The sequence below is a fragment of the Nicotiana tabacum genome, chromosome 16 (assembly GCF_000715075.1).
Source record: "Nicotiana tabacum cultivar K326 chromosome 16, ASM71507v2, whole genome shotgun sequence".
NCBI lineage: Eukaryota > Viridiplantae > Streptophyta > Magnoliopsida > Solanales > Solanaceae > Nicotiana > Nicotiana tabacum.
This window is the reverse complement of record NC_134095.1, coordinates 57,174,587-57,246,675: the sequence shown is the minus strand read 5'-3', so window position 1 is coordinate 57,246,675 and position 72,089 is coordinate 57,174,587. Positions and strand designations below refer to the sequence as shown.

At 38.2% G+C, this 72,089-nt stretch overlaps 3 protein-coding genes across 3 annotated transcripts; 2 read left to right on the top strand and 1 right to left on the bottom strand.

Moving 5' to 3' along the window:
- Positions 1-8,710: 8,710 nt before the first annotated feature.
- LOC142170253 (uncharacterized) lies at positions 8,711-9,487 on the top strand. The gene has a single exon (XM_075232114.1). It carries the CDS (start codon positions 8,711-8,713, stop codon positions 9,485-9,487), a length of 777 nt encoding a protein of 258 aa, XP_075088215.1.
- Positions 9,488-44,608: 35,121 nt separating this feature from the next.
- LOC107813888 (5-formyltetrahydrofolate cyclo-ligase-like protein COG0212) lies at positions 44,609-53,636 on the top strand. The gene is made up of 6 exons (XM_075232846.1): positions 44,609-45,146; positions 45,237-45,327; positions 51,075-51,301; positions 51,727-51,802; positions 52,232-52,357; positions 53,290-53,636. The coding sequence occupies exons 1-6, from the start codon at positions 44,751-44,753 to the stop codon at positions 53,436-53,438; spliced, it is 1,065 nt and encodes a 354-aa protein (XP_075088947.1). The 5' UTR covers positions 44,609-44,750; the 3' UTR covers positions 53,439-53,636.
- A 2,981-nt stretch (positions 53,637-56,617) lies between these two features.
- LOC107813890 (protein LIKE COV 2) lies at positions 56,618-62,899 on the bottom strand. The gene is made up of 7 exons (XM_016639206.2): positions 62,714-62,899; positions 61,168-61,220; positions 60,817-60,926; positions 60,478-60,645; positions 59,592-59,689; positions 57,990-58,116; positions 56,618-57,056 (listed from the first exon to the last, which is right to left on the bottom strand). The coding sequence occupies exons 1-7, from the start codon at positions 62,816-62,818 to the stop codon at positions 56,953-56,955; spliced, it is 765 nt and encodes a 254-aa protein (XP_016494692.1). The 5' UTR covers positions 62,819-62,899; the 3' UTR covers positions 56,618-56,952.
- Between the last annotated feature and the right edge of the window lie 9,190 nt (positions 62,900-72,089).

Genomic DNA, 72,089 nt, shown 5'->3' with positions numbered 1-72,089 from the left:
CCGAGGATCAGAATGGAATTCCGAGAGTTGCAGTAGCTTTGTTATGTCATTTGTGATGTGTATGAAAATTTTCAGGTCATTCGGACGTGGTTTGGTTGGGTTTCTGATCGAAAGCGTATTTCGGAAGTTTTTAGAAAACTTATGCTTGAATTCGATGTGAATTGATGGATTTGCTGTTGTTTGAAGAGTTTTGATGATTGGAACAAGTTTGAATAAGGTATTGGGTCATGTTCGTGCTTTTGGTTGAGGCCTCGGGGAGCCTCAGGGTGATTTCGGGTGGTTATCGGAGAATTTGGAAATTTTTGCAGCTTCAGATTTGTTGTTTTTGTTATTTCTGCATCTGCGGGTTGTGGACCGCAGATGCGGCGCTGCATGTGCGGTTGATTAGTCGCAAAAGCAAAAATGCGCCTGCTGGGCAGAGACCGTAGAAGCGGTTAGGCGGGCCACATCTGCGATGTCGCAGATGCGGGGATTTGACCGCAGATGCGATTGTTGGCCAGTTGAGTGATTTCCGTAGATGCGGAAAAATGACCGCAGAAGCGGTACCGCAGGAGCGGTGGTAGGGTCACAGATGCGAAAACCCCTTGGCAGAATGTTTTGGTTATTTCATCCGCGATTTTAAGTTATTTTTCCTCCATAGCTGAACATTTTGAGAGCTTTTTGAAGGAAATCGAAGAGGGGTTCAAGGAGAAACGTTTGGAGGTAAGATTTTCGAACCTAAAACTCGAATTTATTGTGAAATCCACCTAGAAATTTATCGAAACTAAGCAAAAAATGGAAGAACTAGGGCTTGGGATTTTTGAAACTTTTAAATTGGGAATTGAAGGACCATTTGAGGTCGGATTTGAGAACTTTTGATATGTATGAACTCGTGGAAGGATAAGGAACCTGTTGATGTAAAAATTTCTGAGTTTCGAGAAGTGGGTCTGGGGCTCGGGTTTTGGTAATTTCTGGAATTGTGCCTGTTATTGATTGTTTTCGCTTGGGATTTGTTCCCTTAGCATATTGTGATGTATTCGTTCTGATTTTGGATAGATTCGACGCACGTGGAGGCCTATTTGAGGGACAAGGGCGTCGCGAGCTAGAGATTTCGCCAGTTCGAGGTGAGTAATGAGTGTAAATGATGTCCTGACGGTTTGAAACCCTGGATTGCACATAGTAGTGCTATATTGAGGCAAGATACGCACTGGATGATGAGCGTGGGGTCTCTTACTACTGGGGATTGTGACTTGGTCTATCCCGATTGATGATTTTGCCGCATATTTGACTGAAATTCATTTGTTATCATCATGATTTGGGTTGATTGCCATATTTGGGCTTCGTGCCAACTATTTGAACCCTTTGGGGATATTTATCACTGTTTCCTCACTGCTTGACATATTATTTGAACTCAGTCCTGTTGATATCTACTGTTTTACAAACTCAGCCACTTTTACTCAGATTTGAAACTTAAATGATATTTCAACCTCATGTTTTGGGCTGAGAACTACTGTTTTACTAATGCCCAAGGAGCTTGTGATGGTTTTTGGACTGAGTGATGCCGAGGGCCATATGTGAGGACATGCTGAGTGATATGAGATACTTTCTATGCCACGAGGTGGCTTGAGTGATGTGAGGCCGAGTGCCGAGTGATGTTGCCACGAAGTGGCTTGATATAGCGCTTGGGTCGTAAGGGGCCCCTCCGGAGTCTGCACACCCACAGTGAGCGCGGGTACCCATATGATTGAGAGTGAGCCCGAGGGGCTGATACTATGCTGAGTGATTGAGAGTGAGCTCAAGGGGCTGATATTATGCTGAGTGACTAAGAGTGAGCCCGAGGGGCTAATACTATGCTGAGTGACTAAGAGTGAGCCTGAGGGGCTGAAACTATGCTGAGTGACTGAGGGTGAGCCCGAGGGGCTGATACTATGCTGAGTGACTGAGAGTGAGCCCGAGGGGCTGATACTATTCTGAGTAAGTTACACTGTGCCCGAGGGGCGGATTTCTACTTGTTATTTAAATGTCAAATTACCTGTTTTACTTGGTTTTAAGGGATTCCTACTGATTTCTCACTGTTTCACTGCCTTAAATGATTTTTACTGCTTTAATATAGAATTACTTTGTGCCTTTACGTGTTTCATGCTTTCAGTCATTATTTACCTTTACTACTCACTGAGTTGGAGTACTCACTTTACTCCCTGCACCTTGTGTGCAGATGCAGGTATTTAACACCCGGTAGTGGGTTTTGGCTAATCGTTGGCAGAGTTATCGGAGTTTAGCAAGGTTGCTGCCAGCGTTCGCAGCACCGTTTTCTCTCCCTTTTTGCTCATCAGCCCTATTTTTGTATATTTCAGACCTTGTAGTTGTAGTTATACTCTAATAGATGCTCGTGACTTGTGACACCCCAGTTTGGGCTGTGTCGGGATAGTTTCCCTTTTGTTATTATCGTTGTTTCCGCAATTATGGCTATATTAATCATGTTTTATATTTGTTTACGTTAATTAATTGTTAAAAGAGGTGTTTCGTTTGTTTTGGATGGCCTTGTCTTCACGATATGCGTCATCACGACCGGGTTCGGGAATTGGGTCGTGACAGCTACCCTTACAACCTCTGTTAATTACTCAACCTAACAAACGAGTCAAATTGACCCAAAGTCCTTGAGCTACTGTCTGTGATCCAAACCAATTTCTGCGATCATATGGAAGGCAGAAAACAAAATCGATTACTTAAATGGATTCAACATACGACTAATTAATAACAACTACTATATGACTGATTAATATCAACAAACAAACATGAAATTAGTTAGGTTATTAAAACTAACGACCTAATTAAATGAACTAAGTCAGCAGACCAATAAAAATCTTAGAACAACTTTCACAAAAAGAAACAAAGGGGACAACGAGCAGAGAACAGTTTGAACTCAACAGATCGGTCGAGTTTTCAAAGGGAGTAAAAAAAATCTAACTAAAGAAAGGGAGAGGAAAAAGGAGATGAAATGGATTAAAAGAATGAAAACACTTACCATTTCAGAAATCAACAACCTGCTGTAGACCTTGATTTAACGAGACTGATGTTACACATTTGTTCTTTGTCAAGAACAACTGAGCAACATCAGTCTTCGTTGAATCTAATCTTCAAAACTTTGATAGACACAACATCATATGACCATGCATCCACTAGGTTTTGTTGAGGACAATCTTAGATTTTTAGGGCTCGACCTCGGATTTAAGATTCGAGAGATTCTGGAAATATTCGAGGGAAAACAATAATGGATTTGGTACGAGGGAGATATGGGGGTTAGGTGGTGTTGATTTGGGGTCGATTGGGTAAGTTAGGGTTTAAGGGTCTGACCTTCGATCCCATATTCGAAGAGTTCGACTGTGATTCGAAGGTAATGGGTAGAGGATTCGGAACGGGGAGATGAAGGAGAGTCGATGGTGTGAATTTGGGGTTGTTTGGTGGTTGCCCGCCGCCGTAGGCGATTTTCGATAGGCGGTCAACGGTGGTTTGAGGTGGCGATTTTGGCTGGTCTCTGAAGAGAGATCAGAGATGATGAGGGGGGTTCTGAGGGGGTAAGGGGTTTGAGGTTTTGAGTATATTAAATTGATGATTTAATTAGGGCCGTTGGATGGTTAGAATCCAACGGCTTTGATTAAATCGTTAATGGAAAACGGGGTCATTTTGTTTCACTAGGGGGAACCGATTTGGTTCTGGATCGGGTCGGGGTTTGGGAAATGGGCGAGAATCTGGACCGTTTGATCAAACTAATTCAATGGTCCAAATTAAAACGCCTGAAACGACATCGTTTGGATTAAGCTGGAGACGGACCGGTTATTGGGGTGGGTCTGGGCCGGTTTTGGTAAGGTTTTGGGGACAATTGTCAAGTTTTGCCCAAATACAACCTTTTCTATTTCAATTTATTTTCATTTCTTTTCCTTTCCCAATTTCTTTTAAATTAAACTAAAATAAAAACCTAAATTAATTCCTAATACAAATTGTCTAATTAATTTAAATAATTCTAAATTATGACTACCACAACTAAGTTAAGTACCAAATTAAAGGGAGAATTACCAAAAAATCAAAAATTAAAAAGCAACAATAAACTATTTTTTGTGCTTTTCCATTTTTGTAAAGCTACTTAATTAATTCTTAAAAATGCAAAGTTAAATCCTAAATGCAAAAAAAATGCAACATATTTTTTTATTTTTAAATAATTTAAATAAAATAAACATGCACAGACAAATGCAAACAATAACAGAAAATGCCACAAAAAATCCGCAAAATTGCGAACAATGGAAAAAATTGTTTTGTTTTTGAATTTATGGGAATAATTCATATAGGGCAAAACTCACGTGCTCACAGTGGCTTGAACAGTAGCCGCATTTGCGAACAATTGTTCGCATCTGCAAAGGCAGCAGGCCAAGCTTCACATTTGTGAAGCATTGGTCGCATTTGCGAACCTGTGATAGCAAATGCAATACCTGCAACTTTGTAAAACATAACTTAAACAGGATTCGAACTCATTTCTCAAATTTTCAAACCCTAAGCTCCCATAAGCGATTTTCTTCAGAGGAGTTCTTCCCCAAATCATAGGTAAACGATTTCTAACTCATTTCCTTAAATCTATTTCACCTTTTCACAAGATTTCATCACAATATCTAGGGATTTTCATGGGAAAATTGGGTGTTTTTGGTAGGATTTAGGAATTTTGAAATTTGGGGATTTAGACCTCAAATTGAGGTGGGATTCCAAAACTAATAACATATTTGGGCTCGTGGGTGAATGGGTAATCGGATTTTGGTCCGAACTTTGAGTTTTGACCAAGCGAGTCCGGTGTCGGTTTTTGACTTTTTGGGGAAAATGTTGAGAAATCTATAATTATGCATTGGAATTGGTTTCTTTAGCGTTTATTGATGTTATTAAGTTAATTATGGCTAGATACAAGTGAATTGGTGGTGGAATCGAGAGGTAAAGTGGCGATTGAGCTTTGAAATACTCGTTGTCTTGAGGTAAGTGTTTGGTCTAACCTTGACTTGAGGGATTAGGGATCCCCGACATATTTGCTATGTGAAATTTCATGTGTGTGGCGTATAGGTTTGGTGACGAGTACCTATGAGCCACCAAATTATCATTTTTAGCTTTCTCTCTTCCCCATTTTCTAATATACTATTTCTTGTGTTAATTGCTACTTGCTCATAATTGTTTCCATATCTAATTGTTTCATATTAACTGTTGTTTCCTCTATTGAAGTACAAATTGTTTCAGAGTTTCATTTTTATTACCTCGTTTGTTGAAGTTGGTTGTTGGAGCTTCATAGTATACTTTGGTTGGTCTCGCTAAATAGTTTTAACTATTATGTTTCGTAATGGCATAGACTTCCCGTTGTTATGATTTGAGATATAAATGTTGTGAAAGATTTAAGTTAAATTGCCAAACGCCCCTTCTTGTGTTGTGATTGGTACTGACATGTTGGGATCGGGTTGCACGCCGCAATTGGAGAAATAAGGGTGAAATGTGATTGTCTGGTGGGATCGGGTTGCACACCGTAACAAGGAGTAATAAGGTTGGACAGTTGGGATCGGGTTGCGCGCCGCAACAGGAGGAATAAGGGTGATATGTGTGTAGACATGTAATTTTTGACCCTCCCCAAGATTTTATACATTTTAGCATAAATATTTAATTTAGGTTTAGTATCGCTATTCTAAATACTTTATTTTTATCACAAAAAATAAAAATTATAAAAAAAAATATTTTCATCTTTAGGTTAAAGTCAATTAGTATATGAAACTAATGCAATAACTAGTGATTCCGTCACTATTCTCATCACTAGGGAGAAGACCATGAATAGTGATTCCGTCACTATTCATCGGCCATAACTCTTTCATCCGGCGAGGGAACACTACAAAATTGGTCTTTAAAGAACACCATTCTCATCACAAACAACCTCCCTTTGTTTTTTCACTGATTTCTATATCAAGAAGCTATAGACCTTAATTCTAGTTTTTCCAGTTACTGTAGCGTCGAGTTATTTCATTCAAACTGCTTCGTTATTCAACTTTGTAATGTGAATCTGTTATGCTCTAAGATGAAGTGTTGGTTTGTTAAAAAACTATATACTTGTATAACAATTCTACTGATTATCAGTTGAGTTCGAAAATTACTGTAGCACGACATCACTCTTGGTGAATTATCTGGCAGATTCTATTCATTAGAGTAGGGTTGTAAATCTTCTTGTTCGTTTTACAGTAGTATTAGAATCGTCCTTAGTGTTCTGGGTTGATTTAGGGAAGACTGTCACGCAGTGCTGCCATGGCCACTATGGCCAGTGGCCAGCCACCCTCTCACGTTGGGCCACCTCCACAACCACCCCCCAACATCACCCAGACTTCTAATGGCACAAAATTTATGGACTATGCAAATGCCGTAAAACCTACGAACAGCACTTCGACAATGCAAGAACGTGCAGCAGTAGTTGAGCCAATTCCTCCAAGACAAGCCCATATATTTCAAGGACAACCAACTGTACGATTTTCTGAAGTAGAAGTTAAACGCATGAATTTAATGGAAGGTTTGCAACAGGCTGTTGTTTGTAAATTTTCATACGGATGGCTAGATATCAATGAAATACGTCGCATTGTTCCTTTACAGTGTGGTATCAAAGCTGAATGCAACATTGGATATCTACGTGATAGGCACATTTTGATTCGTTTTTCATTATGGCAAGATTATGTAGACTTCTCGTCAAAAGGTGTGTATTATGTAAAGGATAAGCTTGGAGATGAATATCAACTAAGAACCTTGATTTATGATGCTAAATTTAAAGTTGACGAAGAGACTCCTAAGGTAATGGCATGGATCTCATTCCCTAATCTGCTGCCTACTTATTTTGTAAGAGAATGCTTGTTCTCCCTAGCTTCTGCAGTCGGTAAACCCCTCCATTTGGACTTGGCTACTATCAAGAAAACTAGACCTAGTTGTGCTCGCGTGAAAGTGTTGGTGGACCTGCTAGCAGACCTGCCTAAGAAGGTTCGATTAGACATTGTTAATGAGCCTACTGGAGATATTAGAACTGAGTGGGTGACTATCAAATATGACCATCTACCCAAGTATTGTAAGGAATGTAAGCTTCAGGGCCATGATGTGTTCGAATGCTGGAAAATTCATCCTGAACTAATGGCCAGCAGAAATGATGAAAAGAAGGTTTCAACTGATGCTGTAGTGCAGCCCAACAAGGATAACAAAACAAACAATGCTCCAATAATAGTTCTTACAAGTGGGAAGTTGTTGGCAATCAAGTTGCTCAATGGAAGGAGGTCAAAGATAGGAGAGTGCAAGCAAAAGAGAAGCAGGCAGCAGATTTAGCAAAAACTGGACAAGAAATCGTGGCTGTAAATAATCAAAAAGGAATCCCACAGCAAGTTCAGACAACAAACAAGTTTGCATGTTTAGAAGTGGAAAACTGTGAAAAACTTTGTACAAATCAGCTCATTGACAGTGCTGTCCAAAAAAATGCCTCCAAGTCCATAATTCATGTGACTGAAAATAATGCAGACCTCATTAATATTCATACAGTTGTGGAGAATGAGTCAGAAGAGCTGCAATTTGATTTTTCGACTAGACAAATGGTACAGAAGGTAACTTCACCTAGTACATCTAGGAGACCATTAGCTATGTCAGAACCAAATAAACTGAACCCTGCAGTACCTACTTTCAATCCTACACCAATAATAAATCATGCAGCAAATAGGGAATCAATAGCAGATTGTGTACAACAAGATTTGGGGAATGAGCAGCATTTTGACAATTACTCAACTGCCCAATGGGTGCAAGAAGCATTCAAAAATAATGTAGTTCAGGTCAATACTTCATGTCAAGACATTCCTTCACAGGACACCAAAGTTGAACAACAATTAGCAAACAATAAAGACAATGACTTAACTGAAGATACAGATTTTGTGAAATTCAGGACCAATGAAAAAGATAAATGGGCAGGAGGGAGATTATGGATCAACCAACAGGAAGTCTTAGCAGATGGGTAGATTCCAGATACAATGCATAGTGAAGAATAAATTGGATGAAATGAAGTGGAAGATGAGAATCAAAGTGTTAATTGTAATGCCAATGCAATCAATATTCGAAGCATAAGTGAATGCACAAATGCAGCAACAGAAAAGACAAAAGAGGGGAACATCAATATTATAGATCCAGGAGGGACTTTACATAATGATATTAGTAATGTCTTGAAAGAAGCTGAAAATGCAGACAAGAACCAAGAGAAAAATTCAGACAAGAACCAAGAGAAGACAGTGCAAGTCTATGCAAGAAGTGTTGTACCATTGAGCATAGTGAAGGATGTAGCAGGAAGTGTTGTTCCATCGAACAATACACAACTGTTGACCAATGAACATGAGGAAAAAGCTGTTGAACTTACCAATCAGGAAAAAGATGTTGACCTTACCAATCAGGCATATGATGTTGTGACATCAAAAAAAGCAATAGAAGCACATGACCAAGTTGGCCACGCAGAACTTAAAGGTAGAGACATGGATGAGGAATCCACTACACAAAATTTCCTTAATGTTGCCAAGCAGGGTGATCTGTCGCCAAGGCTTATTGATATAGTAAAATCTCCAACAAAAGGAAAAAAGAAACAGTCAAAACAGACTTCTACTGTCCCAGCCAGTGGAGTACAAACAAGGATAACACTGTCCAAACCCCAAAACATTTAATGGATGCAATTATATGGAATGTCAGGTCAGGTAATACAATGCAAGCATTTGAATGGCTGATTACAATGCACAAAAAACATCACTTTGAGTTCATAGGAATCCTTGAGCCTATGCAACAGTCTCACAAAATGGAGAGGTATAGAGTAAGAATTGGATTGGCACAGGCTGTGGTGAATGTATCAAACAAGATTTGGGCTTTTATTGATGAAATATTTGAGGTTACTATTCTGTATAACATGACTCAACAACTGACTTTGAGATTAACGCACACTGAAACACATGTTGAGCTCATCCTTACACTAGTTTATGCCAAATGTGATCGCATTGAAAGAATTGAACTATGGGATTCTTTGTATGCAATGGCATCAGATATGACAGTACCATGGCTAGTTGGAGGCGACTTTAATGTGATATGGGATGAGGAAGAGAAATTTGGAGGCTTACCAGTTTCTCTCATTGAAGTAGATGACTTTAGGCACTGCATCAATACCTGCAACTTGACAGATTTGGGATTTAAAGGAAGCATATTTACATGGTGGAATGGAAGATCAGAGGAAGACTGTATTTTTAAAAGATTGGACAGATGTTTTGGCAATCATGAATTGCAACAGACCTTTCCTGGATTGGAGGTAACTCACCTGTCCAAAATTGGGTCTGATCATTGCCCAATGCTGCTGAAATGGGATATAGAAACTCCTCCAATTAAGAAATCATTCAGATTTCTTAACTTCTGGACTAAGCATGAAACCTTCAAAGATGTAGTAAAGGAGAATTAGAATGCTGATTTTAGTGCTAACCATTTCTGCATTTTCAACTACAAGTTAAAGAAGCTTAAGAAAGCACTATCTACCTAGAGTAGAGCTACATATGGGGATATATTCCAAAAGATTGCAAGCCTGGAGGAGGTGGTCTTGGTTCATGAAAGACAATTTGAAGTCAATCCTACACAGATGAACAGATAAAGATTACAACAGGTACAAGCTGAAATGATTAAATATCTTGCATTATAAGAAGAATTCTGGAGACAAAAATCTGGCATGTTATGGTTCAAAGATAGCGATAGAAACACTAAATTCTTCCATGCTCAAGTTAATGGGAGAAGGAAGAGACTGAAATTATCAAGGATCCAGAATAGCCTTGGAACTGGATTGAAGAAAATCACTTAATAGCAGAAGAAGCACTAAAGTTCTATAAGGATCAATTTACAGAGAGTGAAGCTCCTAATGCTTTTGATATTCTAAATCATGTACCTTCAATGGTAGATAGTGATCAATATGAAAGACTGATGGCTTTGCCTTCCAATGAAGAAGTGAAGAGAGTAGTTATGGGGTTGAATGGGGACTCAGCAGGTGGACCGGATGGCTTCACTGGAGCCTTTTACCAAACATGCTGGCAAATCATTGAAGAAGATGTAGTAGGCATGGTCAATGCTTTTTTTTGCGGTCAGCAATTGCCAAAGAGTGTGACACACACAAACCTGGTTTTATTACCAAAGAAAAAAGAAGTTATGACCTTTGCAGACATGAGACCAATCAGTCTTAGCAACTTTGTTAACAAGATTTTCTCGAGGGTTATTCATGAAAGGTTGGTTGAATTTTTACCAAACTTAATCTCACAAGAACAGGCAGGTTTTGTGAAGGGAAGAAGTATAGTTGAGAATATACTGTTAACTCAAGAAATCATTACGGATATCAGGTTGAGAACAAAAGCAGGCCCAAATGTTGTGATTAAGCTCGACATGACAAAAGTTTACGATAGGCTATCATGGCTATTCCTTACCAAAATGCTAAGGAAGATGGGATTTCCTAAATCATTTATTGGATTGATCTTTAATTTGATTGGGAATAATTGGTACTCTATTCTTATAAATGGGCAGCCAAATGGTTTCTTCAAATCTTCGAGGGGAGTTAAGCAGGGTGACCCTTTGTCACCAACCCTATTCATTCTAGCAGCAGAAGCAATGTCTCGGGGATTGAATTCACTAAACACTAACCTGTATTTCTGTGGATTTGGAATGCCAAAATGGAGCCCAAAAATAAATCATCTCTCATAAGCTGATGATACAATCATTTTCTCCTCATCTGATGAAACTTCACTGAGACTTGTCATGGAGGTTTTGCAAGATTATGAATCATCGTCTGGTCAACTGGTGAACAAATCCAAATCTGCCATATACCTGCATCATTTAACGGATAATGAGGTGATTAACAAGGTTGAAAGGATTACAGGTATAGGAAGACAATGTTTCCCTATGACCTATCTTGGCTGCCCTATTTTTTATGCAAGAAGAAGGAGTGACTATTACCAGGGATTAATCACTAAGGTCATGGACAAAATGCAGTCGTGGAAAGGCAAACTCCTATCTGTAGGAGGCAGAGCTGTATTGATCGCAAATGTCATGCAGAGTATCCCAATTCATATGTTGTCAGCAGTTAATCCATCAATTTATGTGATCAATAAATTACATAGCATTTTTGCCAAATTCTTCTGGAGCAGCAATGTGGGAGGCAACTCTAGACATTGGTCATCGTGGACTAACCTTTGTATGCCTTATGAGGAGGGAGGCATAGGCTTCAGGTCCCTACATGATGTATCCAAGGCACTATTCTGTAAATTGTGGTGGAATTTCAGGACAAAGCCCAGTTTATGGAGTGCATTTATTAGTCAAAAGTACTGCAAGAAACTAAATCCAGTAATTGTACCTTGGAAGCGTGGATCCCACGTGTGGAGAAAAATGCTAGAATGTAGGGACTTGATTGAGCATCAAATCTACTGGACATCGAGAATGGGATCAGCTCAATTCTAGTTCGACAATTGGACTGAGCTGGGAGCCTTATATTTCCAAGTGCCTGCAGAGTTTGGTATCGATGAGGATATTCACAATGTCAATGATCTGGTTGAAAATGGTATGTGGAACTTGGAAAAGATATTTCAGACTCTACCTGAAGATCTGGTAAACCACATTGTGCAGAATATTAGACCACCAAACGAATGTGCAGAGTTAGATACACCATTCTGGATGCTTGAAATAAGAGGTCATTTTTCAGTGAAGTCTGCATGGGATTACCTACGAAGAAGAGAAAACCCAAGATTAGCTTACAAGATGATATGGGTCAAAGGCTTACCTTTCAATATATCCTTCTTTCTGTGGAAGGTGTGGAAAGCCAAGTTGTTACTTGATGATTTCTTGCGTAAAATAGGATACTTCATGCCATCTAAATGTTGGTGTTGTGTTGATCCTAAGGAGGAGTCGTTAATACATTTGTTCTTCACATCCAACGCAGCTAGGAGTGTTTGGAATTACTTCCTGAGGAGAGCAGGAATTGCATTACAAGGGTTGTCATTACAACAAGCAATTACAAAGTGTTGGACAGCACCAGTTGTACCTAAATTGAAGCCTATCATGCAAGCACTGCCAGTGTGTATTGTTTGGGAGCTATGGAAAAGGAGGAATTCACTGAAATATGGGGATGTTGTATCTATCAACAGGGTAATTTATCAAGTTTCATCCACAATTCAAGCTCTATTGAAAATAAGGAAACCAGGCATTTACGTACCTTATAAATGGCAAGACTTACTGCATACTTTAGAGAATTATGTTCCTAAGTTGAGGTGGGAAAAGGTGTTATGGGAGCATCCAAGTAATGGTTGGATCAAAGCCAATACAGATGGGGCATCAAGAGGGAATCCTGGCAGGAGTGCAATTGGGATAGTTCTCAGGGATGAATTTGGAGATATCAGATATGCAACAGGAAGAGAAATAAAGGAGGGATCTAATAATGAAGCAGAGGCGACAACATTAGTAGAGGCAATTAGAATGTGTAGAGCAATGAACTTCAGCAACATTTGGCTACAGACAGACTCATTGATGCTTAAAACATTATAGATGGACTGTGGAAACCACCTTGGAATATTGTGGATGTAGTAGAGGAAATCATCAGTCTCAAAGAGGGGTGTAATTTCAAAATATCCCATATATTTAGAGAGGGAAACAAACTAGCAGATCACCTTGCAAACTATGCTCTTGAAAGTGGTAACATCGAGAGTTTTAATTTCTGGGAACTTGATGTATCGAGCAGGAGGATGGTAAATGATGATAAGCTATAATGTCCAAAACTGAGAATAAGAGTTGCAAGAAACTAGAAAAAGAAAGGGAAGAAACAAAGGACAACATGGGGATATTCACTAACATTTCTTACCTTTTTGCAGGTACTAAATTTGTACTGTTGTACTTTGTTGTCAAGAAATCTCCAGTGGTGGTATTAATGCAATGCATTCATTCCAATGGAAGTAACTTGCAGCTGGGAAGTGATACAAACCATGCAAACGTCAACAAACAAGAAAAAATCTTTGTTACTTTGTCAAGAGAACTCAAAAGGATAGAAGAAATCTGGAGATTAAGAATTGGATTCAGATGTTTTAAGAGAAAGGGACAGCTGGGAGTTCACGTCATTTTAAGTCAAAGAATTAGAAATGTGCAGGATCAGCTTAACAATTTGAGCATGACATTGGTTTCACAACACCATATGCACCAGCATCACTCGAGAGAATCAAAAAGCAATGGTCACAGGTTTTTGCACTGCACGCTTGTCTTCATTGGCATCCTTGAGCGTAATCCAAGAAAGGTGGTCTATGTTGGAGGCTGCGAGCACAATGTCACATGGGAGAGGGCAGTCTGGAAAAAGGTCATAGGCATTATTGAGAGAGTCATTGCTAATTCAACAGCTAGGTGCACGTTTGGAACACTGAAAAGGAAGCTCGACAAATGCAATGGATAAATTGAAGAGAACAGTTACGATCAGTTGTTGCAGCAGCATGTATTTTTGCGAGCTTTTACTTGGTACGATGCAAAAGAGACAAGCCACGATAAAGTTTAAAAGCACACCTTTCACCGAGCACAACATCAATCGATCAAGGTATTAGATGGTCAACAAGCATGGGGGAACAAGCGTGACTTGGAGGAAATGCTAGGCACTAAACAAAGGCCAAGACAGTTTTTAAATTCTATAATCCACGACTGCACTTTGGGAAATGAAAGAATGGGCACTAAGTACAATGAAAGCTTTTGTATTGTTTAATGCACGCATATATCACACCCTCAAATCTCAAGAATTCTTTTAAGACTATCAAATGGGGTAACTTGAGGCATCTTAGATTATTAAATTGGTCAAAAGAAGGTGCCAAAGCATGGGTGTTTCATGGTCTCACGTGCTGGAGGGTCAACTGGACATTGAGCATTTTGGAAAATGAACGAATGGAGATTAAAATTGCACACTACACGACCCAATTTTCCTTGGGAATGCAACAGCTTTTGGGAGTAGGAAATAAGGGCCTTTTTTTATTCTAACAAAGTTTGCTTTTTTGCAAGGGCTATCTGGGAATATAAAAATGTTGGTATTGTAAAGTGGAGCTCACATTTCTTCAAGAAAATCTGGAAAACAAAAAATAACTGGAGCAAAAAAAATGTGCTCAAGTGGAAAAGTTACGGTCAAGTTTGTCTATTTTTTAATGAAATTTCAATTGGTGGTATTAATGCAGTGCATTCATTCCAATGGAAGGGATTTAAAAATAAGCAAATTAATTTCCACGAGGAACAGTAATCGTATAAAGCAAAACCCATACAGGCGTGTCTGCTACTGAAAAGGATGTTCAGCACTTTTGAAATTACTGTATTGATGGGGATATTTGAAAACATGGGACAAAAGCTAGTGCTTTCCTCTTGGAACATTAAAAAGCTAACATTGGGTGGAGGAGATTGTACATTTTTTAATACATAGATCATCTCCCAATCTTGGAATGCAAGACCAACGCATCTAATTGAAGAGGAAGGCATGCACATGGGGATTTTTAAAATAATACCACTGAAGGGAATTTTCAATAAAACAAAGTGTTGGAGCAGTGCTCTCTTCAATGCATGCTTCAATGTACAATTGCCTTTAAAAAAAGCAGTAGCATTTTTAAATAGAATTTGTGACTGGAACAATTCTATTTTAATACATGCACGCTTCATTGGAAGCTTGTGGTGGCTGAAACAACGGTCCAATGAAGCACATGATCGCATCAAAACGAATCGAAAGACCCATGTTTACGCATGACTATTGTTATGCATGAAAGGGGCTACTTTCGCAAAGCATGGAACTGGGAAGTAATTTGATACAAGAAGAGGCTACAAATATACAAACAATTAATTTCACGACGGAACAGGGACGCTATGAACTGGAGATACAACGTGGACATGGACTCAATTGGGCTAGTTTTTACAATTACAAAGTTTAGTAGGGATAATGTGATATCAATTTGAGTATACGCTCATTCTTGATATTAGGTTACATTACAATGCAAAGTTTATTTCCTTCATTGTAAGAAGACAATGAAAAATCTGTACTTTGATTTTTATTAATAAAAAACTAGCCTTAGGCGTTGGCCTAGCGGATTGCCAAAAAAAATTAGTATATTTATATTTATAGTATTATAATATTTTAAAATACAAAAATTTATTTCACTTTTAGTATTTAGTTTCATATTAGTTTATTTTAATTTAGAGTGATTTTTACATTTTATAAATACATTGTACTATTTGGTCTTCCTAAACTAGATTCAAACCCAAAAGACATGGTCCAACCCAATTCCCTAAATCCAAGCCCAATTACCCTTAGCCCATAGATTCAAGCCCAATACCCATAAAACTCTAACACTTTAAAAGGACCCTTCTTCTTCTTCACAACCTAGACCAAGATCCCCTCCCATAGAAAAAGCAAAAAAAAGAACGACATCCCTGACCTTCAAAGAAAAGAGGACGGCAGTCCTTTGAATTCGAAAAGCAAAAAAATGACAAAAAAGCGTCACTTCCTCAAGAAAGATCACTTCCATTACATCTTTGAAGTTGTTCTCTGAAGAAATCTCATTCATTTTATCAAAATGGCAAATTCCTCCAATTCTGTTTTTGCCCATGTTGTTCGTGCTCCTGAAGATCCATATTAGGATTCACGGTTGCTTATAACAAAGATACCAACCCAGTGAATTTCGAGGTTTCGAGTTCCGGCAAAAAGCTTGCACTTGAGTTTTTCGGTTCCGAATTGAGGTTCCGGTTCGTAATTTCGGCTTTTCAGTACAACGATTGTTGTTTTGTTTAGCCCGTGGTTTGCAATTTTCAGCTTTGTTCATCAATAAAAGATTCATTTCTCAATTTTTATTCTCATTTCATTTTGTTATGATAGCTTGGTGCGCGTGTTGGCTGATTTGTGATTCTACGTTGTTTGAGTAGCGTGTCTTAGTTTTCATTTCAATTGTTTTAATTAGTTTTTATTTCGATTGTAATGTATGTAGTCTTGGTTCTTGAATAAATGTTTTTAATTGGGTAGATGAAAAATTGGAGCTGTTTCTTTCTTGCCAAGGAATAAGAATAGGCCATAAGATGGGTCTTGAACCATAAGGAATCTGGCCAAGTAATAGATCATGTTAGCTAGCCTATTTGCTCCACAATAATATCTTGTCCATAAACTTGACATCACAACAATCTCAAAGATTAGGAAAATAACTCAAATGCGCTAGTTGCTTTAGGCGCGATTAATAATAAATATCGTGACTATGAGTACGACTCACGTGGCATGGTCACAATACGTAAATTCCAATATGGGTGTGAATTTTATGTGACTCGACCACAACTTCTAATAATAACTAAAATAAACATGTTGTAAATCGAGGGTGCATTTCATGTGACGCGATTCGCAAAATGTACAAAAACGACGAGTGCACGATATCGTGACTCGTTCAAATAAATTCCATAAATCTTAAAAAGTGGTTAAATTAATTAAAGGCGGTTATAAAGTTAAAAATGCACAATAGATTTAAAATGTGTAGTAAATCAGATAATAGGCCAATCATTAATAGTTTAATTGACCGTGCTAGAACGACGGAACCCGAAAATGCCTAATACCTTCTCCCGGGTTAATAGAATTCCTTATCTAGATTTTCTGGTTTGCAAACTTTTAAATAAAGTCAAAAAAAATCTCAATTTGAGATTTTAAATAAACTGGTGACTTGGGACACCATAATAAATATTCCAAGTGGCGACTCTGAAAATAAATAAAATAATCTCATTTCGATTAATGTCACTTAAATTGGAAAAAACTCCCTTATATCCCCTTTCGGATAAAAAAGAGGTGTGACAGCTCGGGCGACTCTGCTGGGGAAAAGAACCCAGAATCTCTTGTTCAAGGTTTAGAATTCGAGCTTAGAATAGTTGTTATGATTGACTTTTATTTGTTATCTGATTTTTACATGTTTGAGCCTAATGTGCTAAATGTTACTTTTTATCGCTTTGATTTTCCTTCAACTGTATATAAATTGTTACGAAACCTTTCTTCTCTCAGAGTTTTCTAAATCATCTGGGAAGTGTGCACTTCGTGTGACTTCTTTTCTGTTAGAGTCGTATCCCAATTTTAGAACGAGGTTCGGACAAGTTGTAAAGCCGGTGAAGCTTTGTATTCCCGGTACGCGCCCTCCCCTCCCCGCGGGCTCGAGCTGCCCGCTCGGGTAAGCCAGGTCTAGAACAATACATCTAGGTTTTAAACCTAGAATAACAAAGCCTCATGTCGGATCCCTAGTAAGAACGCTTTTTTGCATCACGTGCATTTGACTTTGGGGACTCAACACAGGGGTTGGGTCCGTCTAGGACAGGTATACCCAAATTAAAAGATCATTCTGATGCATCTTACGTGCTACTTGCGTATCGATCTGTTTCGTCTTGTATGTTGACTTGCTTCTAGAATAGGGAAAGAAAATACAAAAAAAAAAAGAAAAAAAAGAAATCAAACGGAAAAAAATCAAGAGTGAGAGGTAGGTATTTGAAATTTCTGAAACTCTCCTGAAATTCAAAAAAAAAAAGCCAATGTTTTCAAAAGTCATATTTTCCTGTTCCATCAAAAATGGACCGAACTATGCGGGTCTGATTCTCTTCGGATGTGAGATACGTAGGCAAACCTCATCGGTTCCGGCCCACCATTTTTTAAAAAATCCCAAAAAAAATTCCTTTACTTCCTTCTATAGAAAATCTTTCTTTTAAGATCCCAATTTTAAAAAATTCAAAAAATAAATTCTTTTAATTCCTTCTTTAGATGTCTTTCTTTAGAGCAAAAAAATTTAACCAAAAATATTTTCTTTCATTTTAGAAGTATTTCATTCGAAAAGAAAATCAAATCAAAATCCAAAAAATATATATATTTTCTACGTTATTTTTTAGAAGTCTTTTTTCCAAAAAATAAAAAAAATCAAAATAAAAAAAATATATTTTCTTTCTTCTTTAGAAGTCTTTCTTTTAAAATTTTGAAAACCAATCAAAAAAAAGATGAACCAAAATTAAAAATCCAAAAAATTTTACATTCTTCTTTCGTTGAAAAGAAAATTCAAGATTCAAAAATATTTCCTTTTTCTTTAGAAGCATTTCTTTCATAAATTCAAAATAAAAGTTCCAAAATCCAAAAATATGTTCTTTCTTCTTTAGAAATTTTTCTTTCGAAATTCTAAAAAAAACACACCAAAAAAATAAGTGCGAAATTTCAAAAAATCGAAATCAAAAAATATTTTCTTTCTTCTTTATAATTAGTCTTTCTTTCGGGAAAAAAAATTCAAAATCAAAAAAAAATAGAGAGTTAGTTTATTTATTTTATTCCTAATCTTTTCAAACTACGCAAGATCTGATACATGTTCCCACATGATACGTAGGCAACTCACATCAGGTTCGATCACCATTAAAAAAATGAAAAACAATGTAAAAATGAAGAAAAATGATGATAATAATAAGGACTGATTGAGTCCATTCTAACGTGTCTTTTGTTTTGAATTGTGAAGAAAGTTTAAAGTGGTCGGTTTATGGTAAGCTGACAACACAAAATCCAAAGGAAAAAATGATAACTGGCATTGAAGTTGTTGCGAGTGCTCAAGAGACTCAGGGTCAGAGGGTTCAACAAGATTATACTGTGGTTGAGGAAAATAGAGTACTGAAACAAAATATGACTGAAATGTGTCAAGCATTGGCCAATGGCCTAAGGACCGCCCTTACCTATTCCTGGTTTCCCGGAGTTCATACCCATCTCGACTACTACCACTCATGTCTCATTGTCTGATCAATTCCATCCACCTGGGTTCAGTCTTTATCCCAACTATGCGGCTGCAGTTGGAACTTCTGTTGTGCGCTTCCAAAGTGTTCCATTGACAACCAATCAGATAACCACTACTGTTATGCGTGTCTTCACCGTCCCACAGCCGACAATGGTGCAGAGGAAAACTAATGAGTCACAGTTTGCTACCCAGCAAGAACAATCCCACTCTCCTGAGTACCACTCGTACCTATTTGATCTTCCTGCAAAGATTGAGAACCCTGCCAGAAATATGGCACATGAAGAAATGACCCAAAGAGTGAAAAGCTTAGAACACCAGTTGAAAAATATGCAAGGGTTGACAGGTCAGAAGAGTATTGCCTTCAAGGATCTATGTATGTTCCCCGATGTCCACTTGCCACATGATTTGAAGACTCCCAAATTTGAAAAGTATGATGGACATGGAGACCCCATAGCCAACCTGAAAAGGTATTGCAATCAACTAAGAGGTGCGAGAGGAAATGAAGAATTGCTAATAGCTTATTTTGGGGAAAGCCTTACGGGAGTAGCCTTTGAATGGTTTATGGATCAAGACACGTCTCGCTAGTATGTCTGGGATGACATGGCCCAGGACTTTGTCAAACAGTTCCAATATAACATCAACATCGCCCCAGACCGCAATTATCTTTCAAACTTGAAGAAGAAACCAACTGAAAATTTCAGTGAATATGCCATTAAATGGAGAGAGCAAGCGGCCAGAGTTAAGCCACCCATGGATGACCACGAGTTAATCACTATCTTCCTTCAGGCTCAAGAGCCAGATTATTTTCAAAACATGATGTCTGTAGTGGGTAAATCCTTCTATGAAGCAATCAAAATGGGGGAAATGGTTGAGAATAGTCTTAAGACAGACAGAATTATAAGTCAAGCAGTTCTCAAAGCCGCAACTCAGGCTGTCCAGTTTGAATCTGATAATTCTAGTGACACGAATGAGAAGGACGAAGAAATCATGATGACATCAGGGTCAAGAAGAGGTCCTAGGAGAGCATCTCGAAGGTATGACCAACCTTGTCTGTTTTTCGATGATGCTCCTGAGCACTGCTATCCACCTCAGAACTCGCAACACTCTGTTGCTCCACCTCAGTATGTTGTCTAGCCACCAAAACACCCCAGAAGGTGAGCACGAGCATCACAAATTCTCTACCAGCCTCCACAAAATTTTCAAGTACCTTATAACCCACATCCAAGCCAGGGGTATAGAGGGGAACAAAGGTTGAAAGATAATTTTACACCAATAGGAGAGTCCTATGCAAGCTTGTTTGAGAAATTAAAGCATTATGACATGATTGCACCTATTCCTACAAATTATGTGGACCCACGTACAAGAAGCTTTGACCCTTCTAAAAGGTGTGAATACCATTCCAATGCCCAGGGGCCCAATGTTGAAAGTTGTCGAGATTTGAAAAGAGAAATAGAAAGGATGATCTAGGAAAACCTGATTATGATCCAAGACAGTGACACCCAGAATATCGCACAGAATCTTTTACCTACACATGATGATGCACACTTTGTGGGAATGATGCGTGTTGACAGGGAGTATAAGAATCCTCTCGGGAACTTGCTAACTGAAGTTAATGATTTTGAAATTGGAGAAGGCTCTGCTGATTATGATGAGCAAATTTGTGAATAAATGTCAAGCCTAGTAATTGAAAAGTCATTCCCTCCTCACTAGGAAGGAATCTTGGTATCTTGTTTTGATGTTTTTTCTATTATCTGGGTTATTTCAGGGTTGTGATCCAGATTTTATTTGTTTTATTGAGTCAAACCCTTCTGTCCCTCCATTTTGTTTGTGTGAGTCTTGTCTGTCTGTTTTGTTGCTATTTTCATTAGCCGGGTTATTTTAGGGTTGTAAATCGGATTTTAGGTTGTTTGTCTTATTTTTTTACTCAATAAAATACAGTTTGTCCTTTTGTGTTATTCCATGCTTAGTTCTTTTCCTGCTAGTTTTAATGACATGATATGCATGCGGAATTTTTGGCCAGATCTTAGAAAATTGATTTATGCTTGAATTGGACAACTGAGAAAAGATACTTTTGAGGATGAAAAAGAGTTGAAATACCTTGGAATTAAGCTCGACTAAAATTCAAGTGGAACTAGAATAGTCATACCCGTAGAGCTTAAGAATCTTTACCTTCAAAATCATTGGGAAGATCGGGTCGAGGAAGAATCAATTGAAGTTTGTTGGAAAGTGTCTTGTGACCACGACACACCCAGAAGACAGATATGTTCGTCAATGTTGTGATCGCGAAAAGATACTATGTTTGGCGTTCTCGAGGCTGAGAGACCTTTTTCTGCTATTCAAATACTTTATATCCTTCACTACCCATTTTGAGCCTGTGTTATTTTCTTTGACCACCCTATTTTGGAATCAAGTTTAGAGTCAAGAGTCAAAAAAAGGAAAAAAAACAAAAACGAAAAAAAAAAAAAAAAGAAAAGTCCATGTCCCAAGAGTACAAAATAGGGTAATTCTCAGAAAGTTCAAGTGAAAAAAAAAATGAAGAAGAAAATTACTATCAAAGGTACATGCCCCCAGAAAATAGAAGTTGGGGCAACTTGTTTTAAAAACAATAAAAAAATACAAAGAAAAAGAAAGAAAGATAAAAAAATAGTTAGGTCAGATGTTTGAACTACGTTAGACCTGATTCCTAAAAAAGGATACATAGGCAGCCTCACGGTTCGGTCCAACCAAATAAGAATTTAGAAGAAAAAGAAAAGGAAAAAATAGAAAAATTCAAAAATCCCGAGTATCTAAAACTAGGACAAAGATTTTATTTCACTTTGGAAAGAGTCGATTCCAGAGTTGTAAGTCCACGACCCCTCATTTTGAGTCTACTTTGATCCTTCATGTTGTCCTTTCTTTCCAATACTATCCAAAAACCTTACAAATAAAGACCCTCTGATCAGCCTTCAAGAATGCCAAGAGATGCATACAATGAGCAACAATTGTCACACGACTTAGAACACCGTCGAATTGCTCACAAAAAAAGGGAAAAAATAGAAAATTAAAAAAAAGAAAAAAAAAACAAAAAAAAAACAGAGAGAATCTTGCTAGTGAAAACCTTCACGGGCACGATAAGCCGACGGTAAATAGAGATAAATAAATGAGAGAGACGTGTAGGTGAAAATCCCTCGGGGCACCACTAGTCGAAAGTGAGTCATGAAGCTGATGCAAAAGATTGACACGAACAAGCCCGACTTCAAAGGTCATAAGAATGGTAAAAGGGAAGATTGGTTTAGTTTGATAGATCAGGCCGTTGAGTCCAAAATGCATGTCATGATCATTAAGGCTAGTTATGAAAAAAAAAAAGAAAAAAAAAACTCTTCCTTCTGTCCTTCCAACATGGGCATTTCTTGTTAATATTGTTTCTTTGTGTCATTGAGTCCTTCACTCTGAGTCACTCCTTGTCAAAACAAGCAAGAAGAGATTTCAAAACCTGCTACCAGCTTTTCAGTTGCATAAAGTAAATTTTACGAGCACACTCAGTTGTTATTGTCAATATACCTTGAGGATACATGCAAAGGCTTCCCCAAAAGACTCTTGTCAACCTACTTGGCACAAGCAAAGATAACTTGTGGTTCTCTCTGACAGACAAATTGCTCAAAAGCAGAAAGTCATTGAATATATCAGAAAAGGTCACCTGAGCAAAGATCTCAGTCGAGATAAGGCTGATTGAGCCACAAAACACCAATGGCATTGGGAGCAAAACAATCAGGATTGATAGAAGAAGTAAAGGTCCCTTGAAAGCAACAACAGAGTCTCCCAACAATGCAGTCAACTACCAATGTAGTCGGTCTTCTAAAAGAGAATGGACACAGAGCCAAATTGCCAAAGACGTCAAGGCCACAATCTGACCACCACCTTTTAAAACTAACAAAGTTTTCTTTGTTTGAAACAGGAACAAAGCAGTACAAGGAAAGTGGTACAAAAAAGAAAAAGAAAAGAAAAGAAGAGAAGAGAAGTGCCGACAAAGGGAAGTTTCTCAAATCTCTGCCTTTATTTGTCTTGCTATTGTGCATAAATGTTGCCATTACACTCATATTTTTCCTCCTCGGGTAAGAACCCTAGTTTGATGAACTTTCTCCAAGGATCAAAATCTTAGTCTGATGTATTTTCTCCTAAGATAGAAGACCTAGTCTGATGAACTTTCTCCTAGGATAGAAATCTTAGTCTGATTAATCTTTCTCAGGGGATACCAAAAAAAAGACCTAGTCTGATGAACTTTCTCCTAGGATCAAAATCTTAGTTTGATGAATCTTTCTCCTAAGATAGAAAACCTAGTCTGATGAATCTTTCTCCTAGGATAAACATCTTAATCTGATGAATCTTTCTCCTAAGCTAACCAAAGGAAAAAAAAGAGACCTAGTCTGATGAACTTTCTCCTAGGATTAAAATCATAGTCTGATGAATCTTTCTCCTAAGATAATAAATTAGAAAACCTAGTTTGATAAACTTTCTCCTAGGATAGATGTCTTAGTCTGATGAATTTTTCTCCTAAGATAGAAAACCTAGTCTGATGAACTTTCTCCTAGGATCAAAATCTTAGTCTGATGAATCTTTCTCCTAGGATAATAAATTAGAAAACCTAGTCTGATGAACTTTTTCCTAGGATAGATGTCTTAGTCTGATGAATTTTTCTCCTAAGATAGAAAACTTAGTCTGAAGAATTTTCTCCTAAGATCAAATCTTAGTCTGATGAATCTTTCTCCTAAGATAATAAATTAGAAAACCTGGTCTGATGAACTTTCTCCTAAAATAGATGTCTTAGTCTAACGAAGTTTTCTCCTAAGATATAAAAACCTAGTCTGATGAATTTTCTCCAAGGAAAATTAAAAAAAAAGGATGTCTCGATTTAAAAAAAAGATCTTTTGTTCATGCCTTTGAAAAAAGCGTTGGGGAAATTTGTCTAAAAATATTTTTTCTCAAAAAAAAATGAAAAATCCTTCTTAGTTCGTTTTAGCAAAGGGTACAAGATTCCCTAGCCTCCTTTTCCAACATAGGGTCATCACTCTCTAGTTGATGTAGGGTATCCATTCCCTAGTTTGTCACGACCCCGGTTCGCCCTCCGTGAACCATCGTGACAGCACTTAATCTCTACGACTAGGTAAGCCTAACAATGCGTTAAATAAACCAATTTGCGGGAGAAATAATTTAAACCCGAAGTAGTGAAATAAAATAGTATATTAAAGTGTTGCTTAGCATACACAATATCAACTCTCGAAAGCTAATAACATTTCCCAAAACCCGGAATCTCATGAACACAAGCCTTTGAATGTCTACAAGCCTTTAACTCTAGAATATCTATCAATGAAACAAAAGTACAGAAGGGCTAATACAAAAGGGAGAGTAGAAAGGGACTCTTCAGTCTGCAAACGCGGCAGATATACCTCAGAGTCTCTACAAGCGCCTTGCATCACGAGTGATAAGTCTGAGTGGAGGTACCTGGATCTGCACATGAAAAACATGCGCAGAAAGGGCATGAGTACACCATGGCGGTACACAGTAAGTGCCAAGCCTAACCTTGGTCAGGTAGTGACGAGGAAGGTCAAGTACCTACTGAGATTAAACAAATATAAGGTATGACAGCATAAGATAAAACAGTACAGTTGAAAGATAATAATAAGAATTAAATACAGGATAATAAGGAATACAATAACTGAAATAGAGGCAAACAATCACAAGGAATACCACTCTTCACAAAGATAATAACCGGGGATCTTTCAGTATCCCGAGTATCTCTTAGTACTCTCAATATATGCCAGGAATCTCTTGGTATCGTGAGGATCTCTCGGTATCCTCAATGTATGCTAGGGATCTCTTGGTATCTCGAGAATCTCTTGGTATCCCCAATATATGCTAGGGATCTCTTGGTATCCTCAATATATGTTAGGGATCTCTTGGTATCCCGAGGATCTCTCGGTATCCTCAATATATGCTAGGGATCTCTTGGTATCCCGAGGATCTCTTGGTATCCCGAGGATCTCTTGGTATCCTCAATATATGCTAGGGATCTCTTGGTATCCTCAATTCAGTTCAAATCAATTACGTACAGGAGATCGTCGTCCCGTAGTCCCAAAGTAAAGTACACAGCAATAACACAAAGAATACTCAATTAAACTCAACTTCACACCAAGGTAAAACAGGTAATTCTAACCTAGCATGCTTCACATAATTCAAATAAGGCAGTTTAAGCAAATAAAGCAGTTAAGTTAATTAAACATGCTTCTCTAAGCTAGTAGCAAGCTTAAATTTCAAGTAATGTAAGCAGGAAAGGAAAAAACACAATAAAGTTATTTTAGTGAAAACATGATTTTCAACAATTAGCACAAGTACGCACTTGTCACTGCACGTACAAGGCATTTCAATTATCGCAATACTAATCCTAAGAGGAATGTCCCCCACACAATGTTAGGCAAGCCACTTATGTTGAATCGGCTCAAAAGTCAACCGAAACCACATTCTTGCAACGAGTACTCGACTCCAAATGGCCCAAATCTATTTAATTAAATTGCATAATGTAAATAACACTTCAAGTAACTGATTCTACAAATAAATTCTAAGCTAATACGTGAAATTAAGTAAAATAACCAAAATGCCCCTCGAGACCACGTCTCGGAATTGGGTGAAATTTACATTTTCAGAATCCTCATACTCTCAAAAGTCTATACATAACAAGAACACAGAAATCGGAGTTCAATTGGCCCCTCAAATAGCCATATTAATGTCTCTTAATCTCAAAACCTAATTACCCATTTTTCCCAAATTATTCACCACTAATTAGGTCTGTAATCACATATAAACGAGTTATGAAGTCAAAAATGTTACCTCCAAGTGATTCCCCTTTGGTTTCCTCATAAAGTACCCTCAAAAGATTCAATCTCGTTCAAAAATGGTGGAAAAACGAAGAAGGGTAGCGGATGGGCTATTTAAATACTGCCCAGATATCCCTTCTTCACGAACGCGGAAGGCCCCTCGCGTTCGCGAAGCACAAATTTGCTTGGGTCCAGATTCCTTCATCACGAACGCGATACACAGGTCATGAACGCGATGCAAAGCCTCCTCCTCCTACTCGAACGCAGGAACACCATTGTGAATGCGTAGGTATGAAACCTCCCAGCTTCGCGAATGTGGAAGATCCATAAACCCTCTCCCATCCCCAGCTCCTCTTCGTGAACGCAAGACCCTACTCACGAACGAACGCGAAGAAGGAAACCAGAACTGTGTTGCTGCAATTTTTTGCAATTTCCACAAGTTCCAAAATGCCCCGTTGAGCATCCGAAACACACCCGAGGCCCCTGGGACCTCCACCAAACATGACAACCAATCCTAAAACATCATTCAAAATTGTTCCAATCTTTATAACGCTCAAAACAACATCAAAACACCAATTTAGCATCGGATTCAAGCCTAAGAACTTCAATACTCTCAAAATACGCTTTCGCACAAAAAGTCTATCAAACCTCGTCTGAATGACCTGAAATTTTGCACACACGTCACATTCAACACTACGGAGCTACTCCAACTTCCGGAATTCCATTCCGATGCTCGGATCAAAATCTCACTATCGAACCGAAAAATTCAAAAATTCAACTTTTGACACTTCAAGCCTAAATTAGCTACAAACCTCCAAAACACAATCTGAACCCGCTCCTAAACCCGAAATCACCCAACAGAGCTAACAGAACCATCAAAATTCTATTCCGAGGCTGTCTTTACACTGTTCTGCTACGGTCACATTTTTAGAACTTAAGCTCTCACTTAGGGACTAAGTGTCCCAAAACTCTCCGAAACTCCAAATAATTCCTCCCTGTAACGCACAGTAGCAGAAACAAACACGGGGAAAGCAGTTAATAGGGGATGGAAGCATAAATTCTTAAAACGACCAACCGGGTCGTTACATCCTCCCACACTTAAACATTTGTTCGTCCTCGAACGAGCATAGAGACATACCTGAAGTAGTGAAAAGATGAGGGTAATGGTTGCGCATATCCTGCTTGGTCTCCCAGGTCACCTGCTCGACCGGCTGACCTCACCAATGAACCCTCACTGATGCAATATTCTTTTACCTCAGCTTTCTAACCTGCCTGTCCAATATTGCCACTGGCTCCTCAACATAAGATAGATCCTTGTCTAGCTGGACTGAATTGAAATCCAACACGTGCGACGGATCCCCGTGATACCTCCGGAGCATAGAAACATGAAATACCAGATGAACTCCTATCAAGCTAGGAGGTAAGGAAAGCTTATAAGCAACCTCCCCAACACGCCTCAATATCTCAAAAGGGCCAATAAACCTCAGACTCAACTTCCCATTCTTCTCAAATCTCATAATGTCCTTCATAGGTGAAACCCGAAGAAGAACCCGCTCTCCAACCATATAGGAAACATCACGAACCTTCCGGTCTGCGTAGCTCTTCTTTCTAGACTGGGCTGTACAGAGTCTATCTTGAATCACCTTAACCTTCTACAAAGGATCCTGAACCAAGTATGTGCCCAATAATCTGGCCTCACCCGACTCAAACCAACCTAGCGGGGATCTATACCGCCTACCATATAAAGCCTCATATGGTGCCATCTGCATACTGGACTAATAGCTGTTGTTGTAGGCAAACTCTGCCAATGGCAAGAACTGACCCAAGACCCTCCAAACTCAATCACACAAGCACGGAGCATATCCTCAAGAATCTGAATAGTGCGCTCGGACTCTACGTCCGTCTGAGGGTGAAATGCTATACAAAACTCCACCCGAGTACCCAACTCATGCTAAACGGCCCTCTAGAACTGTTATATGAACTGAGTACCTCTATTTGAAATGATGGAAACTGAAATACCATGCAGACGAACAATCTCCCGGATATAAATCTCCACCAATCACTTTGAAGAATAGGTAGTACACACAGGGATGAAGTGTGCAGACTTGGTCAGTCGATCCACAATCACCCAAATGGAATCGAACTTCCTCAAAGTCCATGGGAGCCCAACTACTAAGTCCATAATGATCTGCTCCCACTTCCACTCCGGAATCTCTATTTGCTGAAACAACCTACCCAGTCTTTGGTTCTCATACTTCACCTGCTGACAATTGAGGCACCGAGCTACAAACCCAACTATATTTTTCTTCATCCGCCTTCACCAATAGTGCTGCCTCAAATCCTAGTACCTCTTCGCGACACCCGGATGGATGGAATACCGCGAACTGTGGGCCTCCTCTAGAATCAACTACCAAAGCCCATCAATATTGGGTACACAAATTTGACCCTATATCCTCAATACCCCATCATCACCAATAGTCGCATCTCTGGCATCACCATGCTGAACCTTGTCCTTGAGGACAAGCAAATGAGGTTCATCATACTAACGCTCCATGATATGTTCAAATAAGGAGGATTGAAAAATCACGCAAGCTAGAACCCGACTGGGCTCCGAAAGATCCAATCTCACAAACTGGCTAGCTAAGGCCTAAACATCCATCGCCATAGGCCTCTTCGATGCTGGTAAGTAAGCCAAACTCCCAAAACTCTCTGCCCGATGACTCAAAGCATCGGCCACCACATTGATATAAAATAGTGATAGCATAGTCCTTCAGCAACTCTAACCACCTCCTCTGGTGCAAATTTAGATCTTTTTGCTTGAACAGGTGCTGCAAGCTCCGATGATCAATATAAATCTCACAAGGAATACCGTACAAATAATGACGCCAGATCATCAGGGCGTGAACAATGGCAGCTAACTCGAGATCATGGACTGGATAATTCTTCTTGTGTACCTTCAACTTTCTAGACGTGTAGGCAATCACCCTACCGTCATGCATCAAAACCGCTCCAAGTCCAATCCTCGAGGCATCACAATAGAGAGTATAAGACCCCGAACCTGTAGGCAACAAAAAAACTGGGCCTGTAGTCAAAGCTGTCTTGAGCTTCTAAAAGCTCGCCTCACACTCTTCTATCCACTAAAACGGAGCACCCTTCTGGGTCAGTCTGGTCATAGGTGCTGTAACGAATGAAAACCCCTCAACAAATTGACGGTAATAACCCGCCAAGCTAAGAAAACTGTGAATCTCTGTCACTGAGGATGGTCTGGGCAAACTCTGCACTACTTCTACTTTCTTCGGATACACCTTTATCCCTTCACTAGAAACCACATGATCCAAGAATGCCACGAAATCCAACCAAAACTCACATTTCGAGAACTTAGCATATAACTTCTTTTCTCTCAAGGTCTGAAGCACTGTCCTCAAGTGCTACTCATGATCTTCCCGACTCTGGGAATACACCAGAATATCATCAATAAAGACAATGACGAATGACTCAAGATATGGCCAGACCACACTGTGCATCAATGCATAAAGGCTGCTAGGGCATTGGTCAGCCCAAATGACATAACAAGGAACTCGTAATGACTATACCGAGTCCTGAAAGTAGTCTTCGGGATATTTGGCTCCCGAATCTTCAACTGATAGTACCCTGAATGCAAGTCAATCTTGTAAAACACTCGTGCACCCTGTAACTGGTCAAACAAATCATCAATACGAGGTAAAAGATAACGGTTCTGCACTGTAACTTTGTTCAACTGGCGATAATAATGCACATACGCATAAAACCATCCTTCTTCTTCGCAAACAAGATAGGAGCACCCCAAGGTGATACATTGGGCCTATTAAAACCCTTATCAAGCAATTTTCTGTAATATATCCTTCAACTCAAGAGGAGCCATACGATACGGAGGAATAGAAATGGGCTGAGTGCCCGGCAACAGATCAATGCCAAAATCAATATATCTATCGGACGGCATGCCCGGAAGATCAGTTGGAAACATATCAGGAAAATCATGTACTACTAGGACTGAATCAACTGAAGGGGTATTAATACTGACATCTCTCACATAAGCTAGATATGCGTCACACCCCTTCTCAACCATTCGCTGAGACTTAAGGAAAGAAATAACTCTACTAGGAGTGTGATCTAAAGTATCCCTCTACTCAACACGCGGTACACCTGGCATAGACAGCATTACGGTTTTGGTGTGACAATCAAGAATAGCATAATGGGGCGACAACTAGTCCATGCCCAAGATAATATCAAAATCTACCATGTTGAGTAACAATAAATCGGCTCTAGTCTCAAAACCACTAAGAGCAACCAAACACGACCAATAAATGTAGTCCACAATAAGAGAATCTCCCATAGCAGTAGAAACATAAACAGGGGAACTCAAAGAATCTCGAGATACACCCAAATGCGGAGCAAAATAAGAAGACACATAATAATAAGTGGAGCCTAGATCGAATAGAATCGATGCATCTCTATGACAAACCAGGGCAATATCTGTGATGATATAATCGGAGGCAACAGCCTCGGTATGGGCAGGAAAGGCATAATATTGGGCTTGGCCTCCCCCTCTAGGGCAACCTATACCCCCCCTCCCTCGCGACCTCTACCTCTAGCTGGTTGAGCAGGTAAGGTAGCAACTGGAGCGTAATCATAGCCTGAAATTCTACGGGGCCCACTACGGTAGAGAAGTCTGTAGAGGTGCACTCCTCCCAAGTCTAGGGCAATCCGTCACCACATGGCATGTGTCACCACACTCAAAACAAGCTTTGGGTGGACGTGGCAGTGGGAACTATGTGGTACGGGTACTCCGAGACCCTTGAACACCTGAAACACTATGTGAAATCTAAGATGCAAACTGAACTGGCTAACCTACAAAACCTCTATCATGTCGTACTCTTCCTCCAAAATAAGGACCAGTGGGTCTCTCCAGTCTACGAGGTCTCCTCACTTCCCTATACTCTCTCTCTTGACCTCGTCTATACTCTCTCTCTTGGACCCACCTGTCCTCTACTCGACAAGAGGTCCTTACCACCCGCTGAACTAGGATAACAGGCTGTGTCGCTATGACACCTGGAACATGACCAATAAGAAATCGCTACTCTGGGGTGGGGGTGGTGGAAGTCTGGGTCCCTTCCCCGATCTGTGAAGTAGTTGGTACAACCTGAATCATCCCTGCCTGAACTAATGTACCAAACATGCTTAGGAACTGTGCTAATGTCTCCTAAAGTGCTAGAGTAGTAGTAGTAGTAGGCGAATCAGGTGCCTAGGCTCTAGCTGGAACTGCTGGTGGCTCCTCGGTGGAAGCTCGTGTGGGTGCTCTAGCTGCACTACGTGCGCCTCCTTGGCCTCTACCCCGGCCCCGACCTCTGATGGCTCTCGTAGGGGGTGCGGGTGTTTGATCATCTCTGGTAGTACGTGTCCTCACCATCTGTGAGAGAATCAAAGATAGAGGTTTAGGATTGTGATATCAATATCTCGCACGATAGGAAAATCAAATGAAGTGGAATTTCCCTAACGGTTACATAGCCTCTCGTAGATAATTACAGATGTCTCCGTACCGATCCGTGAGACTCTAATAAACTGGCTTATGATTCATGACTCCTATGAACCTAGAGCTCTGATACCAACTTGTCATGACCCCAGTTCACCCTCCATGAAGTATCGTGACGACACCTAGTCTCTACGACTAGGTAAGCTAACAATGCAGAAAATAAACAAATTTACGGAAGAAATAATTTAAACCCGAAGTAGTGAAATAAAATAGCATTTTAAAGTGTCGCTTGGCATACACAATATCAACTCTCAAAAGTAAATGACATTTCCCAAAACCTGGAATCTCATGAACAGAAGCCTTTGAATGTCTACAAGCCTCTAACTCCAGAATATCTAGCAATGAAACGAAAGTACAAAAGGGCTAATACAAAATAGAGAGTAGAAAGGAACTCTTCGGTTTGCGAACGCGATAGATATACCTCAAAGTCTCTACAAGTGCCTCGCCTCACGAGTGATAAGTATGAGTGGAGGTACCTGGATCTGCACATGAAAAACATGTGCAGAAAGGGCATGAGTACAACACAGCGGTACTCAGTCAGTGCCAAGCCTAACCTCGGTCGGGTAGTAACGAGGAAGGTTAGGGCCCTACTGAGATTAAACAAATATAAAGTATGACAACATTAGATAAAATAGTACAGTTCAAAGATAATAATAATAATAATAATAATTATATACAGGATAATAAGGAATACAACAATTAAAACAGAGGCAAACAATCACAAGGAATACCACTCTTCACAAAGATAATAACCGGGGATCTCTCAGTATCCCGAGGATCTCTTAGTACCCTCAATATATGCCAGGGATCACTTGGTATCCCATGGATCTCTCGGTATCCTCAATGTATGCTAGGGATCTTTTGGTATCCCGAGGATCTCTTGGTATCCTCAATATACGTGTGGGGGATCTCTCGGTATCCCGAGGATCTCTTGGTATACTCAATATATGCTAGGGATCTCTTGGTATCCCTAGGATCTCTTGATATCATCAAAATACGTATAGGGAATCTCTCGGTATCCCGCAGTTCAGTTCAAATCAATTACGTACAGGGGATCTCCCGGTATGCCATCCTGTAGTCCTAAAGTAAAGTACATAGCAATAACACAAAGAATACTCAATTAACTCAACTTCACACCAAAGTAAAACAGGTAATTCTAACCTAGCATGCTTCACATAATTCAAATAAGGCATTTTAAGAAAATAAAGCAGTCAAGTCAATTAAGCATGCTTCTCTAAGCTAGAAGCAGGCTTAAATTTCAAGTAATGTAAGCTGGAAAGGAAAAAACACAATTAAAGCTACTTTAGTGATAATAGGATTTTCAGCAATTAGCACAAGTACGCACTCGTCACCGCACATATAAGGCTTTTCAATTATCACAATATCAATCCTAACGGGAATGTCCCCCATATAAGGTTAGGCAAGCCACTTACCTCGAACCGGCTCAAAAGTCAACCCGAAACCACGTTCTTGCAACGAGTACTCGACTCTAAATAGCCCAAATCTATTCAATTCGATTGCATAATATAAATATCAATTCAGATGATTGATTCTACAAATAAATTCTAAGCTAATACGCGAAATTAAGTAAAATGACCAAAATGCCCCTCGTGCCCACATCTCGGAATCGGGTGAAATTTATATTTTCAGAATGCTCATACTCTCATGAGTCTATACATAACAAGAACGCTGAAATCGGAGTTCAATTGGCCCCTCAAATACCCATGTTAAGGTCTCTTAATCTCAAACTCTAATTACCCATTTTTCCCAAATTTTTCATCACTAATTAGGTCTTTAATCACATATAAACAAGTGATGAAGTCAAAATGTTACCTCCAAGTGATTACCCTTTGATTTCCTCAAAAATCACCCTCAAAAGCTTCAATCACGTTCAAAAATGGTGGAAAATGAAGAAGGGTCGCGGATGGGCTATTTAAATACTGCCCAGATATCCCTTCTTCGCGAACGTGGAAGGCCCCTCGCATTCACGAAGCACAAATTCGCTTGGGTCCAGATTCCTTCATCGCAAACGCCATACACAGGTCATGAACACGATGCAAAGCCTCCTCCTCCTACGCGAACGCTGGAACACCATCGCGAACGCGTAGGTATGAAACCTCCCAGCTTCGCGAACGTAGAAGATACTTCGCAAACGCGAAACATAAATCCTCCCCCATCCCCAGATCCTCTTCGCGAATGCGAGACCCTACTCACGAACGCAAAGAAGGAAACCTGAACTGGGCTGCTGCAATTTTCTGCAATTTCCACAAGTTCCAAAATGCCTTGTTGAGCATCAGAAACACACCCGAGGCTCCCGGGACCTCCACCAAACATGCCAACCAATCCTAAAATATCATTCAAACTTGTTCCAATCTTCGGAACGCTCAAAACAATATCAAGACACCAATTTAGCATCGGATTCAAGCCTAAGAACTTCAAAACTCTCAAAATACGCTTTCGGTCAAAAAGTCTATCAAACCTCGTCCGAATGACCTAAAATTTTGCGCACACGTCACATTCAACACTACAAATCTACTCAAACTTCCATAATTTCATTCTGACCCTCGGATCAAATCTCACTATCGAACCGGAAACTTCAAAAATTAAACTTTCGGCACTTCAAGCCTAAATTAGCTATGAACCTCCAAAACACAATCCGAACCCACTCCTAAACCCGAAATCACCCAACGGAGTTAACTGAACCATAAGAATTCTTTTCTGAGGCTGTCTTTACACTGTTCCGACTACAGTCACATTTCTAGAACTTAAGCTCTCATTTAGGGATTAAAATGTCCCAAAACTCCAAATAATTCCTCTCGGGAACTCACAGTAGCAGAAAAAAATATGGGGAAAGTAGTTAATATGGGATCGGGGCATAAATTCTTAAAACGACCGGCCGGGTCGTTATATAGTTGATGCCACCATAACCTAATGTCAACACAGGGTCACCCCTCCCTAGTTGATGCCAACATAGGGTCACCACTCCCTAGTTGATGGCAGCATAACCTGATGCCACCATAATCTGATGCCAACATAGGGTCACCACTCCCTAGTTGATGCCAACATATGGTCTCCACTCCCTAGTTGATGCCAGCATAACATTATGCCAACATAGGGTCACCACTCCCATGTTGATGCCAACATAGGGTCCTCACTCCCTAGTTGATGACTTTCCAACAATAGGGTCTCCAATCCTTAGTTGATTTCATTTTAGATACAAGGAGAAGTCTCCACTCCCTAATAACCTTTTATCAAGAATACACAATCCTGACTTTTATTGCTTTCAATAAAGAAGTAGTTTAGAATTTTGTTACAATAACTCACAAAATTTTCCTAGTGAAAACTAGGGCAGAAAAATTTTGTTTGTTTGTGTTGGTCTTTGAGCAGGTTTTATCTTGAGGCACAGGGTTCGAGACGACCAAAATAAGTAGTCTCAATCCAGAATAAAAGAAAAAAAGAAGAAAAAAAAGAAGTGAACTCAAAGTGCAAAAGTAGAGAAAAGTTGTGGAATGCTCAAGGCGTGATTGAAGTCACAAGCTTTGCATGTCCCACCTTGATCCGAGAAGTTGAAAAAGGAATGAACCAGCACCTGCAGCTAACAAGCGTCAAGATTCAGATCAGAGTCCGCATGAAGAACTAGCCAAGACTCAAGATCAAGTTTCAGAAGACTCATAGATAGAAATCTTGTAACTCGTAGCTGGTAGGCTTAGTTAGTCTTTTTAATTTTGATTTTGATGTAATAACGGGACCGCGGACTGGAACCTCAACGGAACGGAACCTCACTCGACTCTCGAACTCATCACTCCATCACTGTTCCTACTTCAGAACTACACGTGGCATGATTCCTTTATAGCCAAGGATATGTAGGCAGCTCAGATACCAGGGCTCGGTCACATTCTCCTTTCTCTTAGTTTTTGGTCTCTCTAAATAAGGGTCGAGTCAAAAAACTTATCTCGTCATTCTTTGTCTAAAAACTCTTCGTGTTTCCAGTCAAAGAGGGGCAGCTGTAGACATGTAATTTTTGACCCTTCCCAAGATTTTATACATTTTATCATAAATATTTAATTTAGGTTTAGTATCGCTATTCTAAATAGTTTTGACTCTGTTACTTTATTTTTATCACAAAAAATAAAAATTATAAAAAAAATATTTTTCATCTTTAGGTTAAAGTCAATTAGTATATTTATATTTATAGTATTATAATATTTGAAAATACAAAAAATTAGTTTCACTCGTAGTATTTAGTTTTATATTATTTTATTTTAACTTAGAGTGATTCTTACATTTTATAGATACATTAAACTATTTGGTCTTCCTAGCCTAGATTCAAACCCAAAAGATATGGTCCAACCCAATTCCCTAAATCCATAGAAAAAGCAAAAAAAGAACGACAACCTTGACCTTCAAAGAAAAGAGGACGTCAGTCCTTTGAATTCGAAAAGCAAAAAAAACAACCAAAAAAGCATCACTTCCTCAAGAAAGATCACTTCCATTACATCTTTGAAGTTGTTCTCTGAAAAAAATGACGCAATACCAATGAAGTATCCGTAAGTCAAAACACAGTGCGTCTTCTGAAATGTGTACCCTTGTCAGGCAATACCAAGTAGTAATAGCATTCATCTAGTCATCTGAAATTGTCCATGTTGTCTAAGAATTCATGACCTTCCCTTTAAAACTGAACCGTGACCTTGCACATGCAAATCTTAATCCCACACAACACACTGCATCTATCATTCCATCATATGAAAAGTATGATAATCTCATAAACAAATATGAGTCACCAACAAAATACATACCCGATCAGTTAGAAACCTTCCATTTGATCCCATCTAGGAGAAATCACAATACGCAACATGCTCCTCACATCGGTAGGAAATATCCATCTCAAACCGTGGTAGAAACCATCGAGAACTCTTCGAAATCCATTTACACATATCCAAGCCATCGGAACTGAATCTCTCTAACTCAACCAAGCTACGCAGGTTAGAAAACCCAAAAGTATTACCACAAACACCTGGAGAGACTCACCACATCATAAGTACCCAAAGAACCGACATATCCATTACCGTGCTGATTCAACCTACTACCAAGTTGTCCTATTTCTCCGAGTTCCTTCTGAATTACCCTCAAGTTGACATTTCTCCTTGCCAAAACACTATGATCCTTACCCAAATCTCACCATAAGAGGTCATAGCATAAAATCACACCTCCCTAAGGCCCATAAGCTGATGTTTCCCTCTTAATCACCCCAAAAGTACCACAACGTAGACACCACTCTGAAGAGACTTTCTGTGAATCTAAATACGTTTTTTCCACCTTCTTGATACTAAAATGTAGAATCCATAATGATATGGAAATATCGCGAGTCTAGACACCATCCAATGTAAATCTTAGATTCTAGCCATAAACAAATCCGAAAAATTATAAATTGCTACATATAAATCTTGAATTCATTAGAACCTTCTCGGGAGTCATCCACTCTGCTCAAATATTGCACCGCCTAAACGGGATGAACGACTTGTGCCCCATTAGCACAAAATTACCCAAAGAAGTAACCCCGCCTTAACGTAACCGAGCAAATTCCTACTCCATGTGAATAACAACTCAATCATTCCATTATTCCCATATACCCATAAAGTGTAATACGCTATGCATCCAGAAATTTCCTTACTTAAGTCATCCTCAAAACCAGCCTCTTAAAGTCATAACCGATCCACAAGTATGCCTCAGACCGAAACCAGTACAACACGTAACTATGCAATCAAATCGTTGGTAGCAAACTCTTCCACTTGGCTCAAAGCCACAGATAAAAACAATCGATAACTTACAATGCCCATACTTTATTACTGCCATAATACCGCAGTGAGATTCAACTAAACCCTTCATAAGCTCATGTAACACAAATCATATAATACCTCAAATCATCTCTAAGCTCGCATTCATCCTCTTGGCGGTCAGGTCAACTTCTCAATCAATCCAAACTCAAAATGCAACACCTATACCCACTGGTAGAAAAGAAAGCCTCCACACAAAATCATAGGGATCACACATCTGTAGATTACCCTGTAGGTGATAATCCACATGCTTAGCCTCAAACTGACATCTCTTTATACCTTTTACAGCCACAACTACTACGCAGTCACTTAATCTTCTTGAGTCTGAACTCATCAACAAGACATGAAATCTACTTCGTTCCACAAAATAAAATAACACGAAAGAATCTCTCAAAAACCTTCATAACTCAAGACTGTATGACACATCCACAAAAATCGAGCATCAAATAGTCCTTTTCACATCTCAAGCAAACTCTTCCCCTTACATTCAAACCATCTGAACACATCCCGCAGTCACATACTACTCATCATATACCCATCCAACCATTCACCGAGCCACCAGTCCCACTCATAGGGACACTACTGGACATAGAAGTCCAAAAGCACATGCTCATACAAGTGAAACTACCATGCCTAAGCTACGATCCAAACCGGACCTCAAGTCCTGTAGACTGACCCATCACCAAAACACAAAAAAACATATCTCGTACCCCATCCATGGAATCCACAAGTTGTCGATGTACAGCTGATATCGAGCGCTCACATGCGCATACGAGTGAGTAGAAGGAATTCAAAGAGATATGCTTCAAGCTAAATCAATGACACACGATAAGGAAATAACGATGAGAAGTTTATCCTAAATACCCTATAGCCTCTCGAAGATAGGTATGGATGTCATCATATCGATCCGTAAGACTCTACTAGATATTTGCTCATGACTCGCATAACCTATGAACCTAGAGCTCTGATACCAACTTGTCACGATCCAAAATCCAAATAGTCTTGATGGCACCTAACCCAACCCGCTAGGTAGGCCAACTTAATAATATTCCAATTTCAAATGAGATTTATTGAGAAAATAATAATGAAATAACTAAACTTTTATACAACAACCAAGAACTGGTAGTACAAATCATGAGCTTCTAAGATTTAGAGTTTACAAAGCTGGTATGAAATAAATACATCATCTGTTCGAAATATACATAAACAAATTTATAAATCTAAAGCTACCAAGAACAAGAGGCAATTATAACCATAGTGCAGGTACATCTTCAATGCCAGCTCCTACCATACACAGCAATATCAGCTCCAAAATCTAGTATGAGTACAACTGAGCATATGTATTCAATAAGTAACAGACATAACCTTAGGTTGAAAGCAATGAAGAGCTTGGACCACGGTCAGAGTCCAATATAAATAGCCAAGAACAACTTGTAACAATATAATAAAAGCAGCACAAGTAATAACTCAAAGATATGATGCTCAGCTTGTTCACAGTTACGAAAAAATAGGCATGTTTTTCAGGTATAATACTAAAACACAAATCTTTTACTAAAATCACCAAAATATGATTATATCAGAAAACTGTGATTTTTTCCAAACACATTCAATAATAGATAAGATGTTTCATTATCAGATAGCATGAGGAAAGTACACTTTATGCCTACATGTCAATGTGCATGTGAAGCCATGAATGTCACAATATCGTTTAGCATGAGGAAATGCATCTCTATGCCTACATGCCAAGTATGCATGTCAAATATAATGCATCACAGTGATGAACTCATGTATTCACAATCCCAGAGTACCCAATATCATTGTCTCACACTCAATCACTCGGCACTCGGCACTCAGTGTCTATGCTCGTTGACGGTATGTCAGACTCCAGAGGGGCGAATCTTGCCCAAGCCCTAATATAATCCAATATGGCCTGCTGTTGTGTGCAACCCGATCCCATCATGGATCAACAAAACCTACTACGGCGTGCTGCTTGATCCCGTAATGAATCAATAAAAGTTGTTGCGACGTGTAGCCCAATCCCATAAATATCACTCACAATCTGGCCCTCAGGCCCCAACTCAGTCATCAATCTCTCCAGCCTCTTGGGCTCACAAATCTCATGCCAATCAGCCTAAATAATGATGACATGATGTGACAACAAAGGATAACAAAGATTGAGATATGATATGCGAATGAATGACTATGACTAAGTATGTAACTACAATTTAAGCAAATAACTCAATAGCAGAGATGACCTTTGTGGGTCCCAACAGAATAAGCATATAGTCTAAACATGATTTCTAACATGATTCACGACTCAATTTCTCTAACACGTAGAAATTTCATGGATAGAAACAAGATTTGGTAACTACACAGTATCACAGAATCAACCGAGTCATAATTCACACGGATGCACGCCCACACGCCTATCACCTAGCATGTGCGTCATCTCAACACCGAACACATAACACGTATGTTCAGGGATTCATACCCTCAGCAGCAAGTTTAGAAGTGTTACTTACCTTGAACAAGCCGAATCCAATACCGAGCATGCCAAACAATACTTTAGAAACATCATCTCTCGTGTACCATCCTCCGAAAGACTCAAAACTAGCCAAAAGCAACTCAAGAAGATCAACTAATGACAAAGGAAACGAGCCCAATCGATAAAGGTCGAATCTTTAATCAAAATCCCAAAGTCAACAAAAGTCAATGTCGGGTTCGCCTTTGATTCCGAGTCCAAGCTTACCCAAGCGAAGATCAAACCAATACAAGCTCACACGAATGAAAACTAACTCAATCGGAGTCTGATAGCTTAACCAATTCGCCAAAATATCGGTCTTGGGTGTTTATAACCCAAGAGTCCAACCCACACTAGTTGAGTCTCATAACTCCCGAAATTCTCCTCTAAAACTTGCCAAATTCGAGTATGTTGTTCTCCTATATTAGGAGAACAAAACTCCAAAAGAAATCGAGAAATAAATTCCTCCAACCCTTTTTTAATCTTGAAAATTTAGGACATAACCCTAGGTCTTGATTTAAAGAATTAAATATGTTTCCAATTAAAATCATGGATTAAAGCTTAAACCAAGTGTATGAATCAAAAGGAAATGCTTAGGTTATTGTTTAGAACCTACCCCCAGGGAAGAAACTTGAAGAACATCCTTGAATTCTCCCAATCCCAAACTTTGAAGATGGGAAAAACTCCAACAACGTTAATAGCCAAAAATGTCCAATGGTTCTGCCTCGTTTCTTGTTCCAAACAATCCTGAAGCTCACTTTTGTTACCTCCAATGGTTTCCTCGTAAAATTTCGATCAAGTTAGGCTTTTGAATCACTCCATTTGACTTTATAATGAAGGAGATATGTTGGTTTCAATATTTGAAAGAAGTGTAGATTTTCTTTAATACGAATTCAGTGGAATTTCATAATTAATTTGAAAAATCTGGCAACCCAATTCTTAGTAAAATGGCCATAAATTCCTCATACGATGTTGAAACTTGATGATTTCAGTTGCTATGGTTCTAAAATTACGATACAGATACAATCGAATAGTCGAACACAAATCAAAGGTTGTTAGCTCAATATGGTAACTTTTATGCTTAAATCGATGTCGAAATAAAAAACAATCACCATACAACCCAAACTTATCCAATACTCATCGAAATTTAACCAAACTTTGTGGATATGTCCAAAATCATCTTACAAACTTACTGGAATAATTTAAACATGATTCCGAGTTTGTTTATCCAAAACTCAAACCTTGGTCAACACTTCCAACTTAAAGCTTAAAAAATGAGAACCATTCTTCCAAATAAATCTCGAACCGCTCAAAAATCGAGACCAACTATACACATAAGTGATAATACATAATATGAAGCTACTCAAAGGCTCAAACCACCGAATGGAAAGCTAAAGTTCAAAATGACTAGTCGGGTCGTTACATTAGTAGAGTTTCAAGACCTTCTATTTGGCTAAGGACTATGTTATAGCATCCAGCTCCCAGAATAGCCCCTATTGCATTTCGAATTTTGTCTCTTACACTCATTTGTCAGAGAACTACAAAGCCTATTTGGGAGTGTTTTCAGCAGCGCGATTGAACCAAAGCCCTCCAAGGAAGCCTGTCAGGAAAAGAATTGGGTTGAGGCAATATCACAAGAGATTAATGCACTCTAAGACAATGCCACATGGGAAGTTGTTGATCTGCATGTTGGCAATATGATCTAAATAGGTGTTTAAGATAAAATATAAAGAAAATGGGAAAATAGAGAGGTACAAGGCTAGAGTAGTGGCAAAAGGTTACACTCAACAGGAAAGTTTGGACTATCATAATACCTTCTCAACAGTGGCAAAAATGGTTATTGTAAGGACAATCATTAGCATGGCAACTTCTAGAGGATGGAATCTATTTCAAATGGATGTAAATAATACATTTCTGCAAGGAGATCTTTATGGGGAGGTTTATATGGATTTGCCTCAAGGTTTTTGGAAACAAGGGGAGCACAAGGTCCGTAAACTTCTTAAATCACTATATTGCCTCAAGCAGGCCTCAAGGCAATAGAATATTAAATTGACTGAGGTTTTGTTGGAGGCAGGTTACAATCAGAGTGCTCATGACAACTCCCTCTTTACTAAGAAGACAAATTCTCACATTGTCCTTATCCTAGCGTTTGCGGATGACTTGCTCATCACTGGGAGCAATGCAGAACTGATAGAAGAAGTCAAACAGACCCTTCAAAATTTCTTTAAGGTAAAAGATTTAGGAGAACTAAGATATTTCCTTGGCATTGAAGTTCTGAGATCAAAGGAAGGGATACCACTCACACAGAGGCAATATTCTCTCCAATTGATATCAGAAGTTAGACTTGCAGCAGCTAAATCAATCTCCACTCCTATTGACTTAAACCAGAAGTTGACTACTGTCGACTATGACAAGCATGTGGGGGTCAATGGAGATGAAGAATTGGAGGAAATTGGGAGCTATCAAAGACTCATCGGGAAGCTGCTTTACTTGACCATCACCAGACCAAACCTTAGTTTTGCAGTCTAGGTACTTAGTTAGTTCATGTAGCATCCCAAACAATCTCATCAAGATGCAACACTGCGTGTAGTTAGATATGTTAAAATAGCCCCAGGCCTTGGAATTTTGTTGAGCACATTGTCCCTCTAGACACATTGTCTGCTTATTGTGACTCAGACTGGGCCTCCTGTAAAAATACCAGGAGGTCAGTCACAGGATACATCATTAAACTAGGTGATTCCTTTCTCTCATGAAAATCCAATAAGCAACAAACTGTTAGTCGAAGCTCAGCAAAAGTTGAGTACAGAAGTCTAGTAGCAGCTCCTGCAGAAATCACATGGTTTTTGGGTTTCTATAGGAGCTACAAGTTCATGTGCCAGTACCTTTACACTGTGACAGCAAGGTTTCCCTGCAAATAGCTACCAATTCCATCTTCAATGAAAGAACCAATCATATCGAGATAGATTGACATTTTGTTCGAGAAAAAATCAAGAATGGCCAGTTGGCACCATAATACATTTCTACCACCTTGCAGTTGGTTGATCTGATGACCAAGGGCCTGGGTTCATCTCAACAACATTTCCTCTTATCCAAGCTTGGAGTGCTCAATGTGTTTCATCCTACAACTTGAAGGTAAGTATTGGTGTATAGACTAGCTTGTACACGCAATAGGTTGAGGGACTGATATGATAATTAAGTTCAACGTTAGCTAGAGGTGGTTAGGAGTAAAGTCTATAAAGGGACCACACTCACATGTATTGCACTCGGTTAATACAATTTCCAGATTCATCTTATTCACCTCCTCTCTGCACCTTCCATCTCTTCTCTTAGGTTACTTCTTCTGATCAATTGCATGTTAGATTAACTGGTGAATTCAACTGATTTTATCACTCAACCCCATAGGCAGGCTGGAACAGCTTCTTAGTGCTTGTATAATTCATCACATATTGTGAAAATTTTATTAAAAATGTACAACATGCGCGATCTACGCCATGTTCTTTTTTTCTTGTTCTATATGGAGTAGTATTTATTTAAAATCATGTATCCTTCATTTTCTCTAATGTAGTACTTCCAACAATAATAATAATATATCCAATGTGAGGTATGAAGAGGTGAGGTGTATGCAGATTTTATCCCTACCTTATGTGAGGTAGAGAAGTTATTTCCGATAGACCATCGGCTCAAGAAAAAGATTTTCAAAATAAGTTTAAAAAATGCAGAAGAAAAAAATAATATAAAACTACTAGAAATAAAGTATTGACAGTAAAATTAGTAAAGATACCCAAAATCAAAAAATAATAATAGTAATAAATTAAAGAATAAAATAAAATAGAATAATAATATTAATACTGATAAGGAAAAAAGGGAGTAGATACTCTAAACTAGAACCATGCTATTTCACAAAAAAAAAGAGAAAAATCGCTCGACTACTTACTAACTTTTACCTTAATCCTCGACCTCTATGCTCTACTATCTAGGGTCATGTCCTCAATGGCTGAAGATGTGTTATGGCATGTCTAATTACCTCTCCCAATTCTTCCTTGGTCTACCTCTACTTCTCCTTAGACCTATTACCATCAACATCTCGCACCTCCTCATTGGAGTATATGTGCTCCTCCTCTTCACATGCCCAAACCATATTAGTCTCGCTTCCCGCATCTTGTCCACCATAGAGGACACTCCCACCTTGTCTCGTATATCTTCGTTCCTAATCTTATCTCTCCTATTATTAATACACCCACATATAAGCATCTTATATTCGCTACTTTCATCTCTGAACGCGTGAATTCTTGAGTGGCCAACACTCTGCCTTATACAATAGAGTTGTTCTAACAACTACTCTATAGAATTTACCTTTAAGTCTTGGTGGCACATTATTATCATATACTCCCTCCGTTCCAATTTATGTGAATATATTTGACTGACACGAAGTTTAAGAAAAAATGAAGACTTTTAGAATTTGTGGTCCTAAACAAGTCAAAAAAAAAAAGAGTCCAGAGTATTTGTGTGGTTATAAAAGCTTCTCATTAAGGGTAGATTGGAAGTTTAAACTAAATTATTTTCAAATACAGAAAGGGGTCATTCTTTTTGGAACGGACCAAAACAAAAATAGGTTCACATAAACTGGAACGGAGGGAGTAACATACTATACGAGCCTCCATTTCATCGACCCGCTCCAGTACTATGTCTGACATCATTGTCTATCTTTCTATTTTCTTGGATTAGTGACTCAGGATACTTAAAGCTTCCTCTTTTGGGATGATTTGTGTATCAATCCTCACTTCCACATTTACCTTATGTAATGCGTCAATGAACTTGCTTCTATGTACGCTCTTTTAATCTTGTTCAACATAAAACCTTTAGACTATGGTATAGTATACTTCATTCCAAACTATATACGAATGAGTTTATATTTGTTTGTTGTGTTTGTAAGAAATGTTTTTAGAAGTAAATGTGAAGCACTATATAGATGAGGCAAATTTAAATACTCTAACAGGTGCCCTATGAAAAAAAATTACCCCCTTAAGCTATAAGAAAAAGACCAAAAAGGGAAACAAATGAGAAAAGGGGAAAAGGAAAATCAGTTCCAAAAATCCAAATAGTGAATAATCTTTGAAGAAGTTCAAGAGAAAGAAAGAACTACCTTTCATGGAATTACACGTACTCCGAATTTCCTCTGCATTTCCTTTCACTTCCATAACCAAACACAGCCGAATTCTCTCCAAATCCCACTGCCCTATTTCTCTCAATTTTTCTGATATTCCCCAATTTTCACTCAAAGTGGATTCCCAAAAGAGAAACGACGCAATTTTTGACGACGCAGCATACGAGGCGGAGCGTCACAGACTCGACGCCGAGGCGCGTAAAGCCATGGCTGAAACTTATGAAAGAGAGACCCAAGACCAAGAAGACCCGAAAGCTTGGAAATGGGTTATCCGAAAACGGATTTGGGACTTAATGGAAGCCCAAAATATAGCCCAATTCCCAAGGCCCGTTCATCATCGGATACCCAATTTTCTTGGAGCTTCAGTTGCTGCGAATAAGGTTCAAAGATAAGAAAACTGAAAAGGGATTTTAAATAAAATAATTAAGTGAGTTGTTTAGCTAATTTTATATTTTATTGTTTAATGTAAGTTGAGTGAATTGGAGGAGTTTAAAGGGGCCAAGTGTGTGAAGGTAAATCCAGATACACCACAAAAGCAAGTCAGGTTTCTCACACTTGATGGTGGGCTTTCATGAACTTATCTTCTTTTTTTAATGTTTGAAGTTTCTTTACTTTTTTTCTAATGAGATGATGGTTGAATATTTATCTTTTGATTCGTGAATATTTTGCAATAAATGAAGAATGAAAAAGAAAAAATTAGCATAGCAAGACTTTTGCATTGTTCTGTTTTACGACAGATAATGTAGAGTTATGAGCACTGGTTTTGGATAAATGCAGTTTGAATTGAAGATTATGATAGAAGTTAGTCAACGTAGTGTTTAAACAAATTATTTTATAAGGTCACGGATTCAAGACACGGAAACAGCCTCTTGCAGAAATGCAAGGTAAGGCTGCGTACCTTCCCGGCCCATGCGCATAGCCGGATCTTAATACACCGGGCTGCCCCTTTTTAATTAAAAAGCTCTTTCTCAGAATATGAGTAATCAAATTCAGTATGTTTGATCTAGTTAAATTTTTTAGACAATATTCTCAGGACACAAATAGACCCTTCTCCAGCTTTGTCCAAAATATAGGCGAAATAGAACTATAGAAGATCGTGAAATGAAATGCAGACCTTTTTTCTTGAGATAGTAGGAATTGTTGAATTTGACAAAATGTTTGTCCCACATCGGTGGGAAAACAAAAGTTGGGGGGATTTTCCCCCTATAAAAGAAGGCTTAATGTTTAGGATTTAAACACACCTCTCATTTGCCTTCTCATCTGTTTAAGGCATTTGTATCTTCTCTCTTTAGTATTATTTCACTTGTATTTTTGGAGTGGAATAAAATATTGGTTGTGTCCGAGGAGTATGCAAAATTAGCCGAACCTCGTAAATTCTGGTGTTCCCTTTATTGTTGCTTTGTTGTCTTATTTATTATTTGGTGGCTGTCATAAATTTTGGTATAGTAGTTGTGACTTATTCACACTCTATACATTTGGCTTCCGCAACAATTGGTATCAGAGCCAAGGTACTGTCTAAGTATGCTCTGTGGTTGCAGCATAGTCTGATCTTCCACATCAGAAAAGATTTATCTTGGTAACTGTGTCAAGGTTCTGTCTGAGTATGCTCTGTAGTTGCAGCTTAGTCTGATCTTCTACATCAGAAAGGAAATAATCTTGATTTGTGTCGTCAGCTATTAAATAATATTTGTGTCAAATATGGGAGATAATAAACAAGAAGAATCTACATCAAGTGTCAACAATACGTCATCATTGGCATCTTCGCTTATGACAAGAATTGTGTCAAATGCGAAATTTGCGGTAGAAATTTTTGACGGGTCCGGGCATTTTGGGATGTGGCAAGGCGAGGTTCTAGATGTCCTTTTTCAACAAGGGCTAGATCTTGCTATTGAAGAAAAGAGACCAGATGCTATTGGAGAAGAAGATTGGAGAATTATCAATCGTGTTGCTTGCGGTACCATTCGATCCTACCTTGCTAGAGAGCAGAAATATCCATACACAAAGGAAACTTCTGCAAGTAGATTATGGAAAGCACTAGAGGATAAATTTTTGAAGAAAAACAGTCAAAATAAATTGTACATGAAGAAGAGACTGTTTCACTTCACCTATGTTCCTGGTACCACGATGAATGAACATATCACCAGTTTCAATAAGTTGGTCACAGATTTGCAAAATATGGATACAACTTATGATGATGGTGACTTGGTCTTGATGTTGTTGGCGTCACTTCCTGATGAGTACGAGCACCTTGAAACTACTCTACTCCATGGAAATGACGAAGTTTCTCTCAGAGAAGTTTGTTCGGCTTTGTACAGCTATGAACAAAGAAAGCGAGAAAAACAGAAGGGCGGAGAAGGAGAAGCACTATTTGTGAGGGTCGTCCTCAAAATCAAACGAGGACAAAGAAGGGAAGATCCAAGTCAAGATCCAGACCCAGCAAAGATGAATGTGCTTTTTGTCGAGAAAAAGGGCACTGGAAGAAAGACTGTCCGAAGTTGAAGAATAAGGCCAAACATAACAATGGAAAGGCCATTATGGATTCAAATGTAGCTGATTGTGATGATTCAGACTTCTCATTAGTTACAACAGAGTCATCAACATCATCAGACATATGGTTGATGGACTCGGCTTGTAGCTATCATATGTGTCCCAACAGGGACTGGTTTGTGGAATTTCAAGAAGGAGAATATGGAGTCATCCACACAGCGGATAACAGCCCTCTTACCTCATATGGCATTGGTTCAATACGATTAAGGAACCATGATGGAATGATCAGAACATTAACAGATGTTCGATATGTACCGGATTTGAAGAAGAATCTCATCTCTGTGGGAGCCCTAGAATCAAAAGGGTTCAAAATCATTGCAGAAAATGGAGTGATGAGAGTATGCTCCGGTGCACTAGTGGTAATGAAGGCTAATCGGAAGAATAATAATATGTACCGCTATCGTGGCAGTACAGTTATTGGGACAGCGACAGTGACATCCAGTGACGACAAAGAGGCAGAAGCAACCAAGCTATGGCACATGCGCTTGGGACATGCTGGAGGAAAATCCTTGAAAACTCTATCAGATCAAGGATTGTTAAAAGGAGTAAAGGCTTGCAACTTGGAGTTTTGTGAGCATTGTGTCAAAGGGAAACAGACAAGGGTTAAATTTGGTACAGCGATCCATAATACTAAAGGCATTTTGGATTATGTACACTCTGATGTTTGGGGTCCTTCCAAAACACCTTCATTGGGTGGGAAGCACTATTTTGTAACCTTTGTTGATGATTTTTCCCGAAGAGTATGGGTGTATACAATGAAGAGCAAAGATGAAGTGTTGGAAATTTTTCTCAAATGGAAGACGATGGTGGAGAATCAGACAAGCAGGAGGATCAAGTGTATTCGCACAGACAATGGAGGTGAATACAAAAATGATCATTTCAATAAGGTATGTGAAAATGATGGCATCGTCCGACACTTCACTGTTAGACATACACCACAACAAAATGGAGTGGCAGAACGTATGAACCGGACCTTGCTGGAGAAGGTACGGTGTATGTTGTCCAATGCTGGCTTGGGCAAAGAATTTTGGGCTGAGGCAATTACATATGCATGCCACCTCATTAATCGCTTACCATCTGCTGCTATTAATGGCAAGACACCATTTGAAAAATGGTATGGAAAACCTGCTGTAGATTATAACTCTTTGCACGTGTTTGGCTCAACTGCATATTATCATGTGACGGAGTCAAAATTGGATCCAAGGGCAAAGAAGGCTATTTTTATGGGAATTACTTCTGGAGTCAAAGGATATCGCTTATGGTGTCCTATGACAAAGAAAGTAATATTCAGCAGAGATGTTACCTTTGATGAATCTGCTATGGTAAATAAGGTAACAGAAGACACCAAACAAAATAAAGGTGCTTCTAAGCAGGTGGAGTTTGAGGGAAAATTTATTTTTCCTACACAAGAAGCAGATGAGGAAACAAATGAAGATTACCCTCTGGAAGGAGAGCCAGTAGAGGAGATTCCAACTCAGGAACCTCAACAACAACTTGAATCAATAGCAACCAGCAGGCCAAAAAGAACAATAACGAAACCTGTTCGTCTCATAGAGACGGTTGCTTGTGCAACCTCAATTGTAGCTGATGATGTTCCTACTACTTATAAAGACGTTGTCCAAAGTTTAGAAGAAGATAAGTGGAGGATTGCCATGAATGATGAAATACAGTCCCTTCATCAGAATCATACATGGAGATTGGCCAATCTCCCGAAGGGAAAGAAAGCAATTGGGTGCAAATGGGTATTTGCAAAGAAGGAAGGATTTCCTAACCAAGTAGATGTTCGCTACAAAGCAAGATTGGTGGCCAAAGGATATGCTCAAAAGGAGGGAATTGATTACAATGAAGTGTTTTCTCCAGTTGTAAAACATTCCTCCATTAGAATTATGTTGGCTTTGGTAGCACAATTGGATTTGGAACTAGTTCAGATGGATGTAAAAACTGCGTTTTTACATGGAAACTTGGAGGAGGAAATCTACATGACTCAGCCAGAAGGATTCAAAGTTGCTGGAAAAGAAAATATGGTGTGCAAACTTGAAAAATCATTGTACGGATTGAAACAATCTTCTAGACAATGGTACAAGCGATTTGACGAGTTTATGTTGCGGCAAGGGTACAAGAGAAGCAAATACGATCATTGTGTGTATTTGCACAAGCTTAAAGATGGTTCCTTTGTATATCTTCTCCTATATGTTGATGATATGTTGATAGCTTCCAAGAATTTGGAAGAAATTGATAAGTTGAAGATTCAACTGAAGAAGGAGTTCGAGATGAAGGATTTGGGTAAGGCAAAGAAAATTCTTGGCATGGAGATAATTAGAGATAGACGTTCAAAGAAACTCTGTTTATCTCAAAAGGAATATTTGAAGAGAGTACTTCAACGTTTTGGCATAGATGACAAGACTAAGCCAGTTAATACTCCACTTGCTTCCCATTTTAAGCTAAGTACTACTATGTCGCCAATGGATGAAGCTGAACGAGAGTATATGTCAAAGGTACCATACGCAAATGCTGTTGGTAGCTTGATGTATGCAATGGTTTGCACAAGGCCTGACATTTCACAAGCTGTTGGAGTTATTAGCAGATATATGCACAATCCTGGGAAGGAGCATTGGCAAGCTGTGAAGTGGATTCTACGGTATATTCATAATACTGTAGATGTCGGGTTAGTTTTTGAGCAGGAAGACAATCAGTCTGTAGTTGGATATTGTGACTCAGATTTTGCGGGTGATCTGGACAAACGAAGATCAACTACTGGTTATGTGTTTACTTTTGCAAAGGCACCAGTTAGTTGGAAGTCTACTTTGCAGTCAACAATTGCTTTGTCTACAACAGAGGCAGAGTACATGGCTATTACAGAGGCTGTGAAAGAGGCAATTTGGCTTCAAGGATTGCTAAAGGAGCTTGGTGTTGAACAAAAAGGTATCACAATTTTTTGTGATAGTCAAAGTGCTATTCAATTAGCGAAGAACCAAGTTTATCATGCAAGGACGAAACACATTGATGTTCGGTATCATTTTGTACGAGAAATCATAGAAGAAGGTGGAGTCACAGTGAAGAAAATTCATACTACGGAGAATCCTGCTGATATGCTGACAAAGGTGGTGACTGCGATCAAGTTTCAACATTGTTTGGATTTGATCAACATTGTTGAACACTGAAGATTGAAGATGAAGACACAACCAAATTTGTTATTGAGAGAAAATTGAAGATGTGGAATTTTGCCAAGGTGGAGATTTGTTGAATTTGACAAAATGTTTGTCCCACATCGGTGGGAAAACAAAAGTTGGGGGGATTTTCCCCCTATAAAAGAAGGCTTAATGTTTAGGATTTAAACACACCTCTCATTTGCCTTCTCATCTGTTTAAGGCATTTGTATCTTCTCTCTTTAGTATTATTTCACTTGTATTTTTAGAGTGGAATAAAATATTGGTTGTGTCCGAGGAGTAGGCAAAATTAGCCGAACCTCGTAAATTCTGGTGTTCCCTTTATTGTTGCTTTGTTGTCTTATTTATTATTTGGTGGCTGTCATAAATTTTGGTATAGTAGTTGTGACTTATTCACACTCTATACATTTGGCTTCCGCAACAGGAATACCTTACTCTTTGATTAGACTAGGAACCTACTTTAGCTCTTACCCTGATTCATAAATTTTCAGTTGTAATGTTAGATTTTGTGCAGTTTAAAATAGTATGAAATTCCCTCTTTTGACTTATAATTTGACATTGATTCACTCATCGCTAAATCCTATTTTTCTGTAGGAGGGAAGAAGCTATTGACACCGCAGCCTCGCCTTAGGACAGGTTTTTTCTCTGTACTTGAATCTAGTATGTTATCTCCTGGTACCATTAAGGAGGCCTGCACCTCTGCTGGAGTTGCCAAATATGGACGACCAATTGGATTGGATGAGAAAATAAAGGTGGATTTGATTGTTATTGGTTCGGTTGCTGTTGACCCAAGGACCGGTGCAAGACTTGGCAAAGGAGAGGTCAGCATGTCTATCAATTTTTACCTGTCTACTTTTTCATACTGCAAGAAGCTAGGTCTGGGAATTGGGTTATGTGCACTAAGAAGAAGGGAATGAAAACCCCTTCCACTTAGCCATATCGTAAGAGAACATGAATAGACTGTTCCCGTCATATATGATGCAGCTAATTTTTGTATGATCTGGTACTTTTTCCTCATAGTACATTGTCTGATGTTAACTTCTCTGCTGAAAGTTCTGCTTTTACCTTCTATAGAATAATTAATATTGAATATTACTGTCTTTAGCTTCTATCTCATATACCCATTAGATGCACAGGAAGGCTCATATTACTATTGTAAATCATCTTCTCTCAATTCCATTATCTAAGAAGAGTTAACTGAAAGTTTTACAAGTAACTATAGTATACCGAGTCTCATTGCGTGTAGGGATTTGCTGAACTTGAATATGGCATGCTGAGGTACATGGGTGCCATTGATGACTCAACACCAGTTGTCACTTCTGGTACATCCCTTTCAAGATTCCCTTCTTCATCAAAGTTTAGCCTTTCGCACTCTTAAAATGCAAACGTTGCTTATTAGTTAATCCAAATCAAGCTTTTTATTTCCCCCCTATCATCGTGGATGATGAGAGAAATAAATTTGCTTGCTTGTCAAAATTATGAAAGTGTTGTTTCACCGAATGAAAGGGAGCCTTGGAGCAACTGTTAAATTGTCTCCGTGTGGCTTATGGGTCATGGGTTCGAGCCGTGGAATCAACCATTGATACTTGCATCAGGGTAGGCTGCCTACATCACACCCCTTTAGGGTGCGGCCCTTCCCCGAACCCTGCGTGAACACGGCATGTTCTGTGCACTGGGCTGCCCTTTTGGTTGTTTCAACAAATCTTGCATTTGCTAAACTGATGTTCATTCTCTTTGGATGGCTTCCTCAGTGCATGATGAACAGCTGGTAGATGACATTCCTGTTGACAAGCTATTGATCCATGATGTGCCGGTTGACATAATATGCACCCCAACTCAGGTCATATTTACAAACACATCCATCCCAAAGCCTCAAGGTTAGTGTACTCCGTATGTATAATTGCTATCATCAGTGCCAGAAATCTCTTCTTGTTTGTATGCATGTATCTTCATTCGTGCTTTTCTTCTTATTTTCCTTCAGGTTCTTGCTATTTTAAATGTTTTTATTTACCGCATATTTAGAGCTTTCCACTTTCTCCTTGTCAGTAACTTGCAAGGAGACCCAGCCTCGGCAAAAACATTTTATATGTATATGTATATGTATATGTATATGTATATGTATATGTATATGTATATGTATATGTATATGTATATGTATATGTATATGTATATGTATATGTATATTTGTCCATACATGTGCGGAATCCTTAAATATTTTTCGTGTGCCCCGAAGCACAGAAAGGCTTGCGGGAGAAATGGTTGTGTTGGCCGCGCTAGTTCCCTTCTCTGCTGAACGACTTGGGTTCGATACCCATTTTCAGCTTTTTCTCCTCTTTCTAATTTAGTTCTTGCTTTTTTTGTCTTCTTTCTATTTTAGTTCTTTCTTCTCCGTTTCTATTATAGTTCTTGCTTTTTCTTCTCCTCTCTATTTTAGTTCTTTGAATACAACATAATTTATGTACTTAATAGCAAATTGCTTTATTTCCTATATTAATCTTTTTCTTAATTCAATTGTAGTTTAGTACTAACATAGTAACATATAATAGTCAATTCAATTATTCCCTTCCCATAACATCCATTTCGCGAAGAAATCTCTTTCTGTTCCGTATTTTCTTTTTCTTTAGAACTTCTTTTTTTGTTTATATTTGGATGATAAATTTATTAAGTTTTCAAAAAGTTGTACACCGAATTTTATCGCTAGTGATTAGTACACAGTGATGCCCCCGTCGTGCTCAAATTCTGGGTCTTCCTCTGATCACTGTGGCTCTATAGTGATTGCAGTTGGCTAACCTTTCTTATGATCATGCAGGGATATATTGGGAGAAGCTCTCTCCTGAAAAGCTTAGTCAAATTCGAATACTCAGACAGCTGAAAAGTAAAATTGAACAAGAAACTGGACGAAAGTTTCCAACTGGCCCTTCTGAGAAACTGCCACCAACTGCCCAGCGGCGACGCTGATATATTTACCTTTCCTTCAAAATTGTGTTATGTAGCCTTGTGTAGTTTTCTTCTACTTAGTTTAGGTCCAAAGCATACAACAAACTGTAAAGTCATTTAATAGCTAATAGACATACGTTGCAATGGTGATGTAAAAGAAATTTTCTTGTAAAGACAAACTTTTATTTCCATAAACCAAAGGAATTGTTAACAAGTAAACCATCTTAGTATTACATGCATTGTTGGGGGGAAGACTACAGTTATCCTCAAGTTTGAGACGAGATTAGAGAACATCCCTTTAGTATCCCACTTATACATCTCTCACGTTTACATAATTGAACAGAAAATGCCTCTACATTGAGGGTGTGTTTGGTACGAAGGAAAATGTTTTTCAATTTTTCTATGTTTGGCTTAAATATTTTTGAAAAATATTTTTCTCATGAACTCATTTTCTTCTAATTGGAGGAAACTGTTTTCCCGCAACTCTTTTTCAACATTCCCACCCTACTTCCTATCCCCACCTCCACACCCCACCTACCCACCCCAACCACTCAACCCCCACCCATCTACCATGAAAACGTTGAGTATTTGGGAGGAGGGTGGAGAGAACAGGAAACATGGGACTTGGGGGAAGGGGTGAGGAGAGTAGCATAAATTATTTTCCTAAAAAATATTTTCTATTCTCTAACTAAACACTAGAAAATATTTTTCGGAAAATATTTTTCACTCACCAATCAAACAAAGGAGAATAAGTGATAAAATCACTCATTTTCCAAGAAAAATATTTTCCTTCGCACCAAACACACTTTGATTTTTTGGGGATCAGGTGCCAGTGTCTTCCTGTTTAATTAATTACGGAATTTTTACCTCCTATAGCAAAGGTTGATACCTTATTTATTTTAAATAAATATCATTTTAAAAAATTATATTCCATAGCTACCTTTTGATTTTTATAACCAAATATCTATTTATGGTCACCTCCTACCCTTAAGCCATAAAATATGATTTGTATTATTTTTCTCTCTCATTCTTTCAGATTTTTCTCCACTCTCTCTCTCAACGCCAGTTTTCTTCATGAATACAAACTCATGGATTCCCATTCCTCCGTCGATGGTAGTTCCTTGTGTTGAATTTGGCGATTTTGAGGACATCAAACATCTTTTGAGGGTTTTCCCTGTTTCATCAAATTCAAAGATAATATATCATCTTCAAGAAGCTGCACCGTTGCCAACAAAGGACGAAAACGCCTTTTTTTTTTTAATGTATTTAACTATATTCAATGTAATTAAATAATCTTTTTGAAGATTGCTATATTTTTGGGGTGTTTTTCAGTTGAGAATCTTTTTTATAACTAGAAATACAAAATTTGTGTGTTATAATTGAGTTTGTTGAGTTATATTAGGAGTCTATTATGTTAATTGATTCATTTTCCGTTTAAAAACAGTTGTAATCCCATGTTTCTCGCCGTAAATACAGTCGAATACAATAATCTGTCTAGCTGTAATCCTCTGTTTCACGCCTAGAAATGCTACTGTATTCATGAATATTGTAGTTTAAATACATCAAATACACTCTAAAAAGCCTGAAAACATAGCTATAGAAAGTAATATAGTAAATGGTAGCTACAACTAGCTAATAACCACTAAACAATAGTGATTTGTGAAAATTTCTCTTTAATTACTCTCTTTCTCATAAACACCAAACTATAGCAAAGTCTAGCTTTGCTGTCGTTGCAATAAAACGATAGCCCTTCTCTAATCCCTCCATCCATATCCATTCTCTTCAAACAATTTTTCTTTTGATCTCGATATTAACTTTCCAAATTAAGAGTTCAAGAAAATTAGAGAGAACTTTGAAAGCCATTTTCTATTCTTCCTTTGCATCAAATTTCAAAAGAAACTTTAAATTTAACAAAGGTTTTATGTAAATTTGCAAGTTAAGGAATATATGTCTCGTGGGTTAAGCAAAACATCAGAGGTAATTTATTAGTTCTCGTATCAACTTATCCCAATGACTATATATACCTTTGACATCCCTTTATTTTTTGGGCCTTGACTTTGCAAAACAAATGCGGTTTTTACGAGTAGCATAAAACAAATTCTTTTCTTTTCGCACAAAATAAAGAAAATATTTAAGTACGTCAGCATCAAAAGAAAAAAAGAATTTCAAATTGTATTTCAACAGTGTCAAAATTCAGCCATTTGATTTATCAGTGCATTATGTCATGACCCGCCACATCATCATGCCACGTAAGTGCCACTTGGCATATATTTTTGTCATATGGAAGGGTTACATAAGTTAGGGACAAGATCTTGGTGGAATATCCTAGAACTATGTAGAATTTCTTTAGAAAAGCTCCAGATATTTATGCATTTGTAGGAAGGTTCTAGAGAAATATAGAGGTTTCCTTAGGAAGACCCTAGAACCCTATAGAATTGTTAGGAAAGTCCTTATAAGAATCTAGATGTGTAGAATATTCTAGAGAAAGGATTTAGTTGTAAATATGGAATGACTTGTAGAACAATTATTATTTACGTACTAGCCCCTAGGTGATTAGTATAAATAGGGGGCATTTATTTGTAATTATCAACCAAGCAAATTTTTTATCTTGAGTATAGTAAGGCTGACTTGACATTAGCAAGAACGTGAGCGAGGTGAGGAAAGATGGCACGGATAAAGTTAGGGGAAAAAAGATGGAAAATTAGCGCTAGAGGAAGGGGTTGAACCTTCGACCTTGTGGTTAACAGCCACACGCTTGCTAATTAAATTAATTTATTGGAGGCATCAAATGAATTTGTTAATCTCAATGTAGTCACATGATAACGAGACAAACAACATTTCTGAGGAACATCCACAGTTCATATGTACTCTTCATTTAAATATCTAACTATTTAAAAAAGAGAATTCACGATATACTTAAGGCAATTTTTCCTCCTTCCTGTGACAGATTTAAAAGGACCTTTTGCTATGTCTCGTCCTTGTGCCAGAATATGAAGATTCTTGATTAAGAGAAATACAAAAAATTCTTTCTTTAGGTAAGGTCTGGGTACACGCTAATCTCCCCAGACCCCACTTAATTCCACTGGGTTGTTGTTGTCTTTCTTTAGGTGAAACATCAATTATAATTATAAATAAAAAATTTAAAAAAAAGGGGGGGGGGGGGGTGTTCTCCCCTTTAGCTAACATAAGAAACCCCACACTGAAAAATAAACACCGATTGCCTCTTTATAATACAAACACAAGAACTCATAAGTTACAGACTGTACAGACCAAGGTGAAATGTTAATTAATGTAAACCAGCTACAGCCAAACAATGCCTCCCTACCTATTTGTTTCCGACAAACAGATCTCCTCCTACTAATCCTAAAGAATAAACACACAACAAAGTCACCAATGTCGCTAATTGCTTCAGTTCAGATCTGCTGGACCATCAAAAGAACATAGAAGACCAACAGTATACATATGCGACTTCCCTAAAAAATTGAGATTATGGTAGCTTAGCGCAAACCATAAGCAAATGAGATGCTGATTTTGTTTACTTTAACATTCTGTTTAGAGGGATCCGGTCGCTCTGTCGTGTGATCCTTTCTATAGGAGAAATCACCTGCGGCATTGACATTCCCACAGAAACAATGATCTCTGCAAACCAAGGAAAAAGAGCATATTACAATGCAGGATTCTGTCAAGTGCAATAAAGAAAGAAAAAGAACTTCACCTTGACTCAAGGAAAAAACAAAACCGTAGTAAATACATGAGCATAGGTGTATGATGCTGTAAGTGAAGATTAATTGATATTTTTTTGCCAACAGGGATATTGCTGGATTAGAACCACACCAACAAAATGTTAACCAAGCTTGCATTCTTATATGGATAGTTATTTCTGGTGTACTGTTGTCACATCATTCGTGTGGTGAATGGATTGGTTTGGAGAATCTAAACACAACGAGAAGAACTTCAACCAAGGTAACTCTTGCTATACGGCCTGTAAAAAGAAAATGAAACTTAGGCTCAAGCAACCTCCAAAAGCTAGTTCATGAGGTGAAGATTGTCCAAGGCCATACAAGGAGACAACCTCATTCTATCAACCTACGTGGAACACTTAGCAGGGCAGAATGTTATCTGCAAGACAAGGCATCATTGACTGGTATCCTTCTGAATCTCAATTAAAAAACCCTCTTTATACTCCACACAGATAATTTTACCTCACAATATAGCAACCAACACATTTCAGCAAGTAAATTGAAATGGAAAGCAATACTAGTCATTGAGACACAATGTTTCCTACGTCCGACAAGGCTACCGAAGGAAAAAAATAGAGACGAGGCTTGACTGGACACAATTGGTCAATTTGATTGGTAAAATACAAAAATAGAGAAAAGGGTGATAAGACGCTGCTCAAAATGACCAAACATCTCCATTGACAACAAAGATAGAAATGATGCTAATGAAGCCAAGTAAAGCGGCATATCTGAACTGAAAAATGTAAATATTCATGATAACAATCACTTAAAAAAAGTGAAAGATGAATTAATTAATGAATAGCATGGCAGAGAAGTAGGATGAGACACACACCTATGCCTTCTCGCACAGACAAATTTGGCCTGATGATATCATTGGAATTAACCAGAAATACATCCCCTATATACAAATGATTTGTAGGGACAAAAATGCTGCACAACTCTTCATCCCCATCATCTCTCTGCAACAAATCAATAGCTAAGAACATCCTTTAGTGATCAGACTAACAAGAATAGCAGGGACACTAGCAAGAAGTAAATATTAAGGATTACAGAAATGGGACTAAGGTAGAGTATCTCCAAGATCAGTCCAAATTTAGTCTGCTTTGCTTTCTTTCTCCCCAAGAGATATGGAATGCTGGGGAAGGGAGTGGAAGAGTAGAAATTATAGTCAAAATTGTCTAAATTCAACATATATGATATATATATATATATATATATATATATATGCATCTACGTATTGCTCTTACAGGGTAAAGAAATGCACTTGAAATCACTTGGACAATGGCATTCATATGAATCTCTAGCTTAAGGTCCAAACTTTTGGTCACCCCATGGCAATTGAAATCAAATCAATGGGATAAGAGCTTCATCCTTGTAACTATTAGATGTAATGAGCTCCACTATGTTGGTATAAGGGATACAACGGGGAATGAACCTAATTAAAATACTTCCCCTCGACAGTGTTTATCATACTACTAATGTTGTTTGGCACGTCCGTAAATGAATTAAATGACATATACTTTCTCTTTCTTTGTCAAACTTGAAGGGGTTGAAAAAGATATATAAGCAGCCCCTCGCCTTCTTTTCTGTCTTTGAATTCATAAACATATGACGGAAAGATCGATACCCAGCTCCTCCCCTTCATCTTTTCATCCCAATTCAACACAATGAGCCGTAACAGACATAATGTTGCATGGATAACTTCAAGTCGAAATGTAATTTTGTTATAAGGTATACATCTTGTTCCCTTTTTTGTAGTGTAAACATTTAAATTGACAATGTTGAACAGTCAAATTCAGATGACACTAACAGCATTTAAAGAGAAGAATAAATTCTTTTATTAGAAAAACATGGAAGAGTATACATATAAAGCTAAAATACGAGTGTATGTAAAACTCAAAAGAATAGAACAAAGAGAAAAATGAAACAAGAAATGAAACAATAAGAAAAGAGAGACAAGAGAAGAAGCTATACATGCAATAGCAAAGTTTTCCCTGAACCCCAGACCACCTTACAATATTGTATTAACCACCCCATAAACCACTCAGCCATTTTCCCTTCCCCAGACCAAAACATAGAACGTGCAGGACCCACAATTTCCCTCGATATTGCCATCTCTATATAAAAAATATATGATATTACTTACATTAACTCTTTATAAAGCATATCAGGTATGTACTTCTACTACAAGTATTTTTTGATAAGGTAATTCTACTACATTCCAAGCTACAACTGGTTTTAGGCAAAATCTGAGGTTCAAAAAGTGTCAGAAATGGATGTAGAAGCCAAAAAGGGAAGTTTTTGTGCATCAGAGGACTAAAGTTGTACAAAAACAATAGGTTGGGTCTACTTAAGTGGAAAAAAAAAAGGGATACATTAAGGATAGTATGAAGGAAGTTATTTTGGTCAGTACAGGATATTATGATGGAACTACCTGGAGAACAACTGACGATGTTATGAAACCAATCGCATATTCACCAATTCGGGGATGGCGAATTATAGCAACTTCCTTGAAAGCATTAGTATTCTGGTCTGTATTAACAACAAGCCAAAGAAATCAAATAAGTCTTATAAACGCAGCAAGATACAGACAGATAAGAACTACAGTGATTCAGAAGAATTTCATCTACACTTATCACATGTATAACCAAACATGGGTATGTTAAGAACTTTGACACCCATCAAATCAAGCTGCATAAATTGTTGGGAAATAAAACCTCAACACGTCAAAAGTTCAAATAAAATCGATGAGCAATATGTCCCCAAGAACAGGCTTAGTGAATTGATTCTGTTGTTTTTTTGTAATGCATTAAACAATAGTGTGTCCTAATGTGATTTCCTTGTTATCACAAACATCAACATAAAATGAAACAATGAACAGGCATGTGCTTCGGATATAATATGCTTCTACCATTACTAGTTGAAGTAGATCACTTGGACCGGTTGATTGAAACAAGATACTATTCCATATACACTTTTATCTATGTCTTGGCCCTAAAAAGTAACAACACAATAACAACAACAACAACAACCAAGTGGAATCCCACAAGTGGGGCCTGAGGAGGGTAATGTTTAGATATACTATTTGCAGAGAATCATTTCCCCAATCTTCAGCCAATATGCAAAAGAGTCAATGAAACAGGAAACAGTACCATTCTTTCTATAAGCATTTTGTCCAAGGGAAGCATTATGTCATGGTGATTGAAAGGGGATTTCAAAGACATTTTATCAAAGCTATATCTCCGGTCGACATATCTATATCTCATTAAATATCTCATCATTAGGAAATTAAAAATTCGCAATCAAAAAGTAATTATTACCTGGTGAAATAGCAGAACTAATTTGCTTGGATGCAGAGTATATATGCTTAACGAAGGGCATTCTCTTTATAAACCATTCCCCTATCCAAAAAACTGTTGAACCCAGCCATGATGAAGCAAAAATACCGACAAAGAATATGAAGGTTATCGATGTCACAAATCCAAGGCCTGTAAGTACAAGAGAAGCACTTATCAATTTACCAGCCACACAGGCTTTTACTGAAGACACAGCTTGGATGTTGTTAATAATTTACCAGATATATCACTACCAACGCATCAATATAACTACAGCAAGTGAACAACGGGAAATAAAATCCTGTAATGCCAAAAGTGACGTACCAAATATATCAATACCAAGTCTTTCATATATGGGGCTGAAGAAACCATCAACAAATTGAATAAACCACCAAGTGATGAAAAATGTAACAGCCACAGGGAAGAGGACCACGCTGAGAAATGGCAATATCCACCAAATATTAGTATACAGATAAAGAAAGTAGGCACCAAAGTAGTAGAGATACTGATAGAAAGAAAGGGCGGGGGACGATGTGTGGTACTTCTCGGCCTGTCTCCAAGGGACAGGCCACTGAGAAAGCAGGAGTGTCCCACAAGCCAGCAAAAGTACATTTTGCTTTCATGAGTAGTTGATAAGGCAAAAGCAAAGTGTTGGGATTTTGATAAGCTCCTTACCATCCAGTCATGAACTTCTTTGACACCCAACTTTGAAGAACAGCATAGCAAGCCTGATCAAATAAATGCCAGAATTAGTCCAGTCAATATGAAGATTAGGAAATTGAGTTTTTGTACAGTGAAAGAAAATAGAAAGGAACAAGCATGGTATTTGTTTACAAAACCTTGGATGTTAGTGAATTAATATTTGAAGGTACATTGGAGTTCAAGCAAGAACTGTTACTTCTAGAATTCTACATCACAATTCTTCAACACTTCATTGTGATGCCAAACCAATTTCCTTGCTTTACATTCTTTCATTAATCACTTGCCAGATTTTTTATTTTTTTTTTAAAATCTCTCAGTAATTGTGTGCAATGTAGTCGTCAAACGAATTAGTTCAACTCTCTCTTGTTAAAAAAAAAAAAGAACTTGGGAGATCTATGACATCATTGCAGGATATAATGCTAGAGAATTTGTTGAGTTAGCTCTATCTAACTAGTTTTCTTTTCTTTGATAAGAAATTAGTTGATTAGAGCACCAACTTTTTTTTTTTTTTTAATAAGAGTAACTTTTCTTGATGACCAGCAAAAATATAATGCTGGGGAAAATTACAGCCAAAAAAGTGAGGCCATTACAAGTTGTGCTAGTGAGCTAAGGAAATCAATATGGCAGCACTAACATTTGACTTGAGTACCAAATTTTTTAGAGTCAAAAATTTGTTATCTTTGATTTTTCCAAGCAATATCCTGCTGTTGTACTTTGATTTACTAGCTCCCTGGACTCATTTGTTTAGTAATTTTATGAGGATGAACTTCCAATAACAATCAACTATGCCACAATCCCAAATCAACCCGAGTTAGCTATACGAACCCTCAATATCCATCTTTTTCTAGTCGGATCCATTTCATTCCAATACGAAATAATGTACCTTTCTATGGAAAATTAAGAGTTCTCTAGTTTCACACTAATCTCTACACGGATAAAAAGTTAAATTCCAACTAGTTGGTATTGCTTATATTGATCATTTGCTTTGCTTCCATTATACTCTGTCCTTAGCTAGATTTGTTTCATTCCATAAGATTTTAAACTTTCCTCAGTGTATTTAAGTGTACCTCGTCCACCAGGACTGGACTTTTGATATTCCCCCAAATTTAGAAAGTCATTCAACTGTTACATGCCCAGCAAAATAGCCCAATAATCAAATAACCAAATCAGATCCAAATTTTCACCATTTATGTATCTATAGCTTAGCTTTTAAAATGCATAAATTAATTCTCACTATTTCAACTTTCAGCTTAAAATCGTATAACAATTGCTTCTTTTGCCACTGCCTCTAAGTTAGAGAACTTCTGTCTAACACACTGGACACACAGCCACTCAAAGTTCAGAAACATAACCAAATGAAATGCTAATGTTAGTTTGATCTGGTAAAAAATAGAATAAACAACATGCTATAACTGGTGAAATTATAGTGTGAAAATTCTTTGAACATGTCAGTTTATAAGTAAATTAAATTTTTTGTTGTTGTGCCTGCGGGAGGGGGAGGGGGGGGGCGTAAACAAACCTTGCGAGTGGAGGAATTGGGGGAAGAAGGAGCGGATTTGACGGGATCTTCGGGATCTTCTTGGAGAGGCGAACTTGACGTTGACTCTTTCTTATCTTCCGCCATTTTCAGACTACGGAGAGATTTTTCTGAAATTATTGGGGTTTTGTTGGAAATTGATTGGTTTTACAGGGTGGTGTCGGACGATACAAAAAGAACTAAAAATTTATGAAAATCGCCATATTCTGATGAAATGATGTGAATTGCAAAGTTGCCTCTATAGTTTTCTTAATACAACTTTGCTCTCAAAAGTTTCTTGTTATTCACCTTATTTTTTCAGTTTGAAGTGCCTCCACACAAACAAAACAAAAAAAACGAAAAAAGAAAGAGAGATTGTTATAAATATATATTATATTATGGATGTTCATTTATTATTCCGTTGTAAATAAGCTTTCATATGGGACTTCGCCATAAATATGTTTATCTATTTGGTACTCTATTGGAAATAAGCCTCCTCAATAAGCTTATTATTTCAGTATTCCGTTATGGATAAATATTACCCCGGTAGAAGATTATATATATCTGGTACAGTAGCAGCTTACAAGCAACTAACAAGCAGTTTACACAGCAGCTTACACAGCAGCTTGCAGTAGCAGCTTACACAGCAGCTTGCAGTAGCACCTTACACAGCAGCTTCTATTCTTCTATAAATAGAGGAGATTTCAGTTCATTATGAACATCAGTTTGAAACATTGAATAATACATCAGTTTCTCTCTATACTCATCTTTACTTTATAGTCTTTATTTTATAACATGTTATCAACACGAGACTCTTTGAGCACTTACTTCAAATTTAATTTCTGTTTTAGTGTTCATCTCCGGTGTAAGGCGATGCTCTTACGTCCGTGGTTAGATCTTGTTCATTCCGAGCATCATAAGGCAAATTATATCCTTAAGGTGGTGAACAGTGCTTTGGTTTTGTTAATTTTCCAACTCTATGAAGAGATGAAATCCTTCTGATGTCGTTTCTCAAAGATAAGCCTTATTAATTTATAATTTTATTTGATTTCTTTCATGAACTTGAAGAATTATGATTATTATATGTGTCCATCACGTGCTAATGCTAAGCAACTAGTGATACATGACTTGCTGGTATATTGTGATTTGAAATACAAATTTGAAGGCTAAGAAGGCAATGGTATATTGAATCAACTTGCTATGTTACGTGCTCTGTATACGTATTAGCATATAACAACTATTTTTTTTTTATACTTGTTTTCATCATGTTGTCATCCCCATAAAATAAAATTTAAAAAATTACAAAGTGGATAACATTGTTAGTGTCACGATCCAATTCTATTATAGGCTGTGATGACGCCCAACATCATTGTTAGGCAAACCAACACTGATCAATCTAGTAATTTTTTATTTTTAAATAAATTAGTAAGTAGTGACTTTTCCTTGTTTGTTAAAAAGATCTAGAAGTTTGCAATTTTAATATAAATAAGTGGAAGCAACGAACACAAGTCAAAGTCATGTAAGCAAAACCAAAGTCATAAGCCTACTAGTGTGTGTGCCAAGACCTGGTATCACTAGTATATGGGCAGTCTATTAGAATATACAAAAGAATGTTAGCTACTGTCTGAAAAGGAATAGACAGAAAATGAAACATAAGAGAGACTGCACCTGCTGCAGAACGACTCAAAAGGGCAGCTCACCGGGAAAGTCTCGAGCTGGCGATCGAATCTACGCGCCGGACTGGTGGCAAGATGCATTTGCCTCAAATCCTGTACAATCAAGTACAGAGAGTGTAGCGTGAGTACATAAAAATATGTACCCAGTAAGTATCTAGTCTAACCTCGAAGAAGTAGTGACGAGGGGTCGACTCCAACACTTACTAGGGCCAACAATATAATAATATAAAATTCTAAATAAACAAAATATGTAGAGGTATCAATGGAACTCAGAACAGGAAATAGCCGAACAAATCTTTCAACATATTAAAGAACCCAAAACACTTCTTTCATTTAAAACAAATGATCTCTAAAAGATGAATTTATAAAAATTATAAAAGGAACTTCCAGTTCTACTATCACATTAAATTCCACCGAGGATGTTCGGCCCGATCCAACATAAATGTAAATTATGCACTACCGAGGGTCGAACGGAGCGAACCATAGATGCATCTATTAAACTACCGAGGCGAACGGCCCGCTCCCATGAGAGTAGTGGAAATAGTCACCCCGATCGCGGAATATACTTGCGACGCTGTTAAATATAAATATAACGTAATTTTTCTTAATTCTTTTCAAAATAACAATTTACTTGAAACCCTTGAAATCTTGAAATCCTCAACTTAGTTCCATTCAAAGCAAATCAACAAATATAATCAGATAACGGTATTCACAAAGTATGGTGTAAGCCTAAAACTACCCGGACATAATAGGAATAGTAGCTACGTACGGACTCTCGTCACTTCGTGCGTACGTAGCCCCCACAAATAACGACATATTAATTAAGTTCACCTATGAGGAGATTTCCCTCTTACAAGGTTAGAAAAGAGACGTACCTCACCTCAAAGCCTACTTTCCGGTCCAAGCTTATACCCAAACCCTTAATTTGGTGCAGAAGAATCCAAAACTATCCAAATAGTGTGAAAACTAATCAATATAGGCTTAAAAGTTCATATCCCAACTATTAAAGTAATTTCTCAACTCTAAATTCAAGATTCCCAAAATTCATCCTCGGGCCCACGTGCCCAGATTCCGAAATTTTTTGGAGGAAGTTGTTACCCATAACCTTAGGAACATAAGTATATGATTTTCACTAAGTTGCATAACTATTTCCCTGGTAATTCCATTTTTATCAAAACCCTAGGTTTTCCTCTAAACCCATGGTAGAAATTACTTACCTCCAAAAGCTAGGTGAAAATCCCTCTCAAGAAGCTCCAAAAATCGCCCAACAATGGAATGAAAATGAGTCAAAAATACCTAAGTCCCACATTAAATGAAGGCCACTGCCTCCAGCTTTTCCGCACCCGCGGTCAAAGGACCGCACCTACGCCATCGCTTCTACAGACAGAGTCCGCTTCTGTGGAAGTTCCTAGGCCGCTTCTACGGTCGTAGTACCGCTTCTGTGGGGGAGGGGCCGCACCTGCGGATCCTGGGCTGCCTCCCTTGGCCGCATCTGCGAGACTTAGCCCGCACCTGCGAGCTCGCACCTGCGGCTGACCAACCGCAAGTGCGGTTATGACAGATCTGGTGCACTCAGCTGTAGTTCCAAATTCTCAACTTGGTCTGAGCCTCATCTAATAGGCATTCGGGGCCCCCGGGCCCCCACCCAAACATATCAACAAGTTTGGAATCATAAAATGGACTCACTCAAACTCTCGGAACTCCCGAAACAACATTAAAACTAAGAATCACACCCTAAAACCAATTGAATCAAACTTAAGAACTTCAAGTTCTTCAATTTACTTCCAATGCACCGAAATATACTTATACTACTTAGAAGGACACCAAATTTTGCATGCAAGTGTTAAATGACATAACGGAACTATTCTTGGTCCTAGAATTCCGTTTGGACCTCGATATTACCAAAACCCGCTCCAAACCAAATTTTAAAGAACTTCTAAAACCTTCAAAACCAACTTTCGCTATTGGCGCTAAAATGTTCTCGGGTCATCCAAAACCTGATCTGAACATACGCCAAAGCCCGAAATCATTATATGGACCTACTGGAACCGTCAAATCTCAATTCCGAGGTCGTTTACTCAAAATGTTGACCAAAGTCAAACTTGGCCTTTTAGGCCAACCTTAAGGAACCAAGTGTTCCGATTTCAACCCGAATTCTTCCAAATCCCGAACTAATCATTCCTGTAAGTCATAAATCAATAAAAGCAAGTACAGGAAGTCTTATTTAGGGGAACGGGGTTCTAGAAAGTAAAAATACCGGTCCGGTCATTACATTCTCCACCTCTTAAACAAACGTTCATCCTCGAACAGGTTTAGATTCGTACCTGAAATGCTGAATAAGTGTGGATATCTGCTTCGCATGTCCTCCTCGGACTCCCAGGTCGCCTTCTTGACTGGTTGGCCCTTCCACTGAATCTTTACCGCAGAAATCCTCTTGGATTTCAACTGGCAATCTTGTCTAGCAACAATAGCAAATTGCTCCTCCTCATAACCCAAGCTCTCATCTAGCAGAATAATCTTTGTAAAAGTAGGGGCTTTGCCTGACCTTTTACTACAAGAGTTGAACATAGAAACCAAGTTTAGAAAGCGAAAAAGCTAACACCAAAAAATAGTTACATAATGGCTATAAAGTTGAAAATTCAAGGTGGTTCATATGTGAGGTTGCTTGCTTTTTTCTTCTTGACTCTAAATGAAGGAAGTTGCAATCTATCAGTATTTACCAAGCCTGTAACCTGCCCAGGTAGGCTATCAAAAGTGTTATATGTACAAAAATCTGACAGATTGTGGCTAAGGGATGCCAATTTGTCCGCAACATGATTTGCTTCTCAATAGCAGTGCAGAGTTCTAATATCATGAGTATTTACCAACAACTTTATCTCTTCTACTGTATCACTGATTCTTCAAGGTGTATCGCATTCTCCAATCACTGAGTTCTGAAGGATGACTGAGTCAGTTTCTCCTATGATCGAGTTGAAGCCATGGTTGATGCACCATTTAAAGCCATAGAGTAATGCACTAGCTTCTGCAGTGTTATTGGTGCCCTGTCCCAATGGCAATGAATATGCCATTATGAGACAACCATCACTCCCTCTCACTATACCTCCTCCTCCTCCACAGTTTTCATCTAAACAAGATCCATCACTATTCAGTTTCACAAAGAGAGGTTGTGGTTTGAGTCATTTCACCATAGTAAAGCAGTTCATCACCATATGGACTTCATACACTTTACATACATCTTCCCAATTGTTTCCAAAGTTGATCTTCTTTAAATGAGATTTGATAAGCTGAGTGATGTTCGAAAGTAATCATCTCTTTGGATATGTAAAATGATGGTTTTTCTATATCAAATCTAGAGTTGCACCTAGACCTCCATAGCTCCCAAATTATGATAGGAGGCATGATTTTTTGCATGTAGTTAGCCATGAGATTTTTTCCCTTCTGTTTCCAGCAATTGAGTATGAGAGTCCTCAAATTGCTATTTCTATACTCAATGCCTAATCTACCAATAACTAAATTCCACACTTGTTGTGCATATTAACCACTATAAAATAAATGATCTGTAGTTTCAGGTCTCTGAATGCCACTGAAACTAGTGAAGCAACTGCACCTAGAGTCGATGACAATCCCAAGGCTAAAAATTCTCTCATCAATGGCAGCCTTGTTGTGAACAACCCTCCATGTCATAAAGGACATTTTGAAAGGAACACATTTCTGCCAAATATTAGCGTCATAGCTAGAAACTCTCTTTCTTTGCCTTAACAGATTTCATGCACTTGATAAAGTAAATTTGCCATTGTTATTGCTAGTCCAGATTGTTGAATCCTCTTTTTGTTGGTTGATGAGAACCTGTAAAAGACAAAGAAGATAGGTAAGTTTTTATGTGGTCGGGGGTTGGTACTGAAGAACTGACCAATCCCATTGGCCATCCCTGAGTACTTCATTAATATTTATATTACTCAATATAGGATTATTATAAAGAGTTTCATAAAGAGGACCCTTGTCCATCAAGTTGTCAAACAAGAAGTTGATGTTGTCTTTTCCAATTTTCCAAAGTATGTTTTATTCCACTTTGTTTTTGATTGAACACATAACTTTTCAACTATAGGAATTTCCTTTAATCCAGTTTGTACAAACTGGATTGCTCCCATTACAGTACTTTGCTTTCATGAATTGAGTCCAAAAGGATTGGGTGATTCTGAATTTTCACCACTGCTTGGCATTGAAGGCTTTGTAAATATCTTCTAATTTCTTGAATCTTATTCCTCCTTCCTCGAAAAGAAAACACAAAGTTTTACATGCCACCCAATGGTGTTTCTCCCAATCTTTATGCCTTGATAAAAAAATCTAGTCAAATATATCTCTATCAGTTCAGAGGATCCTTTGGGAGGATGCGCTGAAGCAAGAGTATGAATTTTGAGAGCCTCGAGAACATGCTTGATGAGAACTTCCTTTCCACCTGTTGATAAGAACTTCAAATGCCATCCTTTGATTTTTTTAATGACCTTGCTCACCATATCTGAGGATGTGGCAAGAGTTTTCCTCCCAGTATATACAGGACAACCCTAGGTACTTCAGAGGGAAATTACCATGTCTCATACCAAGAATTTTTCCAACTCTAGTAATAGCGCTTATAGCAATCTTAGGTGTCATTGCCTAACAACTTTTGGCTTTGTTGATCATTTGACCACTAATCTTCTCATATGATTCTAAAGCCGCTAGCACTAGTTTCACAGTTTGCTTAATACCACTACAGAAAATAATTGTGTCATCAGCAAAGGAAAGATGAGATATCTATGGTCCATTTCGAACCATATAATACCCTCTATATCTGTTTTTGTTATGGAGTTCATTAAGAATTAGGGAAAGCAGCTCCGCACAGAGAATAAAAAGTGAGGGCGAAAGAGGATTTCCTTGTCTGAGTCCTCTTTCAGACATGCCTACTATCATTGACAATAAGAGAGTACCAATTGTTGGATATAAATATGTAGATCATGTCTATCCATACTTAAGCAAAATTGTTGTTTGAGCACGAAACATAAGAAAGGTCATGGCACTCTATCATAAGATTTAGCCATATCAAGCTTAATGACAAGATTTAGACCTTTTTTAGGCTTGAGAATGTTATTAACAATCTCTTTGTTCAGTAAGATATTCTTATTTATTGACCTTTCCTCGATAAAACCACTATGATTAAGAGAAATAATCCTGGGCAAAATGAGACTAAGTCTAGAATTTATGATCTTTGCAATGATCTTACCAGATACATTACAGAGATTGATTGGTCTGATGTCTGAGAAACTCTATGAAGAGTCTATTTTAGGAAGCATTATCATACAAGTATGGGAGAAACACCTAGGTAGAGTGGTACCATTAAATAATGCACACACTGCCTTATGTATATCATAAGAAATCACTTCCCATGCACTTTAATAGAATTTAGCACTTAAGCCATCAGGGTCTGGTGCACTGTCAAGATCAATAGAGAATATGCAGTCTTTAACCTCCCGGAGGGACGACATAGCTGTCAGAGCAGCATTTTCAGCTTCAGTAACCACCTTCTTCACTATATTTAGAATCTGAGAGTTTTCTACAATATTATCAGCTTGAAACATCTTTTGAAAGAACTGGACAGCTGCACTTACTACATCATTGGTGCCCTCTATCCATTCTCCTTCCTCATTTTTAATTTTGTGTATGGAGATTTTTCTTCTTCTATCATTAATGACTCCATGTAAGTAAGCTGTGTTGGCATCTCCTTCATCTAACCATTTGACCCTAACTTTTTGTCTTAGAACTTTCTCCTGAAGAATCAATAAACTAGCGAATTCAGCTTTAGTTCTAGCCAACATGGTCCTAATATCTTGAGTATTATTTGAAATAAATGTCTCTTCAAGTTCCTTAATAAGCTTTTTCAACTTCTTTGTTCTACATAAATATCACCAAAAGTAGCCTTTGACCATCTGCTCAGAGCACTGCATACTCTTTTAGTTTTCTGGTGGAGGATATAAAGGGGATTTACATGAACCTCTTCAATCCATGATTGTTGGATAAAATTTTAAGTATTTATCATGGTCCACCCATATATTCAAAAGTTTGAAATATTTAGTATGAGTAGGATCACAATTCATACATTTTATCAGCAAAGGGGCATGATTAGAGCATATCCTAGAGAGATGTGTAACTTTGGTCTCCCAAACAGATCACACCATTCAACGTTGTATTTTAATCTATCTAATCCCTTCCAAATGGTGTTAGGAGGGTCCCTATTGTCACTCCAAGTGAAAACAGTTCCATGAAAACCACCATCTTATAAATTGCAATCATTCAGACAGGAGAGGAAATCAATTCCTTCTTGAATTCTATAAAGTAAGCCACCCAACTTTTCCTCTGAGCTAATAGCTACATTGAAGTCACCAACCACTACCCAAGGGTCGTTAATGTTATCAAATGTGCTTCTAAGTTCATCCCATAGAATAGTTCTTTGGTTTCATGGCATACACAATAGTAATGTGAAATGAAATATCCCCATGAGTTTGAGAAATTTGAAGTAAAACTTGATGTTCTTTATCATCCAGGACATTGATCTTATTACCAGCAGACCAAAAGACCCATATCTTGTTGGAACAATTGTGAAAACATTCTTGGTATCCAAGCATCCTTTTATGATTTTCAATCTCTCTTGCTCTCACCAAGGGTTCTTGCAAGAAAAATAAAAGGAAGGTTGTACTGGGTTTTAATGGTTTTGAGCCTTTCTGCAACAACTTGGGACCCCATGCCCCTAATGTTCTTTGATAAACAACTAATCATTTGAAACATTTGAGTTTTGTCCCCCCTGAGCCTTTGAAATTTCTTATGGATTCCTACTATTAGGAGCCCAATTGATCTCACCTTGCTGATCACCAAGTCCTCTTGGAGAGAGATTGTTGAATTGAATAATTTTTTGGTGGACATGGGAGGTAATCACAGGATTGCATTCTACACTTTGATACCTCCCTGTCATATGATCATCATTGGATAAATTTTTTTTCTTATCTTCATATGGTATTTCCATAATCATATCATGGTCTTGGGGATCACTGATAGCATTTGCTTCCCCACCCAAGGCCATCTGGCTATTTTCTCTTGGAACAATGATTCTTGGTGGTTCATCTAGTAGTTGATATTGTTGCTCCCAAATGCACACGATAGTATGTGTGGTCGTACAAGTAATAAAATAATAAGTCAAGTGTCGAACCCATAGAGACTTGTACCAACTACCCGCTAAAATCACCAAGATTGTTATTCAGTCAAGCTAAACTCAAGTTCAAGAATGTGATTATACTAAGCTATAATTCTAAGTATTAACTAAATTATCAAGCAGTAAAATGATTGTTATGTATTCAATGGAGACAAATATTCCAGGGTTGTGATCGATTCACCAATCCTATTATGTTCTAGTTAACTCTCCCTCTCATACAATTCACTCATGGTTGCTAATTAATTGATAATTTCTCTCATAGCCTTTTCCCGAAGTACTACTCGCCTATTCAAAATAGATTAACGCCTATATTCCTATGATATTAATCTATTAAGAACGCATTAAGATTAATATATTTAATTAAGCACGGTGACTAGGTATATTCCTATCCTAACTACAAATCCGCCCCCCTAAGGGTTAAGATCATTCTCTCTTCAATTCTTCTCTAATCTAAACATGGCTTTCC

Excerpts from the sequence above, each read along its gene's own strand:
- LOC107813890 (XM_016639206.2), bottom strand. The coding sequence starts at position 62,818 with ATGGCGGAAGATAAGAAAGAGTCAACGTCAAGTTCGCCTCTCCAAGAA. Across the intron at positions 58,117-59,591 it reads CATCGTCAGTTGTTCTCCAG|AGAGATGATGGGGATGAAGA; the intron begins GTAGTTCCATCA and ends GATTTGTTGCAG. Across the intron at positions 57,057-57,989 it reads GTCTGTGCGAGAAGGCATAG|AGATCATTGTTTCTGTGGGA; the intron begins GTGTGTGTCTCA and ends CTTGGTTTGCAG.
- LOC107813888 (XM_075232846.1), top strand. The coding sequence starts at position 44,751 with ATGGAATTACACGTACTCCGAATTTCCTCTGCATTTCCTTTCACTTCC. Across the intron at positions 45,328-51,074 it reads CAGGTTTCTCACACTTGATG|GAGGGAAGAAGCTATTGACA; the intron begins GTGGGCTTTCAT and ends ATTTTTCTGTAG. Across the intron at positions 51,803-52,231 it reads AACACCAGTTGTCACTTCTG|TGCATGATGAACAGCTGGTA; the intron begins GTACATCCCTTT and ends TGGCTTCCTCAG.
- LOC142170253 (XM_075232114.1), top strand. The coding sequence starts at position 8,711 with ATGGATGCAATTATATGGAATGTCAGGTCAGGTAATACAATGCAAGCA.